The sequence below is a fragment of the Rattus rattus genome, chromosome 14 (genome assembly GCF_011064425.1).
Source record: "Rattus rattus isolate New Zealand chromosome 14, Rrattus_CSIRO_v1, whole genome shotgun sequence".
NCBI lineage: Eukaryota > Metazoa > Chordata > Mammalia > Rodentia > Muridae > Rattus > Rattus rattus.
In genome coordinates this window covers 29,859,516-29,931,604 of record NC_046167.1, presented here as the reverse complement: position 1 = coordinate 29,931,604, position 72,089 = coordinate 29,859,516, and the positions used below count along the sequence as shown (strand labels likewise).

At 43.9% G+C, this 72,089-nt stretch overlaps 1 protein-coding gene and 1 pseudogene across 1 annotated transcript; one reads left to right on the top strand and one right to left on the bottom strand.

The window, feature by feature from the left end:
- Window positions 1-23,972: 23,972 nt before the first annotated feature.
- Cul2 (cullin 2) lies at window positions 23,973-50,149 on the bottom strand. Its single transcript, XM_032884438.1, has 19 exons — window positions 50,016-50,149; window positions 46,307-46,409; window positions 44,824-44,918; window positions 40,714-40,819; window positions 39,309-39,391; window positions 38,274-38,370; window positions 38,072-38,182; window positions 36,002-36,164; window positions 34,183-34,307; window positions 33,169-33,276; window positions 32,131-32,190; window positions 31,238-31,453; window positions 30,787-30,939; window positions 30,455-30,532; window positions 29,145-29,211; window positions 27,642-27,844; window positions 27,162-27,263; window positions 26,203-26,319; window positions 23,973-25,489 (listed from the first exon to the last, which is right to left on the bottom strand). Exons 1-19 carry the CDS (start codon window positions 50,132-50,134, stop codon window positions 25,358-25,360), a joined length of 2,238 nt encoding a protein of 745 aa, XP_032740329.1. The 5' UTR covers window positions 50,135-50,149; the 3' UTR covers window positions 23,973-25,357.
- Window positions 39,705-40,212, top strand: LOC116883359 (annotated as a pseudogene).
- Window positions 50,150-72,089: the final 21,940 nt, after the last annotated feature.

Genomic DNA, 72,089 nt, shown 5'->3' with positions numbered 1-72,089 from the left:
ATGTGTGCACGTGCTCACGAGTCACGGGATCGCTGACAGAGGAGCACGGGAGTAAAGCAATGCAGCTAAAATTGCGCACACAGCTCAGGTGACGCTGAGGTTGGGGTTGGAGTTAAAGTCATTTTTAAGATGCTCTTCTCAAAGCCGGGCACTGTCTGTATTCAGACCGCCCCAGGAGCAGTGAGCTGGGACACTCTAGTGTAAATGGCTCTAGTTATGCATATGGCAAATGGGGCGACAGCAGACAGGACCCCGGGAGTTTTTTAGGAAAGCCCTGTGTGAAGAGGGAAGTGAGCTCGCTTCCTCGGACAATAACGCAGCAAGGCAGATGCCTGGCAAACAGACAGCCAACTGCTTAGAGACAGCCCAGCAGGCTCAGTTGTCTGAGACCCGGAGACAGCACCACCACAGCGTCCTCTGGCTGGTTTTGGACGACTTGAGGCTCTAGCCTCTGGAAAACCCACGTTGCAGGCCTTGGCCCTTGGTGGTGTCTGGAGTCACTGGGTCCATACTGGCCTCCAACACCTCTGGTTACTTTCCCAGGAAGAGACATACCAGACACTAGACCTCCAGGATCAGGCGACACAGACCAGTTAACCGTTCTGAAACCTCAGCTCCCTAAATGTCTCTCTTCTTGTTTGAGAGCGTGACTGTCCAGGAAAATACAGAAGGCAGTGAACCAATCGGCACTGTGTAGCCTGTTTGAACCACCCACACTGATCTCTCCTCAGAGTGAGAGCAAGTCTGAGTCTAAACGGACCCTGGAGGGGCCCTTCACGGGATCACATACCAGTGGGAGCATGGTGGGGAAGCTGATGGACCATCTGGTGCCTTCCCTGCAGGGTGGGGACCCTTCTTTACCCTGCCTTTGTGTGTGCACACCAAACGTTTGCCACCACCAAACAGGCGAAAGCCCACCCCTGAGCTCATCCTGGCTGGTGCTGTGGAGTGCTAAGCTTATGTATTCTCCAAGACTTTTGTGGGGACCCTGTGACATTAGTCCAGCAATACCTCCCCCAGTTCTGAGGAGTGGGCTGTTATGAGCTGAGAGCCATGTGTGTGACTGTCCCCTGTACTATGCTGAAGCTCTCTGTTCTGGACCCCATTGTCTGAGGCCTCAAGCAAAGCAATTCTCCCATTGGTAAAAGATGTTCTGGAATCTGTCTTAAAGAGGATGGGCAAGTAAAGTAGGGAGTGACTTCATGTTACGAGGGGAGGCTAAAGCCTCCGGAATAGGAATATTTGGATACCAAGGGTAGAGGAAGGGTCTCATGCACCTTTTGATTTCTACTAGAGTGCTCAAACCTCAGTCATTGCCTACAAAGGGAAGAGAGTTACAGGGGATGAGGTTTTGGCAAATAAGGAATGGAAGAGGGTATAGAGACAAAGGTCTGGCCACTGTGAGAATCCATCCTCATCCCAGCTCATACCAGGCAGGTTTTTCTGGCTGTCCCCCATCAGAGCCTGGATGTAAGGTATATAGAACCCCCTGATCACTTAGACCTCACACCTCTGCCCACCATGCCCATGTGCCTACCCATCCCATGGCCTGATCATCCTCTACTTGGGAGTCCTCTGTGAGGGCCTAAGGGAGAACTGAGCCAAGAGAGACCAGGCTCTGAGTCTGCTGTTTCTACTGTGCCCCACGCACATCTGCACCTTCCTGGAGACTTAGCTGGACACGTGTCCTGAGGATTTTCACCAGTCCTCTGATCCATTCTGACCCAGCTGATGGTCTACTTGCTTCTGAACACGCCCTGCTCGGATCCTGTGGCAGTCTGTGTCTGCTCCTGACCCGGCTGAAGGGCAAAGAAGCCAGTGATTCAGAGAGCAAGGAAAAGACTCAGGTAGGTGCTTGAGCCCCTCTGTGTTAGGAGAGTTCCTTAGCCAGTGTCCTGGGGAAGCTTGAGAGGCTCCTGGGTTTTGTTTGTTTGTTTGTTTTGTTTTGGGTTTTTTGTTTGTTTGTTTTTGTTTTTGTAGGGCAGAGTCAAGAGTCCCAGCAAACATGTTTTCCTCTGTCTTTGGGAAGGCTGAGAGGAGGTTTCATCCTGGGGATCTTGTCTCTTGCATGCCCACTAACCACCTTCCCTTCTCCACAAGGCTGCATCGTCCGAGTTTCTGTCTGTCTCCTAGATCCGGGGAGCCACACATCTGCAGATTCAGAACTTGAAGTGTGATGACCGGCAGTGAAACCAGCCACTCTGCAGCCAGAACCAGCTTGTGCATCAGAGTCAGAGAATAGAAGAGCCACCAGAATGTTCTGTGGCACCTCTGCTGTCAGGGCCAGATGTGGTATCAGCCGTCCAGCCAGCGTATCTGAGAGCAGCTGTGTAACCGCTGTGTCACCACGCCAGCTGACAGTGCACTCTGTACAGCTCCCACCTTTGGGGCAGTGGGTGTGCTTTCCCAGGAAATGACCCTGCCACTCCCTCCCTCCCTCCCTCCCTCCCTCTCCTCCTCTAAAGGCCCATCTAATAGCACTCTGCAGACAGCTCAAGCTCCTAGGCTTTCACCCATCAGAAGTCACTGTTGGCCTTACTTTCTCCCGAAAAATTCGGTTTTTATCTTTCCTGGTTATTTTTGATATTTGCTTCATTAAGTATTGATTTTAATAAATCACCATTAATTTTATTTTGCATTGAATAAATCCATCATGGAGTCTTCACCAGGCTGTACAGGACCTAGTAGTGCCCTCATGCAGACTAGAGGCCCCAAGCAGAGCACACAAGTCCTGTGAGATTACATACCAGCCATTCCAGGTGGGAAAAGTCCCTGGATTCACAGAGCCCATATGATTGCTGAAGGAGACCCAAGGAATCCACACAATGAAGGCATGCTTCTGTGTGTCCTTAGGCAATGGTCCTGATACTTAGAGATATGGATTTCATAGTAAAGCAGACAGGTTCTCCTGCTCAAGCTCCTTATCTGATAAACTGGGTGGCTGTAACCCCCCCCCCCATTCAGGGTATGAAGAAACGCAGTTGGGTAGACACCCACCATGGCTGGTGTGCCGTGCACAGTTTGAAGACAGGGAGTCTTACGTTCTGAATAGCTTCATTCAGTTAACTGTTTGAACCATGGTCACTTTCCTAAAGGATTGCTCAGCTTTTCCGCAAGGATTAAGGGTTGACTGGGAGTGATGATGTCAAGGTGGAGGGAATTAGGTACTCTTCCTGCAGAAATGGCAGAAGCCGGTCCACTGCAGTCACTGTACACATGCCTTTATATGTTACTTGGCCTTTTCTCCTTACCGCTTTTAATATTCTTTATTCTGTGATTTGGTGTTTTAAAGGTTATTATGTGACAGAAAGATTTTCTTTACTGGTCCAATCTATTTGGAGTTCTGTAGGCTTCTTGTATGTTCATGGACATCTCTCTCTTTAGGTTAGGGAAGTTTTCTTCTATAATTTTGTTGCAGATATTTACTGGTCCTTTAAGTTAGGAATCTTCTCTCTCTTCTCTACCTATCATCCTTAGGTTTGATCTCCTCATCGAGTCCTGGATTTCCTGCATGTTTTAGGGTAGGAGCTTTATTCACTTTGCATTTTCTTTGACTGTCATGTCAAGGTCTTCGAAGGAATCTTCTGCCCCTGAGATTCTCTCTCCTGTCTCTTATACTCTGTTGGCAATGCTTGTATCTATGGCTCCTGATCTCTTTCCTAAGTTTTTCATCACCAGGGTTGTCTCCATTCTTTATTTCTTATTTATTTCTATTTCCATTTTAGGTCTTGGACCACTTTCTTCAATTATTTCACCTGTTTGAGTGTGTTTTCCTATATTTCTTTAAGGGATTTCTTTGTTTCCTCCTTAAGGGCTTCTACCTGTTTGACTGATTTCCTGTTTAAGTGAGTTGTTTATATTCTTCTTAAAAGCCTCTATCATCGTCATGAGATAGGATTTTAGGTCAGAGACTTGCTTTTCAGGTGTGCCAGGGTATCCAGGGTTTGCTGTGGTGGGGAAACTGGGTTCTGATGGTACCAGAGTATATTGGTTTCTGTTACTTATGGTCTTGCACTTGCCATCTGATATCTGGGGTTTATTGGCCTGGGTGTCTCTGACTGGAGGCAGGTAGGGCTCTGTGACCTCAGTTAGAGCAGGCCTTCTGGGAGTCAGAAAGTGCTGTCTCTGGTTAGGAGGGACATCCTGGGTCCCTAGTAAAGCTGGCCTCCTGTGTCCCTGGCTAGTGCAGTCCTCCTGTGTCCCTGGTTATGACAGACCTATTAAGAGACAGGCAGGCTGTGAAATGTGGGAGAGGGACAGGCAAGTCAATCTGCCCCCATGGAGGTGCAGACTGGAAGGAAGATGGGGCTCACACAGAGAGGATAGACCCTGTGTCCACTGGCCTCTGTGAAGGTCTCAGCTAGTGCAGGTATTGGGTGAGGGTCTCACCTGTGTCCCTGGTTACAGCCAACCTCCTGGGAGACAGGCAGGCTGTGAGTTATAGGAGAGGGACAGGGACGCCAATCTGCCCCTGCAGAGGTACAGACCAGAAGCTTAAAAATAATTTTAATTAGAGTGATGCAGGGATTATGTAAGACCCTTTAAGACAATTCCTTTAATGAATTTGGATTTTTAAGACCTAGTTTTTAATGTAGTTAAAGGTTTGCCAAACTGACAAAAAATATTAATTATCTTAAGACATAAAAATCCTTGTGGATTTCTGTTTAATTTTTTTGCAACAGGTCCTCATGTAATTTGGGCTGGCCTGAAACCCTTTCTGTATAACAGCTGCTTTTAGCTTTGAAACTTCTGTTTCTTCCAACTTCACCCATATCACAAGTGCTGGCATGAGAGGTGTAGCCACCAAGCCCAGAATCCTTGTTGCTTGAGGGATTGTTGTTGTTGTTGTGGTGGTGGTGGTGGTGGTGGTGGTGGTGGTGGTGGTGGTGGTGGTGGTGGTTAGAACTGTTAGATAGGCAGTCACTATGTAACCCTAGCTATCCTGGAACTCTTTAAACCAGGCTGACATCAAATTCACAAAGATTTGCCTATCCCTGTTTCCTGAGTATTGGAATTAAAAATTCTTACTTTTTTGACTTAGTTTATTGGTGTTCTTTTTTTGTTTTTGGTTTTAGTTTTGTTTTGTTTTCTTTGTTGCTGTTTTGATGGTCCATTTGCAAATTTTACTAAGAGCAGACTAATACCTAAAGAAATTGTTTAAAATAGAGAACTAAACTCTAGTTGTATATTATATTGAAGTTTTGCATTAAGAACTTTAAAAACTGAACAATGTACAGATATTGAGAGACCTTAGAACACTCAATCCTAAATAGGGTTCCTCATCAAATCCCTCCCCTAACGGGTCAGAGAACTCTGCAGAAAAGGAGGTGAAACGTTTGTAAAAAGTCAGAGGGAGGAGACAACAAGGAAATGAGGCCTTCTAGACATAACAGGACTGACACACTCATGGTTTCCAGATAGCAGGGCCTCCAGCTGAGGCAGGATGACAGCCCCAGCTCAGGATGACAGAGAAAGCTCAGGATGCGGGGGTCACTCAGCAGGCAGTTCTGTCAGCCTCTCTGTCTGTCTGAGACACCTGAAGGGTTGCATCCGGGGGAACATAGGGGCCTACATGGTGCCTGCAAGGAAGGAGAGTGAAGCGGCGTGAACAGCTACATCTGGCTCATGTCAGACTCAGTCACACAGGGCACACACAGGGTAGCATGGAAGAAGGCAACATGGCTAGGGTTTAAGGTGGGCCTGGGTGTGCAGGCTAAGTTTAGGTGTAGGGATAGAGATGCCATTCAAGTGTAAGGACTCAGATTGCAAAGCTGAGGTGTTGTCTGTACCCAGACATCCCTTGGAGCAGTGGAATGGGACACACCTATGTAACTGTGTCTAAGTGTGTACCTACAAAATGGGAAGGGACCTAGAAACATTTAGGGAAAGTCCTGGGTGAAGAGGGGACAGTAAAGGGACCCCCAGGAAATGACCTCACCTCCTTCACTATGACCCAACAATGCAAAATCCTGATGACCAGGCAGCCAACTGCTTACACACAGCCCAGCAGGCTCACTTGTCCAAGAGCTTAGAGAGAGCAGGATGTTCTCTTGTTTTGTTTGGACTACTGAAGGCTCAGGCCTGAAGAAAGATAAAAATGAAGGTCAGGGAGGGACCTTGAAATTCATGATTCTTTCCTGCCTGCAATGTCTCTGGCCATTTGCCCAGAAGGATACAGACTTGACCCAGGACAACCAGGCCCAGGACTACGCAGACGAGGTAACCTCTCTGAACTCTCACAGTTTTTCTAGTTTTGCTCGGGGTGTTATTATTGAAGAAGACTTGTAATGATAATAACCAATGAGAATGTTTCAGAAAGAAATCTGTGCTTGTTTGAAACATCCATCATGATGTCTCCTCAGGGTGAGCATGAGTATGCCCCAAAGGTCGTGACGGAGCCCTGTAGAGAGTCCCCCATCAGTGCAGACATGGTGGAAAACATGGTGAACCAACTGGTACCATCTCTGCAGGGTGGGGACCCCTTGTTTGCCCCTTCCTTCCTGTACGCATACCGACAGTTCACCACCACACAGCATGTGCTGGATCTGCTGTTGAAGCGGTGAGTGCCCACCTCCAAGCCTGGAGGTCTCAGGCCCTCTTGTTTGTTCTGGGAAGCACTCTGTCTACTCCTTGACTAGAGTATTGTCAGGCCACAGCAGCATGAATTCAAAAAATGCTTCTCCCAGGCTTGACCCAAGAGAGTGTGCTAGCCAAGCTGAGACCCTAATGGATGTGGCTGTCCACGCCACCTTGAAGAAGCTCTTTATCTTTGGCCCAAAATTGCTGAGGCCTTGGTGGAAGCCCTCCTCCCATTTGTAAAGAATGTTCCAGAATTCCTTTAGAAATACCCAATACAGATGTGTCCAAAGTCGAGACCTATGGAGGGAAATCTGAGAGACCCGTGACCACTGAGATGTCAGAATAGAGATGTGTTCCCCCACTGCACAAGCATCTTTGAAGCACCTACTGTATGTAGCTGAACTAATAATTCTGAGAGCAGAAAGAACTTCCACGTTCTGAATTTTGATTCTCATCTCGGTAGCCACCTGCCCCTAGATGTCTTTTAGGTGGGGACCTGGGATTTTACAGGTGACATGTGTTCTGGTCTCCTCTAGTTTTGCCTACTTCCGCCTGGATTGTGAAGAGGACGAACAAATAAAGAGGTAAGTGGGCTTTGTAGAAAGAGGAAGGATTTGGGTCTCCAGTGTGGGGCATTTTGGGTTCCTAGGGTAAGAATGGCCAATGTTTTGGTCTGGTTCTTCTCCTGGATTTCTACTACCGTAGTGTAGTCCAGGCAGTGCCTGCAGGATGAGAATTGCATGGGCATGGTTCTTGCAAGTGGTGAGATGGGGAAGCCTGGAGCCTCGAGTGCTGCTGTGAGAGCCTATCCACATACCAGGCCATGCCAGGAGGCTTGCTCAGCTGTTCTCCACTAGAGGCTGACCATGAGATGTGTGAGGCTCCCTGCTCACTACGACCTCACAATCCTGCTCACAGTTCTCCTCTGCATAGGGTTGGATCTCTTCCTTGCAGTCCTTCCTGTAGGCAGACGCCATGGGAGGGTTGAAGAAGGAAAGGCCTGACCATAGCCTGTTGTGCATCCCCTCTCCTCAGCGTTCTCTGTTCTTTCCTGGACTCATGGATAGACATATACCCTGAGGAGTTTTGTCAGACAGGAAACCTGTCCATTCTGAAAAAACTGAAGGCCTACTTGACTGTGAACATGCCCTCCTCCAATCTGAATCTCCGCGTCCATATGCTTCTCGAGGAGTTGCAGGAAGACGCCAGTGAGTCAGAGAGAGATGATGAGGACTCAGGTAAGTGTTTGAGACCCCGTGTGTGTGGTTTAGTACCTGCTGTGCTGGGGAGGCTTGAGAGGCCTCTGCTTGCAGAAGCTGTCACTTGACCTTGGCACAGGACCTTTTGTAGGACATGTCAAGATCCCCAGCAGACATGGTCTCCTCTGTCTTTGGAAAGGCTAAGAGGAGGTCTCATCTTGGGGATCTTATTCCTTCCACCCCCACTGCCACTTCCCCTTCTCCACAAGCCTCATTAACTGCAGATTTCTCTTTATCCTTAGATCTGGGGAGCAACACATCTGGAGACTCAGAGATTGAAGTGTTGTTCCCATCAGTGAAAATGCAGCCAAAACCAACTTGTGCACCAGAGTCTGAGAGCCCAAAACCCAACAGGGAGCTCTGCTCTGGGAACCAGATGTAACATCAGCAGTCCAGCCAGCACAGCCGATAGCAGCTGTGCTCACCGTACCAGCAGATACAGTGGCCTTTCACACATCCCCCGTTCTACCTCCTTAGAGAATGACCCTGTCACCCCCATCACCAATAGGGGCCTATTTAGTCAAAGAGCACCAGTCTTTATCCCAAGAGAATCATTCCCCTATTTCAGTTACTGCAGATCTCCTTCCCCTGTGGTCAGCCCCAACCTTCCCCTTAAAAATAGCCCTTTTACTCCTGTGGTTTTTTTTTTCAATGTTTCATTTTCTTTAAGTATTGGTTTTAATAAATTGTTAGCATTTGTTTATTCCCTAAATTGTGATTATGCTGTTCATTCAGCATGCATGGGGCAGGGCACAGCAGTATGCCCTGGCAGACTACACCGGTCTCGTGAGGGGCTACATGAAGACACATTATCCTGGTGGAAAAGAAGCCAAGCCCCTTGTTTGGCAGAGGCTGAGTGAGTGCCTGGGAGTGGTGCACAAAACGAGAAAGTTGAGCCAACTCATATTTTGCTGGGGTCCTCCAATGGCCAAAGTCCAAGATGTGCTTTGAGGTCCAACTGGCCAGGTGTCCATGACAGGGGTTTCTGGTTTAGTTTCAGGAGGGTGGGCAATGGGGAGAGCGGGAAGGGAGAGAAGGGTGAGGAGGTCCAGGAGGGTGGAGAGGGCAAGGTACACTTAAGCAGTTCACACCCCCCTGAATCAAGAAGCAGATGCAAATCAGGGAGCTTGGCTGACTTTCTCCTGGGCTTCTGTCCAGACCAACGGGATAGTGCTGTGCACACCCAGTGTGGGCATTCCCTCAGCAGGAAATCCTCCTCGGAAACTCCACCACAGGACACACAGTCAGGTGCACCTCACCAAGCTCTGGGTTTTCTGAATGCACTCAGGTCTACAGTTAACATTGATGTGAGTGCAGAGCAATGAGAAGGGTAGAAGAAAGCAAAGGAGGGCAGAGTGTTGGGCGGGCAGAGCAGCTCCAGGCTTTGCAGCTTGATGGAAGTTGGTCTGGAAAGCGTTTGCCTGGGAGGATGTCGGGTAGAATTGTCTCTCAGCCAGCATACACAGACTTCTGTGTTTTAGGGACAAAGTAATTGTACTGGGGTGGAATAGGCTTGGAGCTCATGAGGATTCCAATGTGATCTGTGTCAGTTTCACAGATTTACTCAAGTATCCATATATTGCAAAGGGAATAGCAGTGACCCACTGTAGTGGAATTTGCCCCTAATTAATTGATTGGATAATAAAGATGACAAGAAGCCAATCATTGAGTGAAAAGGAGGAGGCAGGTCTTCTGGGTCTGAGGAAGATGGAAAGGGAGAGGAAGCAAAAAGTAGACCAGGAACTGTTAGACCTGGTGGCAGCTTCTGCCACTGGAAGATTTCCAACATAGACTCTGCGTCCAGCAGTTGTGTCATCTGTTGATTTTAAACTAAGATATCATTCGAGGCGACTGAGGTGGGGCAGAGGAAAAGAACATCGCTGGGGCAGAATCCGGCTAGGCTATGGAACGGGAAGATAGGGCAAGGACCGAGCTCCAGGGGAGAGGTAACCGCAGTGGAGTGCTGGCTGGCCAGAGCGATCTCAGAGCTCTGGAAAGGCAGAGCCAGCATTTGTGGGAGAGGCATTGGCTTTGAAAACACATGGTCTCGGTCTTGGTCTTGATCTCAGGCTATGTACTGGGCTAGGAACATACTGAGATCGCTGATACCGGTGCATAGCCAGTTTAGTGTGGATTTTTTTTAAACTACACGCTACAGCCCAGACTGAAGCGTGGAGAAACTTGGCACACAGTATAGATCAATCAGGTCCAGACTGCCAAGCCTAGAGCAAGGTGTGGAGGTCACATTCTGCAGTGGATTCCAAACAGGGCACAGATGTATCCTGCTACAAGCGGATGGACATGTGCTTCAGAGCTGAAGAGTTTGTTTCTCTCCCATAGAGTTGTCCGAGGGGGAGAGTTCAGGACAGCTGCACAGTCTGACTGTGGCCTCCTACAACTGGCTTCATACTGGCCCATTCAGTCTCGCTGCCTGCTCCTTTCTCCTTGTCACACATTGAACTGAAACGATCTATTTTGCAGATTCTGGGCTGCAGCATCTACTTCTAGACATCAAGGTTCAAACCTGACAAACCCTGAGGCCTGCTCATCCTGGAGCTTACTAAGAAGCCAGGAACCGGTCCTTTCCTGACTGGTGGGTGATCCTCCCAGTGTCTGTCTGACATTCAGAGCGATCGGTGGCCATACCAGGTTGGTCTCCTCTTTCCAAGGCTAGCTCTTTATGGTGCTGTCATTGACCGCTGTGTGGCCTTCTGTAGTTTCTTTTACCAGTCTAGGGCCTGCCAAGCTGCACATGGGTACCTCCTCACTTGGACGCTCAGAGCTGATGCCACAATTGCCACATGGGAGGTAAGTTGTTGGATCTGGCAAGATGTGAAGCCTAGGAGCAGAGTTGGCGTCGTGTCACCCAGAGTGACATCAGAGTAGGATGTAGATGGAGGGGTATTAGAACACGAGTGTCAGGAGCCCAGCTGGACATACTTCATAGAATAACATCTGAGAAAGGAGAAAAGTAGAGTCACATGAAGCGAGGAGGAGGAGCCCTGTCTGGAGCACTCTCGGGCTCCTGTGCTGGCATCAGGTCCCTCAGAGCAGCGTTTTCAAAAGTGAGGACACTGACTTGCCAGGCAAATGCAGGGCTTATGAAATTACCTTCTGCCATGATCCAAACTTAATAGAAGAAAACGAAAGTCAAGAGAACATGACCTTCGGGCTCACAGGAGACTCAGGATCAGGCAGAGCGCTTTTGCCAGTGTCTCCTGAGGCTGAGCTTGGTGTCCCCAAAGCCTACAACACCTCTTGTCACTGCATCTCCAGTCACCAGGCTACCTCCAGCTACTGCACACGTGGAGTGATGGGGCATGAGCTAGAGGAAGCTTAGGGAGTACAGAGAGGTTTTATTGGGAATGCGGTACCCTGGGGTCATACCCAGGTCAAGCTCAATGCTGTTCAAAATCTGCTTTATGCTGGGGTGTGAGTTTACTTTGAACCAAGGACGTGATCCCTATTCACCTGCTGCAGGGATCTGATGCTCTAAGAGCTCCTGAGTGTCCCTGTGAGGTCATGTGACTGTTGGGATGTTGCACGTGCACACCACACACTGTCAGTGATGGTCTTGACCACCTGTGTGATGATGTACCAAACTCTGGGTCTATCAGTGGTCATCAGAGCCAGAACTGGACAGCATACATGCTGGAATTGGTGGTGTGGAGAGACTGTAGCCTGAGTCAAGTAAAATTTTACCTGTAAACCCTTTCACCAAAATATTCTTAGGAAATTGGAATGAAAAGTTAATAGATTAAAAGTGTGTGGATGTGGATGTGTGTGTGTGCATATGACTGTTTTCAAGGTATGTGCATGTACACATGTTCAAATTTGTCTGTGCATGGATGTGTGTGCAAGAGCACACTGTGTGTGTGTGTGTGTGTGTGTGTGTGTGTGTGTGTGTGTGTGTGTGATCATCACAATACTAATGGTCCACAAGACTTCCGTCACCCTCCAAATTTCTATCCTGCTAGGTGGAGGTTGACATAGTGGGAAGTGGTTTTCAAAGGGACTGTACAGTTTTATTTTGAAGTCAGCAATAAACGCAGGTTACTGTTTCTCATTTTTCATGATGCACCAGCTGGTCTGGTTGATGCTGGCTTTGCTTTTAGACAGGTAATGGTGTCTCATTCCACTTGTCAAACTGAGCAAAGTCCTCATCTCAGGCAACCGAAATTACTTTGTATTCCAATCGCATTTGCCAGCGATAGAGACGTAGGGTGTTTCTGGTATCCGTCAGTTGCTCTTAATGCTGGTGTCTTCACACTGCCTTAAAAGTACCTTAGGTGTACTTCAAGCTAGATTTTGCAGGCAGCCGGTCCTCCAGCTGAGGCAGGATCACAGCCCCGGCTCTGAGAAGGAGGCTCAAAGTGCGGATGCACTCAGAGAAGGTAGTTCGGCCAGCCTCCCTGTCCGGGACACCTGAAGGTCTGTGTCCTTAGGAGCATGGGAGCCTGCATGGATGGAGAGTGAAGGAAGGCGTCAGTGAGGCATCCCTGACTTCATGACTCAACTGCAGACTCAGTCACTGGAAAAGATTATTACGGGATGTGCATAGAGTACAGACATCCATTACCCAGTCATTCTGGATTTTTTTTTCAGAACTGGCTCTTATCCTAGTGAAATCTGGATTTCATGTTATTCTTCATAAAATCCTTACACTGCAGTGAAGGTGACTTTTCTAGTATTCTCATCTGCTATGTCCTATTCTTCCACATGGGGGCAGTGATGAGGAGCTTCTGCCAGCTCTGGGCTTCCTCTCCCGTTCTCTTTCCAATGTCTTTCCCTTTCCTGTTTTTCCTGCCGGCAAACTTTCAGGATAAAGGAGGGGACACCAGAGATCTCTGGGTATGTATACCTGGAGGAGTCTGTAGCGGCAGAGGAATGACGACAAAACTGTGGAGGGTGCACATAGATGAAAGACCCGGATTCCTGGCAAGAATGTGGATGCTGTCCTCTGTCCATGGTTCTACAGTACTTGTGCCATCCCAACACATTGGCAGACAATGGTAGCCTGTGAGAACACTGGCTCACTAATCATTGGCCAAGAATGGGCCGTCCAAGGGGTCAATAATGAATGACTTTGCAGCAGGAACCACTGGGAACACAGAGTAAAGACGAAAAGATGGGACTCTGGAAAGGAGATAAGGGATTAGAGAAGAGATGGGGGCATCAAACAATGGAGGATGGTGGCATGACTGTGTGACTAGATGATTTACAGGAAAATCTAGGAAGCTTCCAACATCGAAATGACACTCTTAATTACTGGCATGGGCAGCTCTGTGGCAGACCACCTGCCTAGCATGTGTGGAGTGCTGCAGGGGACCACTCAGAAGCAAAACATCCTTCATAAAAACCTCATGGTTGTAAGGAGACGATGGGCTGGAACGCATTGCATCACATGGCCACTTTAAACACAGGGAACCTCAGGAGCATCCTGTAGATGCTGCTGGCAGGGCTGCCATGGTGTGGTACTTCCCCATGCTGCTAGCACCAGCTTTACCAACCTCATTTCCAACATGTCAACATTTACTTCTGCCTGCTTTTCACCAGCTCGTTTGCCAACGCAGAAGCCAGTGGCATTTTACCCGTACTGGGGGTACTCTAGAGACTGCTCTTACTGGAGTGAGATGCTGAGACCACAGAGGAGTCTCAGTTGTCCTCAGAGCGAGTGAGCCAAACTCCATGAGATCCAGGCTTTACTCCCACAAGTGCTGGGAAAGGTGAGTGCTCATGGTGCCCTATTTTTAAGCAGAGCCAGGCATTAGAGGCTACACACCTTTAATTCCAGCACTCAGGAGGCAAAGAATGGCAGGCTTCTGAATTTGAGAGCAGCCTGGTCTACAAAAGTAGTTTCAGAGTTCCAGAACAGCCAGAGCCACACAGAGAAATCTTGTTTTGTGGGGGAGGGGGGAGGAGGAAGCTGGCAGGGGCTGGAGAGATGGCTCAGCGGTTAAGAGCACTGACTGCTCTTCCAGAGGTCCTGAGTTCAATTCCCAGCAACCACATAGTGGCTCACAACCATCTGTAATGGAATCTGATGCCCTCTTCTGGTGTGTCTGAAGACAGCTACAGTGTACTTACAAATAAATAAATAAATAAATAAATAAATAAATAATAAATTTTGAGAGAGAGAGGAAGGAGGGGGAGGGGGAGAGGGAGAGAGAGAGAGAGGGAGAGAGAGAGAGATGACTGCTCTGCTCTTGTAGAGATCCTGAGTTCATTTCCCAACAACCACATGGTGTTTACAACCATGTATAGTGGGCTCTGACGCCCTCTTCTGGTGTGTGGGCATACATGTTAACAGAGCATCCAGGTACATAAGATGCGTAAACAAATGGCAGAAGCTACATGCTGGACTCTGGCTTAGCCTCTGTGTTGCAGCCCATTTTCTGTCATCAGCTGATCACAGTGGATGTTGAGAGCAGATATGTCAGCACACATTACCGGTCTGCTGGGGCTGGATATCCAAACCAGCAGGCTTCAGTTTGGAAAGCAGGACTATCTAGATGGAAACTGACCCAACTGCTTCCGGTGAGCAGTGCTGGGGGCCGAGGTTCTCAACCTTCCTAATGCTGAGACCCTGTAACACAGTTATTCACACCGTGGTGACCCTCAACCATAAAAGCTTCCACTTGCTAAGCTGATGAGTGGGGTGAGACAGCAACTGCCTTAGTTCAGGTTTTACTGCCGTGAAGAGACACCATGGAGTTTATCATCGTCATGGTGGGAAACATGACAGTGTGCGGGCTGACATGGTCCTAGAGAAGGAGCTCAGAATTCTACATCTCAATTAACAGGAAGGGCTGGTCAAAGCTTGGGTCTCACACACCTGATTTCCACTAGAGTGTTCCAGGTCTGAGGTACTGCCTGCAAGGGGAGAGTTGCAAGAGATGGGGTTCATGCAAGCAGAAAACACAGGGAAATGGGGGGTGGGGTTTAATGGTCAGCTCCTGTGAGACTCTGGACCAGGGTTTCTCAACCTTCCTAATGCCGAGACCCTTTAATACAGTTATTCATATTGTGGTGACCCTCAATCATAAAGTAACTTTTGTTGCTACTTCATAACTGTAATTTTGCTATTCTTCTGAATCATAATATAAATAGCTGTGTTTTCCAATGTGTCTTCCAATGGTGACCCCTGTGAAAGGGGACCACAGGTTGAGAACCACTGCTGTATACTCATGCCAACCCATACCAGGCAGGTTTTTCCAGCTGTCCCCCATCAGAGCCTGGGCATAAGATATATAGAGCCCACTGCTCTCTTGGACCTAACACCTCTGCCCACCATGCCCATGTGCCCACTTATCCCATGGCCTGATCATCCTCTGAGACTTGGGAGTCCTCTGTGAGGGCCTAGGGGAGAGCTGGGCCAAGAGAGACCAGGCTCTGAGTCTGCTGTTTCTACTGTGCCCCACGCACATCTGCACCTTCCTGGAGACATAGCTGGACACGTGTCCTGAGGATTTTCGCCAGTCCTCAGATTGATCCATTCTGACCCAGCTGATGGTCTACTTGCTTCTGAACACGCCCTGCTCCGGTCCTGTGGCAGTCTGTGTCTGCTCCTGACCTGGCTGAAGGGTAAAGACGCCAGTGATTTAGAAAGAGAGAATGAGGAAGCCTGGGGTAGATGAGGAAGGTTAAGGACAGGGTGCTCTGGGGGAAGACTCCATATGATGCTGACAGATCCTGGTGTGAACAGATGTTCTTTTTTTTTTTTTTTTTTTTTTCGGAGCTGGGGACCGAACCAGGGTCTTATGCCTTAGAAAGGGCAAGCACTCTACCACTGAGAGCTAAATCCCCAACCCCACAGATGTTCTTTGTAGGACAGGTCTTGGATTCTCCTGCAGATACAGGTCTTTGCTGTCTGTAGAAAAGGATAGGAGAAGACTCTCTTCTGGGAGTCTTACCTCTTTTGGCAACTTCCCTGTCACTTCTCATCTCAAGCTCCTCCACCCTTAGGTCTGGAGAGCCACACACCAGCAGGTTGCCAGCCCGAGGCGTATTTACCAGGGACAGTGAATCCAGACACTCTGGAGCCAGAAGCCACCTGCGAGCCTGATGCCAGGTGCATCAGCAGCTGAGCCACACACCTATTCTCTGCTGTGAGTGTCCCCGTGCATCAGCCAACACAGCCACCTTTCTCACCTCCTGCCTTTGCTGCCATGGCCTGCCTACTGAGGAAGTGGCCACACCAGAGCCAATCTTCCACCCACTTTGCAGACCAAGCCTGTTCTGTCATCTCTCTTGGACTCAGCTTATGAATTCCTAAAAAAAGTCTCTATACCATAGCCGGTCTTCATCTCTCCTGAAAATACCTTCTGCTTCTTTAAGGTACTTGCCATACTGTTTCTAATGAAATTTCTATGTTTATCCTACACTGCTTGACTCAAGGGCAAATGCACAAAGCACACTGGCATGCTGCAGTTCCTTGCAGTGTCCTTGTGCTACTGGAGTCCCAAGCAGACCATACAGGTCATGTGGGAGACTATATATAGGCCATCTGGAGGGCAGAGGGAGAAAACTCCTGCTTTGACAACTACAGATGAGTGTTCGCAATCCAGACAGGGGAGGTCTCGTGGCATGTACGCAGGCAGTGGCCCTAATGGTTAAAGACGTGGGCACGGTTCTCAGGTGGACCTACTGTCCCAGAGAGAGGTCTCAGCTTTAGTCTCAAGCTCCTTATCTGTGACCCTGGACAGCAGTCCCACCCCAGGAAAGGACTAAGGTAAACTGCGATGATGTGGGGAGCTCTCTGCCACCCTAATTGCAAGGTTGTGCACATGCTCACTTTGTGGCAATGTGCAACACACAGCTCGAAGAGAGAAGTTTGGAGTGTTGGTTCCTGGGGATTTTCATACAGACTTCCTGAGCTTTCTCACAAGCGTTGGTGAAGTTGAATAGAGAAACTGTGTGAAAAGTACCTTGCTTTAGAGAAGAAAAACAATTTGCACGCTAGCCTGAGATTTTAATCTTAGACCCAAAGGTCTATTTTCTCCCACCTTTTCTTCCTTCTGCTTTTTGTTTCCAGCTGGCCCAAGAGTCTCATCGCTGCGCTATGCCCTGATAAAGCTGTGGAGTAGAGACTTCCAAGTTAAGGAGAGATGTTATCAGAAAGGCATTCGGTCTAAAGCTATCGCCCGGCTCTTAGATGTCAGGTGTACAGGTTGGTATCTTATCTCCATTCTGGAAGGTGCACTTTCAGCTCCACTGGCAATGTGAGCACCTGTCCACATCCCTGTAGCATCCCTTCATGCTTTACCTGCCAAGGCCCTCCTCTCATTTAGCTCTGTTTGGTCACAAGGAAGCCCCATTTTTTTTAATTCAATATTTGAGGTTTCTTTCTGGGTATTCTGGTGACGTATTCATGAAAATACCTTTGAAGGCAGGCGTGCCACAGCACACATCTAATTGCAGAACTCAGAGAGCCTGTGCCGGGAAGACCTTTTCCTACTAGAATACATGGTGAAAAGGAGGCCAGGCTGGGCCATATACAAGACCTGGAGAAGAGAGAGGAGAGGGGAGGGAAAGAGAAAGGAAAAAGAAATGGATTCAAGAGCAAATCTTATTGGCCTTGAAATCAGTCCTGTGTCAATCCCCCAGTGCCAGATTCACACATGTACCACCGCACCAGGTAGTATTTTTTTAAATTGTTTTTACTGTTTCCTGTGGCACATGAACCCACCAAAGGCTCATGCTAGGCACAGAGCTAGGAAACTATGTAGCCTCCCCACAGTGTTGTAGCTTCTGTTCACTGAGAAATGTTAAATCATTTTCTTAGGGTCAGCTTTGCCAGGTACTAAGTGGAGATGAATCATTCACACGTTGCATTTATCTCTGCTGTACCGGTGGGCTGGATGCAGAATTCCAGCCCTCTTGAGCAAGCCAGGCTCTGTAGCATCTGCTCTTGCAGGTTGATTTCACACTGGTTACTATGACAACCTGATGAAACACAATCATCCTAGTTCATAGCTCTAGTAAAAAATGACTTGCTTGAGTAGCTGAATTGAGTAGCTCTATTGGCTGCCACAAGAGGGAGACAGATCTCTAGGCTGGCACGTGCTGGCTGAGATGGTGATAGACTTAGGGACTTGGGTAGGAGTAGTTTGCCCTCCAAATCCAGTTGCTCCCTGAGCCTAGCCTTTGCTGACCCTTCTTCTCCTGGGCACTGACAGTCTCCAACAGTCTTCATCAAACTGAGCGTTTCATACACAATTCTAAACTAGCGCTCCAGGCTCAGACCTGATTCAGTGTGGCAGAAACAGAACTTGCCTTGAAAGAGTGGTGGCCTTTCCTACTTAGGAGTGCTTGCAGGAAACGAAAGAGTGGTGGCCTCTCCTACTTAGGAGTGCTTGCAGGAAACCAGTTTCCACAATAACCAAACACTGATGCTCCAAATATAAGGGACACTATTTCTAAATTTTGTGTTTTTACCAGGGGCTGGAAGTCAGACCCTTGCTCTACCACTGATCTATACGCTGAAATGAGTCCTGAAAGAAAACATAAATTTACTTCACTGATTGATATGTATATGTATGTATGTATGTATGTATGTATGCATGTATGCATGTATGTATATACGTACATACATTCATGTTTTGACTACACATATGCCTGTCTGAGGGCATCAGATCTCTTAGAACTGAAATTACAAATAGTTATGAGTGCCATGTGGTGTTGGGAATTGAACCAGGGTCCATTGGTGGAACAGCCAGTGCTCTTAACCGCTGAACCATCTCTTCAGCCTTCAAATGATTATTTTTGGGTTTTTTTTTGTTTGTTTGTTTGTTTTTGGTTGTAAAATTTATGTACTTAAATCAACACTCCACAGAGTAGTTTTATAGTAAAAGCCTTTGATCCAAATGATTATTTTGAAAGATTCTCTCTCCCTCTCCTCTCCCTCTCTCTCTCTCTCGTGTGTGTGTGTGTGTGTGTGTGTGTGTGTGTGTGTATGCAGGTGAGGGTACAGATGCCCTCAGAATCCAGAGAGGGCACTGGATTTCCTGGAGCTGCTACAGGGAGTTATGAGTCCTCCGCAAGAACAATATGCATGTTCTGAGCTATCTCTGCAGCCCCGGCCTCACACTAGCCCACACTAGCCTCAAACTCATGGTAATCAATGTCAGCCTCTCAAGTGTTGGGATTACAGACTAGCCATTATGCCATGCGAAAAGAGAGATTTTAGACACTCGTGTAAAGTTGATAGTTGGGGGTGGAGAGATAGCTCAGCTGTTAAGAGCACTGACTGTGGGGTTGGGGATTTAGCTCAGTGGTAGAACGCAACCCTAGCAAGCGCAAGGCCCTGGGTTCGGTCCCCAGCTCCGGAAAAAAAAAAAAAAAAAAAAAAAAAAAAAAAAAAAAAGAGCACTGTCTGCTCTTCCAGAGGTCCTGAGTTCAATTCCCAGCAACCACATAGTGGCTCACAATCATCTGTAATGGGATCCAATGCTCTCTTCTGGTGTGTCTGAAGACAGCTACAGTGTAGTTATTTATTATTTATATATTTATAATTATTTATATACTTTACATATTTATTTATATATTTATACTTATTTATTTTTTAAAGGTTATAGTTGGAAGGAGTTGGTTCTAGATTTTTCTGACCTTTGGCTTCTGAGACACAGAGGCCTGCATTCTAGAGAATAGGTTTCCAGCTGCCTAGACAATGGGAGCCTAGGATAAAGAAAGTAGATGCCCTCAGTCCTCATCCTTCTAGAAAAAGCAGGGTAGCATCTATGGACTTTTACATATTAAATTCCTCTATGAATTCTAGAAACTTCTTTTAAGTGGACTTAGTGAGAAAAGGCTTATAAGAGAGGCAAAAATGATTTGTGTATTTTAGCTACACATGCTATAACATTCTTTCTCAGGATGATTGAAATATCAATAATTTGATGCTGAAATAGGATGAAAGTCTGAGGCCAGCCTGGGTCACATCCTGACCCAGGAGAGAGGTGGGAGAAAGGGAGGGCATGGGGAAGACGAAGAACTCAGAGTCAAACTTTTCTGGAATCAGAACCAATGCTGTGTCATAAGTCGTAATCTATCAACCATGCTATAGTGGTTAAGAGGTCACTGTCAAAGAGGAACGTAGTCTGCAGAAAGAGGCCTCAAAGAATCACTGTGCAAGCCAGCAGCAACCACGTGTTCTTTGCAGCTCCTTAGCACCAAAGTGACCTAATGGTCCTCCAAAATGAAACACTAGTGGAGCCAGGCAACAAAGAGGTCTGGGGAACATGTGGTCAGGACTGGAATACTACCAGTGTACCTGGAATCTAACTCCAGCAAGGGCTGCAGCCAATTCAGGACCCATGTTAGAGGTCAGAGGAAATCCAGGCCTAGTTAGGAAGTCACTGGACTGGGTGTCTAGCATCAAGGGAGCTCAGAAGCTTTCATAAAAACCAACAACAAAAGCACAGTTGATGGTAATTAAGTGTGGAGAGCAGGTGGCCTGAGAAGGCAGCATGGCCCTGTGTGCTGCCATCCACCTCACAAACTGGGTTGTACACTAGTTTCCATATCTGGGAGGGAGCTGGTATCTTGACAAGAAACTAGGGAGTGGACTAGAGTCAGGCTGGTGCCGTCCCCTCCTCCCCAACCCGACACAGTGGATAGAAGTGAGGAAACACAACAGAGCTCACTTCATGGAGACCCCAGCACATTGACTGTGAAAGAGTGTATGTGGTAGATATGTAGGATAGAAAACAGTGTGCACAACTGTGGTCACTAGAAAGCCAGGAGAGAGGACAAAGTGAGGACTGACTGAGAGGCAACTTAAGCGGGTTGGGGATTTAGCTCAGTGGTAAAGCGCTTGCCTAGCAAGCACAAGGCCCTGGGTTCGGTCCCCAGCTCCGAAAAAAAATAAAATAAAATAAATAAAAAAATAAAAAAGAGAGAGGCAACTTAAGGACACGGTGATTCAAGATTCAGGCCAGTTTTGCAGAGTTCAATGTCTGCTGGCTAGGCTGCTAAGTCTCTTCAGTGTAGGAATGGCTGGCCAAACTTATTGTTAGGAAGTATGGTGTGCACGCAGGTGTGCACATGACTGCAAGTCTATGCATGCACAGCCCAGAGGTCGATGCCAAGTGTCTTCCTTATTTGCTTTCTGTATGTTGTATAGCAAGCTAGCACTCTGACTGAGCTATCTCCCCAGTGTGGAGAGCTTATCTTTAAGATAATTCAGCTCTTTAAGGATCCAAAAGAAAAGAAGATTTAGCAGCCTGGCAACTATATAGGCTAAAGGCCTATGTCCTCCCTGTGTGAATTCATTGGCTTCCCATGAGTGAGGTAGGGCAAATTCTGTGGCAATTCTCAGCCAGCTTCAGCTGCATGTCTCAGGCTTTCACACTGAGACCCTCTGCTGTCTCTGATATGTGGCCCAGCTTAGCCCCCAGGACTAACAAATTCATAAACTTAAAGCAAGAGAAACTGGGACTTGGAGAGTTGGCTCAGTTGTTAAGAGAATTTGTGGTTCTATTCCCAGCACCCTCATGACAGCTCACAACCAAATGAAACTAATCCCAGGAGACCGGACAAGAGTCACGTCTGGCCTTTGTGAGCACTAGGCATGAGGTGGTACACAAACACACATGTGGGCCAAAATATGCATAAAATAATAACTCAGGGAGAGAGGGAGGGAGGGAGGGAGGGAGGGAAGAAAGACAAGTTCCACTCACAGTGTGGTATACACATTAGGCTCAAAACAGAGGCATGAGGTGTTGGATCTGAGTTGCAGATCAGCCTATTCTACACAGTGAGTTCCAAGCCAATCAAGGCTACATAAATTGTCTCACTGTTCTGGAGAGCATGTTCTATGAGGTAGACCATGCAGCTGTTCCAGGCTCCAGAAGACCCTGTGTCACTCCTTTATAGATTCTAGTAGTTGTTGGAACCCCCTGGAATTGGTCCTTGCATTAGGGCCCACTTTAATCTAGCATGATCTCATTTATACAACCTGCATTTCCAAATGACATTAGAGCTGAAGGTTCTGAAGAGACATTAATTTTGGGCTGACCCACTCCAATCTATGAAAGGAACTAAGAACAAATTGTAATCAATGTATATTAAACTTAGGTATAATGGTTATCTTTATATGTCACCTTGAGTGGACCAAGCAATATTAAGCTGCCTGGCCCAGTATTCCTTTTAGAGTCTGAGGGTGCTCTCCATGCATTTAGCATTTTAATCAGCTAGCTGCCCTTCTCCTGGAGCAGTTTCCCCAAAGGAATAATCACCTGAAGGAAAAGGGAGCTGAATGCAGGATGAACTAAGGAGGTGAAACATTTCATCCTATAAAAATTCGTTTTAGATGCAAAATGCACTAAAGCAACAGTTCTCAACACATGGGTCACAACTCCTTTGGGGGCTGCATATCAAATGTTTACACTATGATTCCTAACAGTGGCAACAAAATAACTTTATGAGTGGAGGTTATTACATGAGGAACTGTATTAAAGAGTCAAACCAGTAGAAAGGTTGAGAACCACCTCTCTTAAGGAAGGTAAATTCAAGAAGAAAACATCTCTTTGAAATGTAAATAAATAAAACATCCAATTAAAAAAAAGAAGTGAACAACTCAACAGCTTTAGTTAAGTCCCTGAAACAGACAAGACTCACAGGAAGACTCCCACCTTCCCCCACACAACACCTCAAGGACTATGGAGTATCTATGAATTGAGACAAGCTGGGCCGCTGAGATCACAACCACCTGGAAGATGCAGAGACTAGCAGAGCTGTCTGCAGTGCACTCCATGTCCCCAGCTTACATCCTGGCTATCTGCTTCTGTAACTCCGTAAAACTCACTGGCTCAACAAGGTGTACTTTGGGGTATCTTTCCTTTTGTCTGTTACTAGTTCCCTCTCTGAGCTAAGTAGGCATTTGTTTCATTATCTCCCCCAAAACAGTGTCATATGCCTAGTTCTATCTTTGGACAACCAAAGAGGACAAAAAGAAATTTCTTGGGGCTAGAGGGATGGCTCAGCAGTTAAGAGCACTTGTTCCTCTTACAGAGGACCTAGGCTAGATTCCCAGCACCCACACAGTGGCTCAACTGCCTGTAACTCCAGCTCCAGGGGATCTGATGCTCTCTCTGACCTGTGGTACAAGTACATGTATGGTGCAGACAGAACTCACATAAAACAATTTAAAAAAGCAATTCTTTTTGTTTGGCTGGAGAGTTCAGCAATACACCTGTAGCCCCAATCTTAGGTGCATTCTGACTTGTTTCTCTAGGCACGCAACACAATATACTATTTCATGGGAAAAGTCACCTACTTTGCCCCTCGGGAGATAGCCACTCTCATTACCACTAGTGCCCAGGCCTATTTACTTTCCCAGTACCCATTCACTCTGATGTAGGCAATTCATTGGAATTCCTGGAAGACAGTCAGCCACAGCTTACAGTGAACATTCTGTAAGGACTCAGCTGACCACAACTTCAATGATGGTGGAAACAGATTCTGCGGTCCAGGTCCATGATACCTAGAGCTCTCCATTAGTATCTACTTACATTTAGAGATTTATAACTGCTATCAGACTAACAGCTCCAAAAGAGCAGAAACCAAAACATTAAGAGTCAAAAATAAGGGTGTGTGTGTGACTAAACTGTGATCTTCAGACTTAGCTCCAAGAGTCATTTTATAGTCGGAACTGATTTTTAAAAAAAGTGTTGGGGTTGGGGATTTAGCTCAGTGGTAGAGCGCTTGCCTAGGAAGCGCAAGGCCCTGGGTTCGATCCCCAGCTCCGGAAAAAAAGAACCAAAAAAAAAAAAAAGTGTTTGAGAATTTGCTTAATTTTTTTTTTTCAATAAAGCATAAAAAAGCCCATTCTCTCTCCTCCTACCTTCCTGTAGTTGACCCATTCTGCCCCTAAGCAATGGTGTGGCAATGAGCCTGATAGATGACCTCACTGAGCCAGCAAAGCCAAGCTGGAGCTCTTGTCAGGGGTTCCTCCGGAGGACGTGGCCTGGACAGCTCAATGAATACATTTTTACTATCTCAGTAGGGCCTCGACTTACCTGCACTCCCTTCTTCTTTCTGTTTGTCAGTAAATAAGGAAATGTTAAGAGAGCTTGAATTTGTCACAAACATTTTTTTTCTACTTTTCAATATAACATTTCTTGACAATTGGTATCAGGTTACGACTTAATTTAATATTTATAAATTTGGAAAACTTATCAACAAGTTATCAAAACAAAGGCCTTGTTCTTTGACCACGAATGTACAATAGTATATGCTTTGCCCTTATCCACACGAGGTAGGAAGGCAAAACCATACATAAAGACAGTGGAAGCCATTAGAAGTCCAGGAGATTTTTGAACACTTGAGATACAAAAGATTTGCAATCAAATCAACCAATCATTAAATAAATTTAAATATGAACCACATGAGAATGAAAATGAAGTGCTGTTTATTTGTTCAGAATATTACTGTGGGTTTAAGGCCTTATCTGTTAGATGTAAATACTCTAGCGATGAGTATCTAGAGATGGTGGAGAATACGGTACCCAGAGTATTTGAATGCCCCTGTTGTCTCCAAGAAACAAACTCATGAAATCTCATGTCCATATACAGTGCCTGGTGGAATGGCCTAGTGTTATGGGGCACTGTTATCAACTTGTGATGGAGGAGTCATCTGTACTGGGGAAGGGTGCCAGCGATGGGCAGGGAGAGCTAGAAGGAACTCATTGTAATCAGCCTCCTAAACTCTGGGAAACGAGCCACGGCCATTATGTTAGTATCCACACATCATGAATAGGTCAAGAGTGAGCAGATCTTTTCTGCTGGTCCACAAGTCCCTGCACAGTAGCTACTACTCATTTCTGTGGTAACCACACCACCACCAGACACATCCTCCTCAAAATACGAAACCTGCTTACTACACCATTAGCTCAAATTCACAATCTTATGTATTTAAAAAGAGAACCCTGGCAGTTTTAGTTGAAGAATAGATGGGGGCCCAAGTGAATTCATCACCAAGATGAATGAAGGAATGCTGTTTGCTGCTTGGGTGACTCGTGGGCATTTACAACTGTCTTATTTTCTGTCCAACCTGATATTCCATCAACATAGAAAAAAGGCGTTATGTTTATTTTTTTTTTTATTTGACAAGCAGCAACATCATGTTTGTCATTTTAATGTAGATACAATTATTAGGTTATCTGTCATATTACAATATTTAAGTTTTTATTTTATGTCCTTTAAGATACATTTAAAAAAAAAAACACATCAACTGCAAACGTGAAGGGGAGAAAGCATGGTACCCAGCCGAATTCCACATCTCAGCAATACTTCACTCATTCTTTTAATAAAGTTTTAAGAAACGTCATAATGACATGAGCTTGAAATATCTCTAGGCATTTTCTCTGACGCTCATGACGTGGCACTGGTGATGTTGTAAACAGCAGAAAAACAGGGGCTGCCAGACGACCAAAGTATGGAGGCACAGGCCTGCTTTCTCCCACAGGAGCTCACCAAATGGGGATGGCAATGACCTCACACCCGCACCAGGAGAAGGTGTCACGCAACGTAACTGTATTCATCTGCAGATGCTTGGCTGCGCTCGATGTACTGCTTGTCTATCAGAACTTCTATGCACTTCTTAATCATGCTGATACTGGGATTGAACCTGGCTCTTGACTGGCTGATTACCTGTGAGACAGACGGGGAGTCAAACTATTCAAGTTAATCAGCAAAAGCATCCATTTCCAATTAGTTGTAAGGAGCCTCACATTTCGGTTTCAATAGACCTATCTAAAGGAAAAGGGTATATGAATGGTGAACAGGGTTCAGTAATAGACAAACCCCGTGGAGCAGGTAACACATCACCATGTGACACCTATCAGTCCCTCCATGACAGCAGTGAAGTTTGTGTCACAGTAAAAAACAAAAAACAAAACAAAACAAAAACACCTACTGCTTGCATTGGAGAGGAAATAAAGTGCGGATTAAGATATGGCAGAACAGTAAAAAAGCTTACACATAGGAAATTACCAACAATGCCATCTACCCACACAGTGACACGCTCCTCGTCTACTTAGCGCGAACACTGCTTTGATTCCAATTCTTAATTCCACGAACCTTTTTCTCAGTGCACATTGAGCTCTGCACTGCTGAGCAACCCTAGGATGTCCGTCCCACACGAGTGCTTGTGCATAAACGGCACGAAGGAGCACTCACTGAAGGGCTCCTGCTCCACATCGAGAGGCTGTTCAACACCTTGGGAGTCTAGGATCTCTAGCTCAAACATAGCAAAGCTGGCTCTAAACTAAAATCCTGAACATTTCTTCATGCAATTTGGCCAACATTAGTCCTGCCTTACATTAACAAGGTCCAGCCCCAAAGCCCAGAGTCTTCCCTTTTACCTCCTGAATGAGGGCGTTGTGCCGAAGCACTTTGCGTGCTTTCATGATGCGGACAATAGCAGCTTGAAGATACATTTTCCGGTCCTCATCTACAGCACTTCTAGTCTGTTCCAGTTCCTGTTTTTATGAAAACAGGGGTGGGGGGTCCCCCACAAACAGGACACTGTCATTGACGGTTCAACAGCCGAGAGCGCCTGCCGCTTTCACAGAAGACCAGGCTTGGTCTCCAGCCTTCCACTGTGGACAAGCCCCCCTTCCCCTCTGGACTCCTGCCTCAGGTATGAGTAATGTGCACATACCAACTTGCAGGCAACGAAAAACAAAAGAAGTCTTAAAAACAACTTACATACTTGGGGCTAGGGAGTTAGTCTAGCTGGTGAAGTGCTTTCTGTGCTAAATAAGCATGGCAGACCTGTGGGAAACGGCCAGGCACGCTGTCATGTGTGCTAGTGCAGGTCACTCAGCATAGACTACTCTGCCTATTGTAAGCCAATGACAAAAAAATGCTACCTCAAAATAAAAAGGGAGGGAAGGGGGAGGAGTAGAGGGAGAGTAGCTTCAAGAAACCATACCCAAAATTGACCTTTGACTATCAAACATATACACTGCTCGGCACAAAGAAAAAGCAGCAACAATAAAACATGTATTGTATTAGGGCTGTGCCAATACCACAACCATCCTCTAACACCTCCAGTGGTTATAGATTTGTGAGGACAACGATCGGCCACGCTGGAGTTTATACTAAGCTATAATGCAATACAGCTAAGCAGTAAAAAGGACTTAAGTTGCACAGGACAGTATTTTAAGAGTGAGCCTCTGGGCCAAGATGCTTTCAGATGGAGCTGTAGCAAGGTGCAGTGGTTAGCACTCAGTGCACGACATCTTGGTATAAAGTAGACTCACTCAATGCACTGCGCCTAGATATTTCTAGGAGAGAGGACATTCAAGCCAGTACTTACTTGTGGTGTGTCCTTCTGCATTGATGTAGTAATCTTAAATTTTGTTCTCTTACTGCTGAAGCTCATATTTAGTGAAAATGAAGATTCTGCATCGATATCTTCCTATATTTAAAACAAAAATTTTTTTCTGATTTCACATTTACCATAATGTTACTCAGTTTCTATGTAGGAAGTGGCTATTTTAAGGCCCAGACATTATACACATTATCTTCTGCCTGACACTGCTGCAGTAACCACAATACTAACTACAACTTCCAGAGTTGACTCTGGAAGAAATAACTGTTGCTTCCAAGGCTCTGATGGATACAGTTAACCCCCAATAGCATTTTGTTTATTGTTGGAAAAGTCAAGGCCTTTTCTCCTAGGAAAGTCGCTAAGCTAACTCACAGAATCATCTGAATATCATACAACCTTAAAGCTGCCAATATCCCACACAAGATCCTCTATCTGCTAAGGGCTGAGGTCCTTTGGGAAGGTTACCTTTTCCGAATCATGGTTAATCATTTTCACATCAAGTAATGATTTGATTGTTTTAGTTAGCTCCTTTTCATTCATCTGGGTGCTGTCTTGAAGCTCTTTGTAGCTGACAGTTTCACTGTTGTTAAAGGCAAGAAGAACTGCCATTTGGTAGGTTGTAACCATAGCTACATATGGTTTCCCCAAATAGTTCATTTTAACTTCACCTACAATTAAAACAAAAATTGACAGTACAGTGATCATCCATTTGACATTCTGATTGTTTTCCTTAAAAAAAGAAAAAACAAAAACAAAAACAAAAAAAGAAAAAGCAGGCATCTGAAGGTTAATGCAAAGGAAATGCAAAGCGCTGGACTAGAGAGCGGCGGGCTGTCAGTGCTGAAGTCGTGAGTGTGTAGCATAGCAACAGCTGGCCTACTGCAGTGACTTTAGGTGACTGCCAACAGGAAAACGGAAGCAGAACTGGTTGGAAGGAGAGGCAGCAGAAACAGAACTGAGTGGAAGAAACAAAGGACAGAAGAGGCAGCTGGGAACTACCTCTCTAACTTTGTGTCTTATAAGATGGTTTAAGTTCAACCCTGGTAACCACATTGTGGAAGAAGAGAACCAAGTCCTAGTTTTCATGCCAGAAACACCACACACACACACACACACACACACACACACACACACACACACACACACACACACACTCGCGCACACACTTGAAATTAAAGATGAAAACAGAAAGATCAAACATATTTCACATTAGGAAGAAAATCAGAAGACTCAATTTATTCAATAAACTTGCACATCAATACAGTACTGCTAATAAGCCATAGTCTAAGATGCAAGCTAGTAATACAAAAGCAAATGGCACTGGTTCTGAGATCAACCTTTTAAAGGCAAAAGCAGGGCTCCTAATAAAGGTCATAGAACCAGGACAGACTTCCTTACACCATTTCTTTTTTGTTTATAATTTTATGCGTGGGGGTGTTTTGCTTGCTTATATATCTGCAGGACAAGGGTGCCTGGTTCCTGTGGCGGCCTGAAGGGTTTCAGATCCCGTGGAAGTGGAGTTACAGCTGGCTGTGAGCTGGCCCATGGGTGCTGATCCACAGCCCTTCCTGAAGCCTAAGAAGAATATGCCCTTTGCTTTGGCTGACCATCTCCAGGGAACCGAGAAGAAAGACATTCTTAGAGTATTTGAAATAGAAGTCGGTGACAGGGCTAAGGAAACTCTGGAGAACAGATACTCAAAAATATCTTACCCATCAGTCTGCTTTTCTAGACAAACGCTCTACTATCTATAAAATGACTGGCTGCAAAAATGTACTGTCATTATAAAACTCAAAGAATGTCTTACAATGAACATCAGCAGCATTAGATAGTTCCTTAATGATACCAGAGAAGGAGGCAGAGGAAAGCAGATTAAAAACTAGAATTAGAACACAGGAATTAACACTCTAAAGGAACAGAATCACATAAATAAAGATCATTAAATGAGTAGTAAGTAATTGTTTTTACCTGTACAGAGATAATGTAACCATGTCAGTTTCCTTCCACTGAAATGCTGGCTATAAAACAATTCAAACTGTTGAGAGAGAGAGATGTCAAGCTAGATGTCAAGTCAAGGCCCTGGAACTTCTTTATCATGATACTATAAAGGTAAAGGCATCGTAACCCACCCAATGATAAACCTTGTCCAGAACGCCCGCTGCAGACCGTGACTAGCCCATGGCTATGTGGGTATGCTGCCATCACTGTGGTGCCTCTGCTGAGTCTGCAGCAACTTACTGCACTGGTTCTTGCACAGAGTGCGCTACCCAAGCGTTGTGGTGTGCACCCAGTCCCAGAGACGTGCAAAGCTGACACAAGCTCACTTAACCCGGGAGTCTGAGGCCATGCTGAGAAACAGCACTAAAAGGGGCAGGCAGAGTAACTCAGGCAACCGAATATTCAGGAAACTGAAATATTACCAGGACTAAATGAAGCCTAAACATGGCCTCAAAGGAAAAAAGGAAAATGATTTTGAAGCTTTCTCTTTTTTCTATTTATTTACTTGTGTAGGTATGTATTTGGAATGGTGGTGTGTTGTTCATGCTAGGGCCACATGTGAGTATGAGAGGACAACTCGTGGTTTTCTCCATCAACCACATAGGCTGTGAAGAGTGACTCCAGCCTGTCAGGCTTCACCAAGCAAGTGCCGTCACCCACTGAGCCATCCACCTTGTTATCCCCAAGCTCTCCTAAAATGCCAGACCTTATACAGGACAGGTGCTTAGTAAGAGCTTGTAGGGTTACTATGTATCACAGATAGACCCCAAACTGAAATACACACCTCCCACACACAGACATACACACACCACCCACACACAGACATACACACACCTCCCACACACAGACATACACACACCACCCACACACATACACACACACACACCACACACACACAGACATACACACACCACCCACACACACACATACACACACACACACACACACACACACACACACACACACACACACACACAGACACACACACAGACACACACACAGACACACACACACACACACACACACACACACACACAGACACACACACACACACACACACAGACACACACACACACACACAGACACACACACAGACATACACACACCACCCACCCACACACAGACATACACACATCACCCACACACAGACATGCACACACCACCCACACACAGACATACACACACCACCCACACACACACAGACATACACACACCACACACACACAGACAAGGAGTCACTGCCAGGCCTTTGTTTACCGTCCTCTTCCCTGCACACTTACCATCTGTACACTTTTCTCTAACTCTTGGGGGATCGCAAATGTGGACGACGGAGCCTGGGTGAGAGGCCACGCACCAGCCTAGAAAGAAACAGTGAGATAAAAATGGTCAACAGACGTCTACCTCGCAAGCTACGTCAGCTGCTGGGACACCCGTTCTTCCTTGGAATTCTACAGTGCTATGGCTCTCACTAGCAGGACCCATTTTATTCCAAGTCTGTATGGTGTGGTCCTCAATTCAACAGCTGACCAAACATGAGCAAGCATCAGTTGCTAACCTTTTATATCACATTATTAAAATGGTTCATAAATCGAAAAAGAAAGTACTGTCATACCTGAAGGACATATATTTGGAAACTAATCCCCAAATCGATCACAGTGTCTTGGTTTCTGATGAAATTGTTGAACTTGTTGTTGAGGTCAGCGCTGACACTCATGTCTGTGTACATCCGATGCAGCTTGCTGGTAAACTCATACCCACAGGCTTGCTGGAAAACAAGATGCAAGAGCGTATAACGTAAACTGAAAACGGTCAGCCAGGGGTGAACTGTTTGGGGTTTTTTTGTTAATTATTATTATTAATACAGAACTTTGAGATCATCCTAAATCATTGTAAGTCTCATACTAACACTGCACACAGTACACAAATGCTCATGTCTGACGACGTATGCAGCCTGCTCTATGTATACAGTGACCGCACTACTGTGAAGTATGCAGCCATTCCATATAATGAGCACATTTGGCTGTCGGTACAATGATTTCTATGACACTAAAGATTTATGTTACCTTTAATTTATTGATCATGGCTTCTTCAGAATCCATAGACATAGACAGCCCGTGAATTAGACGTTTTGCTAGCATTCTTGCATAGAACTTCTGAAAGACGTCCTTGTCATCGATGTACTTGAAAACTGTGATGAAGCTGGTAAGCTTGTCCTCTACTTCATTCTCCGTCATCCCCTTTGCTGACTTCTTTAGCAAGTTGTCACAGTACTTAGCAAGCTCAAAGAGAGAGTGGTAATAAAATTAGAAAGGACCCTTCGGACAGACACTTCAAAGGCAGCAACACAAAGCACCCTAAGTATGTCACTTAGAACAGATGTAAGGGCATAAACATGAAAACAAGCCAGGGATGTCATCAGCAACAGGACAAAAGCACGGCAAAAGTGTGACAGTTGCTGTAAGCTGTCACACCCTAAAGTTACACTCGAAAACTATGAATATAAAACATGCATGATCAACTAAGTTTTAAAAACACAAAACACTTTTTCTTAGTTCTAAGAAAAAAAAGCCTAATCAGCAGTTAGTGGCTATAATGAATAGTACACATGCCTTTTTAACAAGATCATCATCTTTATGAAATATTTTCTCCTTTGGCTAAAAAAGGGCACATGGTCTAATGCATTCTGAACATAAATTTGGAGATACATACATACATACATACATACATACATACATACACACACACACACACACACACACACACACACATATATACATACATACGTGCGTGCGTGCATGCGTGTGTGTGTGTGTGTGTGTGTGTGTGTGTGTGTGTGCAGACAAATTTCATATTCTGAAAAGAATACACAAAGCAAATTAATTTGGCATTCTAGTAACTTCCCTTTACTGACTTCGCATGCGCATGAAGTCAGTTACCTTTAAGCAACTCCACTTACCAGTTCAGGTGCTTTGCAAACAGACTTGGGTTCTCTGTAATTTACAACAGACGTAAGGGCCTAAACAAGAGAAGAGCCCAGGGTTAGTTACCAGAAGCAGGCAAAGCACACAGGTGGCTGAGGATTGGCCATCGGATCTAAGTCTCTAACACCACAGTTTAGCTATTTCTCTTCCTCTGTCCAGTATGTAATGTGTAAGTGTCCACATAAAGGAGTATACACACTTGTGTACAAATGAAGGCCAGGTCTACCTTAGCTACTGTTCAAGAGCTTCAGAGTCTGTTGTGGGACCTAGGGTGTACGCTAGCTGGACAGCCAGCCCCATGACCCTGTCCCTTTCCAGCACGATGTCACACCTTCGTTTGTGCACGGGTGCTGCAGGTTGAGCTATGCCCAGCAACTCTGAAGGCTGCATGAAAAGGGAAAGTGGTGCCCTGGGAGGGCTTCCTTTCCTTCTTTCTGTGCTTTTGTTGGTCACCATTAGGTGAACATCTTCATGTACTATGAGAAGCCCAAAGCAACCCAAACAATTTAGGCAGAAACTTGTGAAACCCTGAGTTTAAAAAAAAATTCCTTCTGCTTAGCTAAGTGCTCTGTCACACTGGCAGAAAGTTGACTACAAAAGTGAATCCTCCTATGTCAAATATCAACTCAAATTCCTGGTGTCTTCCAAATAAAGAATGAATACAGCCTAAATGTGGTATAGATTATAAGAAAATACAGTCTAAATGTGGTGTAGGTTATAGGGAAATACAATCCCCACTGCCGGGGCTCTAACAAAGGAACGGTACTAAGAACATTAGGATTATGCACACCAGGTACTAATAACTCAGTAATACTCACATAAAACACTCTATGGGTTCATTGTTACCACTTTAAAAACTTAGATTCTCAAATTTAAACTGGCTATTTAATGTACATTTTGGTGTCTCAAGGATCGCAGACTTGAATGTGTAACAAAGATGTCCAACTGAGAACTACATCACAGGCTAAAGAAAAGCACATGTACAGGTCACATGCACGGAGTGTTTAAGTTACCTTATCTAAAGCACTCATAAAATGCTGATCACCATTCAAAACAGTGTTGATAAGTTGAACGAATTTACCGTGCACTTCCAAAACTGATTCCACAAATAGTGTTGGCATCTAAAAACATAAAATACAGAGTATAAACCCACATTTAGATTTTCAAGAACAAAAGTTGGGTAAAGAGTAAATGCTTACACGCTCAAATTATACTCCTCTGTGCCCACAACTTGACATCTCTGGTACATTGGTCTTAAAAATCTAAGATTTCCTTTAATTCAACATCAGGCCGAACAGGTCCTCTGCCACATAAACGCACACATGGACCAGCATGCCTTAAGGGTCACAGGGGAATCCCTAAATCCCAGAATGAATTCTGAAAAGAGGACTAGAAAGCATATGCCTGAGAATGAGACCCTGGAGTTAACTGGGCAGAAATAACCGTAAGAGTGCACATCTTAGAGGGAAGCAATACTTAGTCTGAGATTCTCTCTGAAAGAAAATGAGTGAATTTGAGGGGTTCTGCAAATGTCTATTTTCACATCCCCACCTTGAAATAAGGCTCAGTGTTTGTTCAATATCACTGAATACTTGGAATCTGCAAACCTAGCAATAAACTATGAACATGCCAGCATCAACAGCAACAATACACGGTCGCTGGGGAGCAAAGGAGCTTCACATAAATGAAGGTTAGTCAGGGTGAGGGTATGTGACCATGGTATTTTGAATAGCAAGCATAGAGGCAGGGGAGGTTTTAAGTCTGCCATATACAAAGCGACACAGAAACTGTAAACAGTTTCCTGTCAGAAGGTTAACAAAGGCTACCAGTCAGTCAGTATTGTGAGGAAGGAGCTGATCAATGGTTTTAGTCCCAGGAAGAGCTCAGTAAATTCAAGATTTCAAATATTAGATGTCTTCGTTTTTCACGACAAAATGCTTTTATAGCCCATCAAGGTTAAAAACACACAAACTCTCTATCCATCCATCCTGCTAAAAGGAAGCCTTCTAACTCCCCTGGGCACTCACATGTTCCTGAGTAAGGTTACTGGTCGCTCGAAGGCCCTCATCGTGGATGTGTCTCTGCAGCTCCTCAATCATATGAGGTAAACCACTGGACACAGCACGGAGTAAGACGTACATATTTGCCATGTCTAAGAGGAAAAAGAGTTTATTAACTTCCCAAACAACCTTACTGTGTAATACATGCTTTAAAATTTGCAACTCATAAGGAATATGTGGATAAAAGCCATCTGCCACTTGAACCCAAACACACAAACTCACTTCCCAGCTGCTGTACCGTCTTCCCCAAAAGAAGGCATATGTTGTTGCTGCTTACTATGTAATGGTGATGGGGAACGCAAGAAATACTCACATGCTTCCCACTCAAGTGCTGTTGTCCATGTGTGTGCTCCTGGAAACTACAGAGTACCTTAACGTCCAAGTGTTTTATACTGGTACAAAGCAATTCCACATACTTCACAACTTTATTAGTTACTTAAAAATTAATGGGAAATTATATTGTAATTAGTAGTATGGGCAAGAATAGCTGTAGTACAACTATTAAAGATTGTGTCAATCTTGTGGGCATATCCTTCTAAGCAGAGAACCTAGCACAAGGTGGGAAGAGACGGCTCAGCGGTGAGGAGCACTGGCTCCCGGTTCGATTCCCAGCACCTGAATGGTGACTCGCACCTCCACACAGACACACATACACACATGCAGCCAAATCACCAAAGCAAATAAAATTAAAAATACATAAATAAATCTTTTTTTTAAAAAAGGAGCTCCCATGCCCCTGAACTGTGTACTGTGTATATCTCACCCGTGCCCCTGAACTGTGTATTGTGTGTACCTCAAAGATCTCACTGAGGTGTAATACACATGCAGACAACTGGACACAGCTTACACACGGCTCGGTGAATTACTACAGATGAACACAAACACCCCATATGCACACCCAGACTTAAAATAGCAGACATTACCTATACTTAGAAATGCCTTTCATCCATCTCCCAATACTACTGCTCCTCTGTAAGGTAAAGCAGCCACAGGCTGAACTCCTCTGGCTTGAACTATGAACACAATTACACAACTCTCTCCCTTGGCTCAGTTTTTTTTTTTTTTTTTTTTTTTTTGTGGAACATAAGGCTCGTCTCTGCTATATTTAGCTTTCATGTACTCACGCCTATTCCTCTGTAATAATTCCTAGTATAAGCACTACTGGACATTTAACTGTTTCTAGTCATTAAAGGAACATTGCTATGAAGACTGCTATACATTTTTGTATATGGATGCATAGGGGAAGGAGTCCCATATCTGGGAGACTTGCTGGGCCATGAAATATACATTGCTCAGTACTCAGTGTTAGCTTTGCAAAATGGCTTCATCAATTTATCCTGTCATCCCAGGGTACAGGATCCTGGTATCCTACATACTTCCTGATGTGTCTTATATTCTTTCTGACTACACAGCAAGTCACACACAAACACCAAATGGCATCAATGAAGCACCAATGTTTCCACCATTTATTGCTGGTGTCTCAGTGCACTCTTGCTTTAAAATGAGTTAGGCTGGTTTATTCTTCCCAATTTGATTTTCTACTATATATAAGGAAAGTAGCCCTCGTGATATATAAAAGCATAAACACATTTCCTAACTCATCATTTTATACTTTAGAAAAGCATTTAAGGTACAGTTTAAACAATTAATCAATTGTCCTAATGGAATATGTAAGATACTAGAGGCTATTAAAGTGTGCTTTAAAAATTTAAATCTAAGGTAAGGAAGAAACAGCAGAAAAGCCAGATTGCCATGTGATTTGTACTCAGTCCCCGGGCATGCTTACCATTCTTTCTCTCGTGCCGAATAATGCTGTGGCACTCTGAGTGTAGGAACTGCAAGTGGTCTGCCACCATCCGCTGCTGACACTCGTGAATCACTTTCGTATATGAACTTGGATGCAAATATTTTCGACATCTAATTTCTTCATCTTTTAATCTACCTAGAACCTACAGAAATACATCCTTACATCAGAACTATGATGTAATGTTTAACATCAGCCAACTCTTAATGCTTCTAGTGGAATGCAGGTAAGGTTATGGAAAAGCTTTACACAACCAATATCTACTCAAAATATATTAGTAATTTCAGATCCAAGTAAGCTACTGTCACCTAAATGCCCCGACTGCATTCTGACAACAACCTTCACTCATCAGCCCAAATCACCTGCAGTGTTGGGAACCCAACACAAAACAGGAGTACAGAGTGAAAGTCATGACATGAAATGGGAACACATTACATGAACAATCCTTAACTGTCACATTAATGACTTTTATACTGACCCAAATATGTCAACCAAGACCTGCATGAAAAGGAACCAAATCTGAATAAAATACAGGTCAATAAAAAGTTAGTGAAGATGGGAAGCAAATAATCTGACAAATTTTTTAACACAACAAAATTACAGAATTGTAGCCTTGAAAGACTATGCTAGCAAGACATACATAAGCACAATTGTGTGGACTAGGAAACCACTCTGATATGAAGCACAGAAGTTATGTGTGACAAGATTGCTGGTTGGTCAGTCTGCAAATAAGAAGGGAAATCATTGGTGAATATCTCATTACAACAGGCAATGAGGCTCAAGAATAGAGGAACTACCCATACCTCTATTCTATTGAAATCCAAAAGTTATGGGTAGTTAGAAAAAGATAAAGGTCTCTAGATTTTCACAGAGAGGTGCCTGCCTTGGCTCCCAAACGCTGGGATTAAATACATGTATCACCACTACCCAGCCAGGAAGATAAAGGTCTCTAGATTTTAAAAGGTGCTCGTTGTGTTGTTTTGCCGGTCCTCTTAGAATATTCTATCTTCTCAGTTAAAACAACAAACAGAAATCATCTAATAACAAAATGTTTGAACCTTAACCCTGCAAATCTAAACTGGTTAAGTCAGACACAGTGTCTTTGTAATCTCAGGCCTCAGAGGTGAAAGCCATAGAACTGCAGTGACTCAGGGGCCAGTCTAAGCTATAAAGCAAGACTCAATTTCAAAACATCAAGAAATGAAAACTTACAACATCTAGTAACATTTCTCATGTTTCCTTATAATGGCTCTTTATCACTCTTGAGAACATTAATTAATAAGGTTTACAATTCCATCTGGTGGTCTGACACAACGTTTTAACACTCAGCAGACTAAGAGTTGACCATGACTCAGATTCATTCATTTGTCCTTCACTTTTTCTTTCCCCTTTGTTATTTTTATTTTATTTAATTATATTAGAAACAGGGTGGTATGTATCCATGGCTCACCTGAATTTCCTTAAATAGCTGAGGACTTCACCCTACCTCTGTGAACTGGGATTATAGGCATTCACCGTCATGCAGGCTTATGCAGGGCGGGGGATTGAACCCATGCTTCATAACTGAGTCAAGTCAAGGCATTTATAGACAAGCCTAGGACCTGAGTTTAATTCTCAGAACTCCTATGATGGAAAGATTGAATCCAACCCACAGGTTGTTTTCTGATCATCACACCTGAACAGCAGTACAATAGTCATTTTATATTAACTATATAAAGACTATTTTTTTAAAGGTGTATGTATGTATTTATGTGTGGGTATGTGTATAAGAGTACAGATGCCCATAGAGTCCAGAGAAGAGTATCAGGTCCTCTGGACCTCCCAATAAAAGTAGTTGTACTGGGAACTAAACTCAGGTCCTCTACAAGAGGTGTGGGTGCTCTTAGTCACAGAGCCATCTACCTGTCCTATATTATATTAATTTTAAAAATCTAACTAAAATAGCATTTTCCTAGAAGAAACAACATAACGAACTTTGACACTAAAACAATATTAAATATGGACACTTATAAATAAAATACTGTAAAATGTAACGGGTAAAGGTGTTTTTACCTTTTCCATATACTGTGAACAATTTGATTCTTGTAATAAATTTGAAGCTTCTTGCTTGTAATATTCTCCCGTTTCGGTCAGAAAGGGAGACACAAATATTCCCTGATAAAACTGAAAATCAATTAAAACTGTATTAGTAAAAATTGGAACAATTTCAGAAAGTACAGGTCTCATCATGCTTTGTGAGGCACATGCTTTTTACCTTTAAGGGGAATTTTTTCTTATACTGTTCAACATGAACAAAGGAGTTAATAACCCCATGGATTACTTTCTGGTTTGGGTCTTCTCCACCACGATCACTGAAACAAAGTACAACACAAAATATGTTTGAACATTCAGACTCAAGTCCGCCATTACTAACCACTGCTAACTAATCTAACTAGAAGTACAAGGTGGTCAAACATGCAAGCATGAACCAGGTATGATGACACATGCCTTTAGTCCCAGCAATTGGGAGGCAGAGGCAGAGGGATCTCTGTGAGTTCAAGGCTAGCCTGGTCTACAGAGCTAGTTCCAGGACAGCCAGGGCTATACAGAGAAACCCTGTCCTGAACACCTCCCCACCAAAAAGAGTGGACGATGAAGCAGTCTCTCATTAGCATCGCTATGAGAGCTGACGCACATTAGAAATCATCTCAGCAAGCGCAGGCGGAAGGGAATGAAGTGCTGTGACCACCACTGAGGTGGCTCTTCAGCTCTAAACACCATGCACGTGAGCATGGCCACATCACACTGTACTCAAAGGGAAGAGAGCAGCCTTCTCTCTAAGGTAAGGAACAAATGAGGATGCAGATTTTCTTTTCCTTAACACAGCTTAACATAACTTTTAAGTTCCAGCTTCAGCAATCATACAGGAGAAAGAAATAGTATTTGAATTGGAAAAAAAAAGTATTATTTATAGTAGCCTTGGGGGTAGAACTATATCCCAAATTTTCCACCACCACCACCACTACCGACAACAATAACAGCAAAAACCCAAAAACCACTATTACAGTGAATGAATTCTTCTGAAGAATACGGACTTCACATACAGGGATCAGTAGTGCTGCTGTATGCCAACAGCGAACTACCTAACTGGAAAGCAAGAAGGCAATCCCATTTTTGAATTTGCTGTAAGAAATAACCAGAAAAGCCTTAAGTGAAAACCTGATCCGACAAAGTCAGGTGGATGCACACGTGATCGGAACTGACACCACACACACCAGTGGTACTCACTGAGACATAAAACCAAACTCACTTTTTAATTTCTCGAAGCAGCATCCGGATGAGGATGTTCTGAAGGGGTTCAACCATTAACTTCCTCCACATATCCAATGCTAGCTGCCAGGAAAAACGGAAGTCATCCAGCGTCAATTAGGTAGTTTTTCCCTTAACAACCATTCAAGGACATTTTTTAATAGAAATACCCATCAACAGGAATACTATTGATCTTTTAAAATATCAGCAAAAACTGAAGGAAATTCATACTCTAGGAGTCCTAGTTATGAACCTGGTGGCATCTATGGTCCTGGCCAGTATTTACTAAAATTTGTTTCAAATTTAGCTCAAAAACAAAACCAACAAAACAGAAGGAAAAAATAACTTTTCCTCTTCCCGTCCCAGGCATTGTGAGAGCCACAGTTACAATGCAGACATGGCCAAGTCCAAGAACCACACCACACACAGCCAGTCCTGCAAATGGCACAGAAATGGCATCAAGAAACTCCAGTCACGAAGATTCGAATCTCTTAAGGGGGTTGACCCCAAGTTCCTGAGGAACATGCGCTTTGCCAAGAAGCACAACAAGAAAGGCCTGAAGAAGATGCAGGCCAACAATGCCAAGGCAGTGGGTGCAGGGAGGCCATCAGGGCCCTTGTGAAGCTTCAGGCCATCAAGCCCAAGATGCAAGGGCCCCAGCCGCAAAATCTGGTTTTCATGGCTCACCCCGAGCTTGGGAAGAGGATTCAAAGCTACATGGCCAAGGGTCGTAGGCTCTGCCAATCAAAGCCCAAGGTTCAAACCAAGGCAGAGGCCAAAGCTCCAGCTAAGGCCCAGGCTTCAGCTCCAGCCCAGGCTCCCAAGGGTGCCCAGGCCCCTGTGAAGGCCCCATAGAAAAGGCTCCTGCCAGTGTGAAGACAGACGGACGGCTGGGACACACCCACCTACACTCTATGCTGTTTTTACAAATAAACTTGAGACAAGAAAAAAACAAAACAAAAAAACCCTTTTCATTTAAAGTAGCAGTCATCACATCAGAATTATAATATTAAAAACATCATCATCATTATTATTGTTATTATTATTATTATTATTATTATTGTTATTATATAGTTTATATATTATTGTTATTATCATTATTAGTATGTTTGTGTTCTGGAGTTGATTCTCTCCTTCCATCATGAGGTGTGTACCAGAGATCGAGCCCAGCTTGTCAGCCTTACACAGTCAGGAGGCAAGTACTTTACCCAGAGCCATCTCCCCTGCACCCATGCTATAAAAATCACTGAAAATTAAGTTTTATAAAATCCTTACTGGCTATCAATATTTAAATAGTAGATAGAGATGGGCCAACCCCTGCAACTCCGACAGGTGGAAGGGGAGACTGAAGTCACACCAAGGGGTAGATACAATCTGTGTGTGCAGTCACTTAAAGAAGTTCTTACCTCTCCTATTTCCATAAGTGGTTCATTCATATCTACTCCACCATAGCCATACTGTAAATCAGCTTCCGTCAATTTATTCTTTTTAATATACTGGGTATTGAGATACCTGAAAGTAAAACCATAGATGTAAAGTCAAAAAAGCCAGTCAGGAAAGCAGAACAGTAAGTGTTGGAGTCTTACATTCACAAACTGATTCAAGGATAACACCAAACGCAAACATACAAGTTAGAAATAAGTGAGAACGGTAAATTATTAGCCCTGACTCTCTGCAAAGCTTGCTACACCAATAGCTTTTCAGACAGCAAGAATAGAACGACCCCCAGCACAGGAAAAGAGGAAGGCCAGCTTGCCCTTGATTCTCACGGCAATGCTCCTGGCTTCAAGAAGCATTTCTCACAATGGCTTTCAGCTAAGGAAGGACTAAGACAGGAATACAGGCCAGCATGAGCTTGAGCTCCAGCCTACAATGCCCTAGAGTTGGGATTACAGTATTTGGCCACTCTCATTCAGATATTGTACCTTTTGGGCCTGCCTTGATCTCTTTCTAAACTCTACCTTCCCGTGAGGAACAAAATACTTTACCAAGTACACAGCACTTGCTGCCACATGCACAGTCCTTTTCTTTCATTGTTAATAAATCTTTTTATATTCTGGGCTCCTCTCTGGAATATAAGGTGGTGAAGGACCTCTTGTAGCACCAATCAAAAGAGCATCAGACAAACATCAAGTTCTAAAAGGAAATTCCTATTTGATAAATTACTGAATTGTGAAAGAATAATAACCTCTACAAATAGCAGGGTCTTGGATGAGCAGCCTGAGCCAGACTGTAAAAGCCATGAATGTCACAGATAAGCAAGCAAATGCTCAGCCACACACACACATGCACACACGCACGCACGCACACACACACACACAGGCTGAGGAAGGGGGATTGCAAGTTTAAGAACAGGCTAAGCTAGCAAGATTCTGTCTCAAAACAAACAATAATTCTAAAATCAATTAAGTAACTTTATATGTAAAGTATATGCTAAAAAATAATTATGCACCTGATAAAGCTAAACAATAAATAGGGGAGCTTGTGCCAAAGAGTTCCAGACCAGCTCGGAGAGCGCATTTAGAGAATTTCCCATCTTAAAACAAACAAAAGGGGGCTGGAGAGATGGCTCAGCGGTTAAGAGCACTGACTGCTCTTCCAGAGGTCCTGAGTTCAATTCCCAGCAACCACATGGTGGCTCACAACCATCTGTGATGAGATCTGATGCCCTCTCCTGGTGTGTCTGAAGACAGCTACAGTGTACTTATATACATTAAGTAAATAAATAAATCTTTTCTCTGAGCTGGGGACCGAACCCAGGGCCTTGCGCTTGCTAGGCAAGCGCTCTACCACTGAGCTAAATCCCCAACAATAAATAAATCTTTTAAAAAAAAGATAGATTTAGAAAAAAAAGATAGATTTAGAAAACACACAAACAAACAAAAATTACCTAAAGAGACTGGTACATCTCCCTGTCCATTCATTTTGTTGCATATTTTCTTACAGAGTGTGACTACAAACAGGGAAAGGCACCAAGCAATGCTGGCACACACCTTTAATCCCAGCAGCCAACAGAGCTAGTTCCAGGACAGTCAAAGCTACACAGAGAAACCCTGTCTCAAAAAAACAAAAACAAAAACAAGCAAACAGACAAAAAATAAAAAAATAAACAAAAACAAAAAAAAGAGACAAAAACAAAACCAAGGAAAGGCCTAAAAGACAGGCTCAGTCTACCACCAAGAAAAACACTATAGAGGTATTTTCTTCTAACCTTGTCAACACTGCCCTCTGTGAAAGGATCTCATTACCACTCCCTACCAATACAATTAAACAAACTGACTCCCAGAGCATCAGCTCAATGATTGTGCTATAGACAGGGGAAAGCTAGTGATTTTAGACAGTAATCAAGTACCCTAATAAGAGAACATTAACTAGGCATGGTTGCATATAGCTATAACCCTAGCTAAAGCTTGAGAAATAATCAATTACAGACTGAGTTCAAGGTCAGCCTGGCTCATGAGACCTTATCTCAGGAAAAAAAAATGCATGTTAGAAAGGCTCTGATATAAGAAAATGAATGAGCCCTGAGCCTAACTGATTAAGTGCACATGCACCCAGTCTTCAAATACCTGTCCACAATACCTAAAATCTAGCTAGGGGTTACCTTAATAAAATCTCACAATGTTGAAATACTATTTCATAAAAGTTAAAGCCACAATAAACCTGTACTTCATAGTAAGCTGTTTTTAAATTGTGTTTTGCTCTTATAAAGGCCACTGTGCCATTGTGAAAGTCCATTCTCTGCAAAGGCAACTTAGAATAAGTAACCTATAATTCTGTTGGCCAGCAAGGCAAAGGAGTAGCAACATGCAAGAACTGAGAGCTGCTGTGGTACTATGGTGGGTAACGCCACAGAGCAGTGTGGAACAGCAGACTGTGCTGGAGAGCTACAAAGTCATCAACTTCTCCACAGTGAGAAATTGAAACCCAGGCCCATTTATGGGACAAGGTACAAAACATATGGCAAAATTACCACTGCATCCATCTCAAGCCATAAATATACAAGAGTGGACTTTCTAGGCCCTAGAATAAGAGAAAAGCATTTGGTGTGTATTTACTCTGTCAATAAATGTCCACTTTGCTCAGCAATAGTCATGGACAGGTATTTTAAATGATGAACTACTTACATAGGGATTCCGAAGACTTAAGAATGATATACCCGAAGGGGAAGCCCTGGGTCCTGCTAAGACTGAACCCCCAGTGAACTAGACTGTTGGGGAGAGGGAAGCAAGGGGGAGGGTTGGGAGGGGGAACACCCATAAGGAAGGGAGGGGAGGGGATGTTTGCCGGAAACCGGAAAGGAATAACACTCAAATGTATATAAGAAATACTCAAGTTAATAATAATAATAAAAAAAAAAAAAAAAAAAAAGAATGATATACCCGGGTTGGGGATTTAGCTCAGTGGTAGAGCACTTGCCTAGGAAGCGCAAGGCCCTGGGTTCGGTCCCCAGCTCCAAAAAAAGAGCCAAAAATTGGCTTATGTACGTAGAAGCTTTGCTGTTGGAACAATCAGTGATATTTCCTAAAATGTAAGTTCTATCATTATGCAACAACCAACTGCTCTTCCACAAGACTGAATCAAATAGGATCAGCTCAGAGAACCACAGAAGTACAGTAAGCTGGAGACATGTAGGAAAGAAGAAAATTTAGGAAGGGAAGTAAGAACCTGTCAGAATTAGTTGTCCAGAGAAGGATGTATGGATAAGAAAAGGAAGAAAGGGGAGAGCAGGGCACATGGCTGTGGCTGAATCAGTATGTGCAGGGCGCCTGAGAGAAAACTACCAGGTGCTCTAAGAGGGCTCACAGAGCCTGAGATGCTCGTTTATATTCTAGAAATGTGGCTTAGATTTACCCCAATAAGCGTTATCCAACCTGAGTTCTTACGCTCATCTGTTGGGGTTTAATGTGTTGTAGACAATTTGAAGAAGTCAAAACATTTACTTTTTTGTTCTTTTCAAGGGTAACTGTCTACACCCCTGCCTGTCTCACAGATATACACCTCGCTCTGATGTGGACTTGTCTATCAAAGTCCCTATTAGTAATCCATATTCCAATGGGAAATAATATAAATCACTCCTTCATAATTAAACTCATTAGAACAATATACATTAATTAAAAACGAATCACTGGGGGTAGAAAGAAGGCCCTGTGCTCTTCTAGGATCATGTGTGAATTCCTAACATCCACAACCATCTATAACTAGTCTAAAGAGATCTGATGCCATCTTCTGGTTCTGGCCTGAGGACGCCAGGCACAAGGGTACGGGACACACATTCAGGGAAGACACTCACATACATACAAGGAAATCTTGTTTGTTTGGGTTTGTGTTTTTGAGGCTGCACTGAAATTCATTCTGTAGACCAGGCTGGCCTCAAACTTGTTGAGATCTGCCTGCCTCTGCCTCCTGAGAGCTGGGATTGAAGACATAGGCCACGGCCGTCCACCCGTGAAAGCAAATCTCACAATGAGCTGTGCATGCACACAGTGTACGTGGTGGGGATTCGAAGCACTTACCTATATAAGCAGTCCATATAGTCAGCACCCTTGCTGTATTCTTCCCAGTACCTATGATACATAACAAGCACTTGTTCTTCAGACTCCAGAACTCTCTAAACAGAAAAGACATGTTTGCTTTGAAAGTACTAATCATTTCCATTACAATGAAATTATAAAACATGGAATCAAACTCCTAAAAATAGTACAAATCAAGCATTATCACCCTGCTGGGGCCTGCTGGGGGTCATCCTGGTGCCCTCGTTCCGTAAGCGGGCCAGCAGCTTGTTTAAGATAAGATGACCGTGTAGGCAACACTGAACACCTAGATCACCCCGCACTCAGCAATCTTCCTACCTCAGTCTCCCCATATGGGCTTCTAGGCTTGAGCCATAAGCAACTTCAATTCTATTTCTCTAAGAATTCATGCTGGGCATGGTGGCAGGCCCGCATACTCGTTTAATCCACATCTGTGATTTCTAGGCCATCCAGGGCTACAAAGTGAGGCTCTGTCTCTCAAAATAAACAAAACAAACAAAAACCCTACAAAGCCTTGACAGTGCCCTCTTGCCCCCTCAGTGCGGGGGAGGTAGGGCTAACTGGGAACTCAAGGCCAGCCAGTTAGGATACTTAGCAGTCTGATCCATTTTGTTTAACATAATCTTCTATCTCAAAAAAACAAAAACAACCACAGCCTAACTTAGTAAATGGCAACATGTCATATGGTTATTAATACGTAAAGCAAAGTTCAATAGCTTATAATAGTCAAACTTTACCCGAAATAATATATTAAAAACACTGAAATAATTTTAAAGTACTTGCTATCAAAACCACTGCGACGAGTTGAAACATGCACATACTCAAACACTAAAGAATGTATGCAACAGACAATAAACATGCACTAAGAGCAGTATATTCCTCCTCCACATTGTTCAGCCTTCTGGGTCAATAGGGTACCTCTTCCTAGTTAAGGCAGAGGCTGTATTGTCTGACCATTGTGATGGTGCCACTAACACCAAGGTAGAGTGCAAGATTCCTCCTGGTCCAATGATCTTTAAAGGACGTAGGGGGGGTTGGGATTTAGCTCAGTGGTAGGCGCTTGCCTAGGAAGCAAGGCCCTGGTTCAGTCCCCAGCTCCGAAAAAAAAAAAAAAAAAAAAAGGATCGTACAGGGGACACAGCAGCTCATTTGAATGAGTGAGCTCTATGGTGATGGCTCCATCATACAGCAGGTATAAACCCTAAAGAACCAAACTAATGCCCTGTGAACCAAATAATGATGCGTAATTCACATGTCTTAAATATGACTAGCAATACATTGTTTAGAAATTTAGGTCTGGCTAATTCCATGTGTATTTTTAAAATAAGTATTTTGTTTAATAAAATTTAAAATTAAAGAACAACACCCCCCCCCCCCGCTTGATGGCTGTTTTCCACTGTAAATCAGTGAGCTGGGCAAATAGCTGCAGCTGCAAGCCTAAGTGTGTCGCAATATTATCCCTTACCTTATATAAATGCCGAACGTGATTTTCCAAAAAAATCTTTGTTTCCGCATAAAGTCTTTCTCCAAGTGGTTCAGGATAGGCCACACATAAAGCATAGATGTCTCTAGATAGATTATTAAGGTTCTCATAGTCAAAACATGATATTTATACTTGGCATTAGAAAAAGAAAACATCAAGCTGGGTGTTGTGGTTCCCTAGAATACTGGAACTTCTGCCTCTACCTCCCTAGGGCACCATCAAGACCACAGATGCAAAAACAAACTGGAAATATAGGGCTATTCAGGACGGAGCCATGCATTTATTCTTTAAGTAACTAAAAAGAACAGGGCTGCAGAGACATTTGCTTCTGAAAGGTCTTGAGTTTGGTTCCTAGCACCCACATGATGGCTCGGGCCATCTCTAACTCTAGCTCAGACACCCTTTTCTGGTCACTATGGGCAAACATCTCTGTGTGCCACAAAGATCTCTGTGTAAATCACCTATACACTATTCCTACACTATTTAGGAAACTACATTATCTACCTAAAAGAATACAGTATGGGGTACAGGAGAGGGCGCAGCTGCTAACACAGTGCACTGCTCTTGCTGAGAAAGTGCAAATCACTTTGGGCAGTTCCTAACTGGTTTAAACTTCAGCGATCCAATGTTTCCGCCTAAACACTGTACTAAACACTGTGTGTGTCTGTGTGTGTCTGTGTGTGTGTGTGTGTGTGTGTGTGTGTGTGTGTGTAATCTTAAAGAACACAGAATATTGGAGCTCCTTACTATCAACAACTTCAAACTATATATTAACCAATATTTTATAAAGCAGAAATATAAACACCCATCAGTTAAGAATTTAAACTTCCAGTACAAAAACACTGAACAATAGTTTGATAATGCTGTAGACAGGTGCTTCAAAATATGTTCAGCCTCTGAATATAGCTTGTGATTTAACTATATTTTATGAAATCAGAGTTTATTTTTATTCAGGTCCTGGCTAGTCTAGAACTTGATCTGCCACGCGACAGGCCAGGAGCTCAGAGACCCACCGCACAATAGCTCCTTAAGAGTATGAGGACTATTTAAAGGTGTGAACCATAATGCCCAGACACCCCCAAAACATTCAAATCAAGGTAGACAACTTGAAGAATGAAAACTGAGAATTAATTGAGCCCTGGTCTCCACAGGATGCACACACCTGTACATACACATGTATATATACATACATAAGAACACATGAATGTATGATCAAATGAAGTAATAGTTACTTAAGGAGGAGTGATTTTCCAGGTAAGCCGTCTACTTCCAAGTGACTTATAAGCCACTTACAAGCCACTCAGCTATTCCATAAAATACAGAACAAAATCTCAAAATCTATTTTCTTTTTTAGATTCCTGTTCCCAAACAAATCAAATTGCTTCCAGAAAACTATCTAAGACATGATTTCAGCAGAATCTGTATCATACTCTAGATATACTGAGCTGCAAAAAAAAAAAAAAAAAAAAAAAGTTGGATATTAAAATTTTTGTGCTCAAGTCTGTGCCCTAATTATCACCACAACCCTGGCAAGTTCATACAGACAGCAATTAGGATTAGAGAGAGCTCCAAAGGTAAGAGTGCCGAATGCTCTCCCAGAGGACCTGAATTCCATCCCCAGAACCCACTGGTAGCTCGCACCTTTTCCAGGTGACGATGCTCTCTTCTGGCTCCCACCAAAACCACACAGCAGATACACAGACTACATGCATGCCGATCACCACAGCAACGACACTCTGCTGATGTGATACTGTAAAAGCCTCTTAGAAACAGCATCACCTTATGATCAGTGTCTAGGACACAGGACACCAAACAAATGATTCTCACTATCAGCTACAGGTATAATGAATTAAGTGATGTCCTGTTAGTCTGAAGGCATTCCTCTATTGTAATGATATTCAGCTTAGCAATAACAGTTCTGTCTTTGAAGTCAGAGTCTCTGAAGGACAGAAGTCCCACAGACCAAGTGCAGGAAGACTCTGGGCAGATCTAGTGCAGTTCTGCAAATGCCTAGAACACAGGCCAGAGCTACATTCATATGTAAAACCCACAATTTTAATTAGCAAATTAATTAGCAAACAACCTAATTAGCAAATGTTTGCTATTTACCCTCTACATACAACACCAGCATCTAAACGCATACTTTCTACAGTCTTGGCCGCCAAGATGTTCAGTGAGGAAGTGTTGAAGCCGTAGGTGGGCTCTGATAGAAGAACTCAGGTGCTAGCTGTTCCCTGGGGACACTGGAACACTAATGCCTTCCTCTTTGCTTCCTGGCCACCATGAGATGAACAGATTCTGTCACAAGCCTGTGAGCACCTTACCACCAGCCAAGGTAATGGGGACAAGTGACTGTAGTTTAGACGCCCTAGATTCAGTCTCATGAACTTTGTCAGAGTAACCAAAAGACTAACCCAGAGAAGTTTCACTCCCTTGCAGGCTTTTCTTGACTCATATACCCAGGGCCACATGATACCTCTTCTCCACTCCATCTTTCTCCACAATATCTACTAAATCTTACTAGAAACACTGGCACTCGATTGTTGATAAAGCCTCCCTGTGAGTTTGAAAACTGCAAAGGCCAGACTGCCTTGATGATACTGGATTGAACCTCTAAACCTGTAATTCAGCCCCAATTAAATGTTGTCCTAATGAGAGTTGCCTTGGTCATGGTGTCTGTTCACATCAGTAAAACCCTAAGACAAAAATTGGTACTGGGAGTGGGGTATTGCTGAGATAGGCCTGACCCTGCTTTTGTTGGGAAGAATGTGGATTTGAGGACTTTGGATTTAGAAAGCAGAGGAATGCTTTAAGTGGGGCTTAATGGGATATCCTCGTAGAAACTTTGTTACTGAGAGTGATTTGAATTGTGCAGACCTGGCCCAAGATATTTCAGACACAGAAACGCAGAGTTTGGAGAATACACAGCTGGTTTCCCCTTTTGTTTTGGGAATTACAGTTAAGTTATTGGATGAATTTCAGAAAAGACTTTGAACTTCAGACTTTTAACATTGTGGAGACCGCTATAGACTATGGGGACTTTTGAAGTGGCACAAAATGTATTTTGCATTATGCTATGTTTAGGTATGGCCCTCATAGACTCATGCTTGAACAAGCCTATGGGGAACCAGGGAATGGAATGTGATGGTTTGTATAAGCTCAGCCCAGGGAGTGGCACTATTAGGTGTGGCCCTGTTAAAGTAGATATAGCCTTGTTAGAATAGGTGTGTCACTGTGAATGTGGGTTTAATACCCTAATCCTATCTGCCTGTAAGCCAGTGTGTATTATTCGAGCGCCTTCAGATGAAGATGTAGAACTCACAGCTCCTCCTGCACCATGCTTGCCTGGGTGCTACCATGTTCCCGCCTTGATGATATTGGGACTGAACTACTGAACCTATGAGCCGGCATCAGTTAAATATCTTCCTTCTAAGAGTTGCCTTGGTCATGGTGTCTGTCCATAGCAGTAAAATCCTAACTAAGACACTATGTTACTAGACTTCTTATGACCACAGTAGGGCCAGAAACACACTCAGCCCTGGGGACTTGTTGAATGGATGGTTGTGAAAAACTGATCGCTACAAAATTGACAGAAATATACCCTAAGACAGCTATACCAAAGGTTCTAATCTTGTTTTCTTTCTTTAACAAGCTTTGATCTAGTGTTTCTATGGCTTCCACCAAAGGATACGAGAAGCGGTCGTTCCATGTTGCTCTCTCTACATATTCCAACATAACGACAGCCTTGATTGTAGTTAGCAGCTTGTTCCACGTCTCATCAAAATCCACTACTCTTGGTTTTAAAGACATTGTGCAAGTTTAGTGTTGAAACCTGTTAATTAAAGATAACAAGGTTAGCATGAGTCTCACAGGGATAGTTAGGCTTTTAAAATACCACTTTATTGGGACTGGGGAGGTGGATCTGAGGTTAAGGGTATGTACTACTCTTCCAGAAGACCAGAGTTGGATTCTCAGCACCCACATCAGGTGGTTTACACGGCCTGCAACTCCAGTTCCAAGGGGATCCCCATGCCTCTGGCCTCCATGGGCCATGGGCCTACCCATGTGCACATACTCAAACAAATACACACAAATAATAAAAATAAAGCACTACATAACCTGATACAAAAAAGGAGTAGAAGCACAAATGAGCATAGGAACATGTTAAATTTTAGCTATCACCCTTTTATAGTCATTCAAGCACATTGTTGATGAACAGTATATGGTTTGAAAGATTGGTAAGCTTCATTAAATATGTTGCAGAAAAATTAGGTAAACAACTCTCATCATAAAAAGTATGCAAAGACATTGAACAAAAAGATTTTGATCATGAATTCTTTATTTGTATTTTTCATCTGAGGAATGATTAATATACAGTATTAGAAAGTAAAATACTCCTAGAATAAATGTTTTAGAAAAAGATTTATGGGCTGGAGAGATGGCTCAGCAGTTAAGAGCACTGACTGCTCTTCCAGAGGTCCTGAGTTCAAATCCCAGCAACCACATGGTGGCTCACAACCATCTGTAATGAGATCTGATGCCCTATTCTGGTGTGTCTAAGACAGCTATAGTGTACTTATATATAATAAATAACTCTTTAAAAAAAAAAAGGAAAAGATTTACATAAACAAGCAGGAGAGGTTAGAGATGGCTCACCAGTTAAGAGCGCTGGCTTGTCTTGCAGAGGACTCTGGGGTATAGTCCCCACACGACTGCCTACTAACACATGTAACTCATTTCAAGAGGTTGTAATACCCACTTCTGGTATCCACGGACAGCTGGCACTCTAGTGGTGTGCACATATATATCCAGGCACACACATAATAAAAATTTAATGGATAAAAAAATATGCAAGGAAGAGTTTTTGGAGTAGAATAAAAAGTTCACATGAACTTAAAATATTAGGAATATTAGGTTTGCTCAACAGAAAGCTTGAACCACCCCAGCCTCTCAGGTTGTATGAGTAATATTAGAATAAATGTGGCTTCAGTATATTGAATCATGTAGGGCTAGAAGATGCTCTAGGACTGGCAAATAGGCTGCATTTATGAGTTATTTGCTTTCTAGAGCAAAAAGACTACCAATGTTGTAGAAAATTGGCACAAGCTAAATATTTAAAAAACAAAACAAACAAACAAACAAACAAACAAAACCCTACCAATAAACCAAGAAGGTCCTATTGTTCTTGCCAGTTCTGAGTAAGAAAGAGTTACAGGATGATGGAGAAACATCAGTTGGCGTCAGGAGTCAAATACTTCCTCCTTCCCAATCTAGGCTGTGAGAATGTATTTGGCCTACCATGATTAATGGATCAAAATGAAGACTGTGATAGTTTGTTTATGCTTGGCCCAGGGAGTGGCACTATTAGGAGGTATGGCCTTGTTGGAGGTGTGTCACTATGGGCGTGAGCTTAGGACCCTCATCCTAGCTGCCTGGAAGTCAGTCTTCTAGCAGCTTTCAGATGAAGAACTCTCAGCTCCACCTGCACCATGCCTGCCTGGTCGGTGCCTTGATAATGAACTGAACCTCTCAACCAGTAAGCCAGCCCCAACTAAATGTTGTTCTTCTAAAGTTGCTTTGCTTATGGTGTCTGTTCACAGTAGTAAAACCCTAAGTCGACAACAATGACGATGATGATGATGGCGGCGACGGTGGCAAAACAGATGAGTACAAAATTCTTAACCATAGAATTTCAGACCTTGGATAATAAAGAGTCTCAGGGGTACTGGTACTGCTTGTATTCAAATGCGAAATTCTGTGCCCCAAGATCTGGCTGCTTGAAGACAAAAATGTATCCTCGTGTATTCCAGCTTTTGCCGTGTGAGCCTTGCTCCCCAAGTTAACTAGTCAATAAAAGGCTAAAGCCTGTGGCTGGACAATAGAGGAGGTTTACAGTTACCTGGCTGGGAGTCGCAGGTAAAAAGAGGAAGGGAAGAAAGAAGACAGTAGAAGAAGCCACCATGAGAGATGGACCGTGAGCATGTGGCCAGGAGAACAGTTAGTAAGAGACATCTGGCACGGCTGTCTTAGAATAGCTCCAAACCTGCCCAACACAGGCTTACAGCCTGTGAATACAACATTTGGACCGCAGGTCTTTATATGGGGCTTTATATGGAGCTGGAATTTTTAGTTCATGTTACTACAGAAGAGTTCAGTAGTTTAGAATGGATACTGTTCTTGAAAGGACTTCCATGTTCAGCTCCCCTAAGCTTTATTATGTGCAGTTTACAACAACTCCTAACTCTAGTCCTGGGGGCTTCAGTGCACTTTTCCAAACTGTAAGTGGCAGCACTTATATGCATACTACTGCACACATGTACACGTGTACACATAAGTTGTTCTTGAAAGAATCTCAGAGGCTAATCAAAGGTAGGACAACCTAAGCAAGAAGTTAACCATGCCACTCTGGTCCTTGTGAGCCATCTGGTGTGTCCCACTCCAGGCAGCAGCTCACACTCACTCACAACCTAAGCCCAGCTTCCAGGAAGAGGCCTTAGCCAGCTTCACAGCTTCCTCTGATGAAGCTCTCTCCTGGCACAGAGGTCACTTGACTGAGTCACAAGTTCTGCCTTCATCCTTCTTGCTTCTCTACCTATCATCCCACCTCACTACTCCTCCTCTACAGTGCCCAGCTCCTGTGAGACACAGCCTGCATCCACATCCACCTGCCGACGATACTTTCTGGGGTAACTCCATTGAGTAAACTCTCACGTGGAGTGCTACATTCTTCTTACCATCATCTTTCTTTTAATCTTCCTGCTTAAGCTTATATGAAAATGCTTAACAACTCTGCTTCTTAAAAAGCTTTCTTGGTAAGGATGTACACCATGCAGATAAACTGTTAGTGTGTGATGTTAATGGCTGCAGTCCGTCTTCGTCTGTACAGAATCAGACTGACACTTCCCTGCTGACACTAGTGATGAGAACAGGTATGAGTGTGAGATGGTGATAATCCATGCTCAAGGGGATAACAACTGTGGAAGCTGTTGTAAAAATTCAAAAGGAACATTTTTTCAGTTCCCAGGAGCCAGATCCACTCACTCCAGCAGCTACTCTGCGACAGGGTCCGCCCACTCCCAGCTGCCTCCCGCTTAGCCGCCCTCTCTTCGAGGTCCCCTAGGCGGTAGTTACCACGCCTGACACACATATCTCGTTCTGCAGGCCCTGAGCGTTCTCACTCCGCACAGGCCTCACAGGCCGCACAGGCACAGAACCAGATCCGCATGCTCCAGATGCCTCTCAGCCCGGTAAAATCAAAGTTCTGGAAACTTGTAATTTAGCAATTAGATTTAGATGTTAAATTCTTAATCCACAATTTATCCAGACAATATTGATAAAGATATAAACTACTCACCTAGACAAGATAAACTCCATCTAGTTCACCTAAATCTGAACCACCCTCCATAGACTCCATCTTGATTACTCTTCTTCCTCCTCAGAGAACATGGCGGCGGATGTTAAGATTCCTCTCTGCACACTTACGGGTTGTTACGACTATTCTTATGTACAGGATTTTGTGTGGTCTAGATGGGCAAATTATATCTTATGAATTGGATCAGAGGATATTGTGTGATGTGTTCTTTCATGTGGCGACTTAATTGCGTTCAAGAGAGTGTATGGTGGCCCGCCATGGATTTGGGACTTGGTGGAAACACAGCCAAGCTGTGAGTGAGGGTGGGGCAGCCTGACAGGATGCAGTGTTGGAATGGCTCGAGGACAACAAGTCAGAAAGTAGTGAGGGCAGCGTGGAGCTACTGAGATAAATTAGTGCTAGCCCCAATGGCCCGCTGGAGCCAGAACTAGTAAGAGCGCACTTGCCAGGGGACACATGGGAACCGTTCTGCCTTTTTTTATTTTCTACTGCAACAAGAAGCAAAGGCAAGAAGAGAACCTCCATGTTTTCACCAACCTAGTGAAACACCAAACACTAAACCAATAGAGAATATACAAAATTATCTGTTAGACTATCTGTTCGCCCTATGAAAACCTCAAAGAACACCTTTTTAAGTTGCTTCATTTTCTCCAAATCATTGAAATACTTATTCATGTAAAAGCCACACAAGGATAAAAAGACAGGACAAAGGCACAATGCATAAACACCACCACAGTACCATTTCCCACCTCAGAAGCTACTGAACAGCTCTCAAATATATGGGCTTTGCACTTGCCTTGCACATGAAAGACCCTGGGTCACTCTCCAAAGATGATATACCACCATGCATCGCTTAACAGGGATAGACTTCCAAGTACTTATTAGACTGTTCCATAGAGTGGACGGACATCACAGTGTATACTCACACAAACTAAGAGGGCGATGATGTCACAGGGCAATATAATCTCCAAGGGCCCACCATGGCATATCAATCTATCACTGGCTGAAACATAGTTTAAGTACATTTCTGTACGAATTCTCCATCCTTGTTCTTTTATAGAGACAACAATTCATTTCCCATTTTCAATCTGATTGTGTCCCATTGAATGCCTGCAAAATTCAATTTTTTTAGCTTTCTTCTGAGTTTCATTCTCAATTTGGTGAGTTTTTTTTTTTTTTAACACAAATAACCTAGACCCTGTGAACACCATAGGCCCTAAAACAATCCCTAGAGCCAGATGTGGTGGCACTGCCCGTCTGCAATCCCAGCACCTGAGAGGGTGAACTGTGACAGAGATCTAGACTACATGATGAGTTTCAAGCCAGTGTCTTCATTACGGTGTGAGACCCACCCTTTTAAAATGTTCATTGATGTTCTGCCTGCATGAATGTCTGTGTGAGGGTCAGAAGCCCTGGAGCTGGAGTTACAGACAGGCGTGAGCTGCCATGTGGGTGCTGGGATTGAACCATGGTCCTCTGGAAGAGCAGCCGATGGCCTTAACCTGAGCCACCTCTCCAGCCTCCTTGAGACCTATCTTAAAAAATAAAATCATGGGCCCCAAATATGTACAAATTATTAAGTCAGGTGTGATAGTCTTATGTCTGGGGTTCATCCATAACCACAGAAAGTAAAAGGGGGCATTGTGAGCTCTAAGCCAGCCTTGGCCACATAACACACCTCAGAAAAAGAAAAAAAAATGTTACAAAATAAAGTTAAAAAAGCTAATCCTAAATATGAAATTTTTATTTTACATTTGAAAATACTTCTAGACCAAATTTCCATTTGTAGCACTATTTAAAATTATAATATACAAAAGTAGATCACATAAACATGGTTATCACTTGACCTGTCTAATCCTTTGTACATAGTCAAAAAATATAAAAACATGTCTATAAAATAAGGGCACAAAATTCTTAGCCAAGAAAACCATTCGCTGGAGAGCAGGTAGATGCTGTCCACACTTCCATACACCACACCAAGCAAAGAGAATAAAGAACTGATGCTCACGACAGTGTGGGTGAATCCCAGCACCGTTCTGGCTGAGGGGAGCCCCAGATACCAGCTAAAATCACAGTACGTGATGACTGTGTTGTTGTCAAGGGGTCTCATTTCTATGGAATAAAGCAATTAGATCCACAGACACACACCACACAGATATCAGAAGTCACAATTTGAGCATTACTACAGCTATTGGGTGGAGAAAGAGTTATATTAGCACATCGTATAACACATAATTCTGAAATCCACCTCCTTTGTCTTTCCACGCTCCAGTCAGGTAATCCACCACCCTCTCTGGCCTCTGTAGACACAAGGAATACACACAGTACACATACATACTCATACACAGAACATAAATAAATCTCAAAACACAAAACTTTCCATTAGAGCTCCCAGAATGCCTGAAATCACAGCAACAGAGGCTAACAGAGGAGGATGCTTGACTCTAACGTAGGCTACAAAATGAGTTTCTCTCTCACACACAAAAACCAGGGGAAGGTACTAGAGAAACATTTCACCATTATCTGTTCTTCCCGGGCTGCAGTTCAGTCCCCACTGCCCAGGTCAGGCAACTCACAACCACCTATAATTACAGATCCAGGGGATTGGATGCCTCCACAGCACCTACACTCACACACATAGTCCCAACACACATCTACACACATTATAAACAATAAACACACAGGCTGGAGAGAAAGACCAGCTCAGCAGTTACTGGCTGTTCTTTAGGGGGTATGAGTTCAATTCCCAGAACCCACTTGTGGCTGACCAAAAACCTGTAAATTCAGTTTAAGGGGCTCCAACACCTTCTGGCCTCCATGGGCACCACATGCACATGGTGCAGACATACCTGGAGGCAAAACACCCACACACATTGTACTGACTGGTTTTGTGTGTCAACTTGATACAAGCTGGAGTTATCACAAAGGAGCCTCCCTTGAGGAAATGCCTCCATGAGACCCAGCTGTAAGACGCTTTCTCGATTAGTGATCAATGGTAGGATGGCCATTGTGGGTGATGCCATCCCTGAACTGGTAGTCCTGGGTTCTACAAGAAAGCAAGCTGAGCAAGTCAGGGGAAGCAAACCAGTAAGCAGCATCCCTCCATGGCCTCTGCATTAGCTCCTGCTTCCTGACCTGCTTGAGTTCCAGTCCTGACTTCCTTTGGTGATGAACAGCAATATGGAAGTGTAAGCTGAAGAAATCCTTTCCTCCCCAACTTCATGATGTTTTGTGTAGGAATAGAAACCTTGACTAAGACACACATTATCTTTTTTAAAAATTAAAACCAACCGAGCATAGTGCCTTTAAGCCCAGGCCATGAGAGATAGAGGGAGGTGATCTGTGAGTTGAAGGTCAGCCTGGTCTACATAGAGAGTTCCAGGAGAGTCAGGGCTATACAGTGAGACACTGTCTTGATAAACAAAAAAAACAAAACAACAACAACAACAAACCAGAAAATAATAAATGACTCTTAAAATTTTCCAGTAGAAATAATAAAAGCAACCTAACATACCAAGCTATAAAAAGAAATTTGACTAAGGATTTAACTCTATGGTAGAATACTTCCCTCCCAAATCCAAGGTCCTTTGTGCCATCCTCAGTAACAGATACAGAGATACTGATTTTCATCCAGAGGGACACTCAGCAGCTTAACAGCTTCCATTATAGAACCATTCATTGTGATAGTAACAAACTCATCGACCACATCTAGTTCAAAAATTGTTACTATATGCATACATGTGTATTCATGTGTGTACATTTACACACACATACATATGTGTATATATATATACATAAATATAATAGCTCTTAGTATATATCATCTCTTAATTCTTCATATAAGATACCATTATACTCTCCATTTTAAAGAATAAAATTCTGGCTTGGTCAGTCAGCCTGCAATCTTGGCACTTGGAAGGTGGACGCAGAAGTTTTAGGAATTCACCACCATCCTTAGCTACAGTGTGACTTTGCAAAGCCTAGCCTCTGTGAGTCAATGTCTTCAAATACTAGAAATAATTCCTCTGAGCCCGATACTATCCACACTAGGGAATTCTTTCTCACTTCTTTAAAAAGTTTACATGTGCTATGCTAAAGAACCAATAAATACTAATAAATAAAAATAAACAAATAGACTTGGCTGGGCATGTAATTCTGTTAGCAGTAGCACATTTGTCTGGCATAGGCGGCCCTGCTGAATTCAAGACTGTCTACAAAAAAGAAGATAAAGAACCTACCATTTACACATATTAGCAAACAAAATTTGAATCTACAGGTATCTGGCTTCCACTGGGGTCTTATGCTTTCACAGCCTTCTCCATTTGCCACTTACAGAACTGGAAACAGTGGTACAGCATGCCTGAGATCTTCCGTAAGTTGAGAGGCAGAGGGAGGCGGCCTGCCAAGAGTTCGAGGCCAGTCTCTGCTCTACATAGTGAATCCCAGACAGGCTAGAGTAAAACGCCATCTTGAGAGAAAGAGATAAAGGATCTCTCTCTCTCTCTCTCTCTCTCTCTCTCTCTCTCTCTCTCTCTCTCTCTCTCTCCCCCTCCCTCCCTCCCTCCTCCCTCCCTCCCTCCCTCCCAGACAATAGAGAGAATCTTAGCCTGGCCAGGAAAGGGTCAATTAGACATGAGAGACATGAGATATAAGAAAAGCAGGTTTTGAACTGGTGAGTTGGGTCAGGGGGCAAAGAGACTTGTCTCCAAGCCTAACAGTGTGAGTTCACTCCCTGGATTGCCATACCACATGCTGGAAAGAATTGACTCAAGGTGTCCTCTTACTGCCTCCACAAAGGCAGTCCGACACGTACACACAGATGAATACACATAAGCAAATGTAGTTGCTAAAAAAAGAAAAGCATTGGTGTCAGAAATGAACTAAGTGGTGACTTATAAGCAATACTCAGGAGGCTGCTGGGCCCACTGTAACCTCCAGTGCAGCCCCCACATAGCTGATCTGCATTCTCTCCATCTAAAAGCATAAAATACAAAAGGCAGTGTTTAGAAGTCCATATCAAATGGACTAGACAGAGCTAGAGTGGTCTCTGGTCTTCTCTGAAATCTTATTTCCCCATCCTTGCATTCATCTTTTAAAAAGACAAAACCATACTACTGCTGAAATCATTATGCCTTCTAACCACTTCTTACTTTACGCCCATATTTACTACTTAAATTTTACTGGGTCTGGAAATATGCTTCAGCAATTGAGGACACATGTTGCTCTCGTAAAGGGCATGAGTTCAATTCCCAGCATCCACAGGGTTGGCTCACGGCCGTCTGTAAACCTAGTTCCAGGGGCTCCAACAGGCATGCAGGTGGCACACATACATGCATACAGGTAAACCATTCATATACATAAAGCACTAACAAGTAAATCAAAGGAAAAGGAGCAGGGCTTCAGACCAGTTCCCAGCCCCCCAGATTGTATGGCTGACACTGCCTGAGACTACCTAGCTCAGCAGACACACTGAGAATAAGACTCTTTTCCTCTATGGAAATAGAAAACGCTCAAACTCAAACTGGAAGAGTGAAATAACTGACTGCATTTATCACACACGAGCTTGAAGGTTAAAAAAGAAAAACTCTCACTGAGAAGACTCAACCAAACATAATGCTTGATTTGGATAGAATCTTGAAATAAGAGTAAGGGTATAAGTGGAAAGCTGAAAATTCAAAATGTGTGTGTATTTACTAGTATTGCACCAATGTATCTCCTAGTCTTGACCATGCTGGGAAATCTAATCCAGAAATTAACACAGGTAGAAAATAGTGTACCACTGGGTAATATTCCCAGTCCTGACTTCCTCTGTGTGTGAGTGTCTAGCTATGTGGCCTGGGAACAGTCATTTGAACTTGAGATGATTCTCCAGTCTTAACTCCCTAGTGTAGAACATCACACCAATTGTTGGACCTGGGTCAGGTAAGTTGTTGAGTAATAGAAAATGCCACTTGATGACAATACTTGAGCCTCTTATTTTCCAAGTGTTCTGTGTATCTAAAATTGTTCTAAAATTTCTAAAAATGTTAAGTAGCCTATAATACTTTCTAACAAAATTTATAAATATAAATTGAGCATTCCTTCCTTGAAATGCAACATATATTAAATTAATAAATGCAAAAATAATAGGGTATTAAGCTGCTGGTCCATTCAGAGAGTCAGGTCTTATCAAGCACTCCCCAATACCACACACCCAGATTCTTTAAAAAAGCTTACATTAGAACAAAGACTTCACTGAGTTAATAGATACTTATTAATCATTTAGTATATTCTAGAGTGCCAAAGGATGCTGGAGATGTAACTAAGCTTAAGCTTATAGCAGATTACAGAAATAAAACAATAATAAGCTGTAAATCTGTTTTTATGAAAAATTCTAACTTTTTTCTTTTAAAGATTATATATAAGTACACTGTTGCTGTCTTCAGACACACCAGAAGAGGGCATCAGATCCCATTACAGATGGTTGTGAGCCACCATGTGGTTGCTGGGATCTGAACTCAGGACCTCTGGAAGTGCACTTAGTGCTCTTAACCACTGAGCCATCTCTCCAGCCCAAATTCTGACAAGTTAATGAGGCTATAATTTAATGACTAACGATGGTTAACACTAAATGTTTAAGTCTATAAAAGAAAAGACTTTGATTAATTGAAACCTTCAAACTGAACATTAACATCTACACATTTTACAATTTTAAACAAAAAGAGACAAAGATAATAGCAGTAACAACAAGAAGTCCACGTGCACTAGTTTTTAGTCAAGAACCATCTTGTGGGATGAAGCTTAGTTGGTAAGACTGCCTGCCTAGCCACTCATCCTAAAACCATGTGTGGTGGCACTTAGGATGCTGAGTTTTCAAAGAACATGCATCTGAGCCCACAACGCATGCGTACCAATAATGCCAGTACTTTCAGGATGGGGGGTAAGAGAAAAGGCTAGCCTGAGCTACACAGCACATGTGACAGGCCTGGGTTAACTAAGCACACAGTCGAAGAGGGCAAAGATCAGATCAGAAGCTTTGCTGTTCCCTGTAGGCTTCTCCCTGTTTTTCTTTAGGTGTCCTTATCCCTGTTTGTAACATTTGCTATACTATCAGAGTGTCCACGCGTAAGGTGTGCTACCGTTTTTCAGGCCCAGTTGAAGGCACAAAAACAAACCTTTGGAAATGGTCCACCAGTTAGCAAGACTGACTGGTAAGACTCCCTCGATCCACGTTTCTCTCCCCATGTTTCATGAAGACATAGATTTGTCTAACTTTTCACTATTCCAGTTGTTGGGACCAGAGCTGCTGCTGCTCTGCTGTGTGAAACCCACTTCAAATTAAGGAGCAAACCGAATGACTCCTCCACCTTGGTACTAAATGTTGCGCTTGGACTGAATCAACTCAAGACACCTAGTCCAACTCTATCCTCAACCCTGTATGTACTGTCACCCTCCCGTTGAACCCCATAACCCAAGAGATGCCCACCTCCAACAACGTCACTATTCCACTTTATCATGTTCAACAAGTACCTTCAACACATCTGGAAACCTTGCTACTTGTCCTTTAAGGTTCCAAGGCGGTGACCCCAGGGGTGGTGTCTTCTGACGTCAACAGAATGTACACCAGACTGTTACTATCTACTTTCAAGATCTAAAACTTGAAATGTTTCTAAGAAACTAAATTCTGGCCCAACTGAGCCAGAGTTTTAAACCTAAGCCTCAGCCTCCCTCACAGGGCTTTCCCTTGCTGAGCTGCTCCTGATGAGCTGGACTCTCTCTCTCCCTGGAGCTTTTTGTTTGCATTTCCTCCAGAGTTTCTTCAGAACTTCCACAGACCTGTGCTTTCTGGCCTTTTCAAATATGTCAAAGGTCACCTCAGCGAAGCCTTTGTAAACCACAGTATCCGAAACGATTTTTTTTTTTTTTTACCAATCATTAGAATTCCTTATTTCCTTCAGAGTGTTTCTAATCTATGTCTCTCCATCTCAGCCAGAAGGAAGCTTTAAGAAAGCAGACATTTAGACAGACAGTGCTGGCCGCTGATCTATCTCTTGAATTCCAGGATAGTCTAGTCTACAGAGTGAGTTCCAGGACAGCCAGGGTTGTTATACAGAGAAGCCCCGTCTTGAAAACCAAAACCAAAAAAAGGAAAGAAGTTAGGAAGGAAAAGAAAAGAAAGCAGAGATTTCACATTCGGTGCTCAATTATATATGATGAAAAGCTAAAAGACACTAACAAACAATATATTGATTAAATACAGAAAATTAACGAAAGCGGGGCCTGGTGGCCCCCACTTGTAACCCCAGCACCTACTGAGGTGGGACTCCCAAGAATGTGAGGTTAGGGGGCTACACAGTGAGTACTACACCAACTAAGGCTATACAGCACAACAAGAGAGTTGGGAGTGATGCCACATGCTTTTAATCCCAGCACTAGGGAGGCAGAGGCAGATGGAGCTCTTGGAGTTTGAGGCCACCCTGGTGTACAAGGTGAATCCCATACAGCCAGGGCTACATAATAAAGACCCTGTCTGAAGAAAAATCACCCCTCCCAAAAATTACCACACCTTCCCACAAGTCACAAATAGCAAGAGAGGGATAATAACTCTAAAAACTGTATCCCACTGTTAATTCATTTGCAACTCTCTGGAAAGGTACTTCCAAATACTGTATATGGGCAAAAGAAGTCAAAGTTAAGCTAGTTAGATCACTTTTGTGTCTTGGAATGACACATGGGATAAGAGAAATAAAGTGATCTCCCATATTGTGTTATAAATATGGGTTTGGGGTAAGTTCTAGGGCAAGAATATTTTCTATTGAAAACTCAATAAGCAACACACACACACACTTTTTTTTTTTTTTTTTTGGGGTTGAACCCAGGGCTCCTTGCATGCTAGTCTAAGTGTTGTAGCACTGAGCTACATCTGCAACTCAGTAGTTTGTGTCTTATCTGCAAATTGAAACTTAGAGGCTACTGCCATCTGCCAATAATAGTAACCAAGGAGGACGGGAATAACTTATAATAACAATGCAAATTCAAAAGATGTTCTACATGCACTCACGGTAATGGTAAGGAAGGGTTTAGAGTCTAGTATGTAAACAAGTGCTGGAGAGAATCTAAGGCTCTTATTTCACCAGCCCATAAGTGTTGAGGCAAGAGGTGTAGCATGCACGTAGAATACTCCTCCCCAAAGCTATCAATCTTCACTGTCTGCGGAAACAAAAGTGAAAATACTCGTGGCTGGGATGTATGAGATTGATGCTACCCCCTTCTACAGAGACTTTGGTCTCCGTGTGAGCATGTAAATGTAATCAGGAAAGCACACTCTCACCTTCCCTCCTTAGGAGGAAAATGAGGCCGAGGGAGGGGCGGCCGGCAATGGGTCGGGGAGGCCCGGGATCTGGTCCAGGGTCAGCTTGGCTTAAGGGTCAGCAGTCTGGGGAGCCGAGGTCACTCACAGGACACCATCTTGCCGGGCCTCCGGCTCTCAGCCCGCTCCCCTCCGCCAGGTCGCCCCATCCCCGCCACCCATTCGCCGGGAAGGGAAGTTTCCCTGCATCCGCAGCCCAGCTCCCAGCTTTCAACCGGTTTACCTTCTGCAAAAGCAGGGCGAGGGCAGGAGCCCGGGGAGGGAGGCAACCCGCAGGCGTGAAGGACGAAGCCCCCGGCTCCGAGGGTGGGCGGCGGCGGCTGTCAGCTCGCGTTCCCCGGCTCACAGCGCTGCCATTACTGTGCGCCGAGGCCGCCTCCCCGGCCGGCCACCGCCACCGCCCCAGGGCCACGGGGGTGCCCCGAGCAAGGCGCCGCCACTCACCTGCTCCCGAGGGAGCCTTGCAGACAAGGCCGCTGCGGCGAGGCGCGAGGAGGTCAAGGGAGGAGGGCGGGCTGGTGGCGGGCTCCGGGAGGCAGTCGTCCTCCGGGGCTCCGGGCTTTGCCCGACACACGCCCTCCGCTCCGCTCTTTCAGCCTCTTGCACTCACACACCCGCAGGATGCAATGGTCCAGTCCAGGTTACGGCAAGCGCAGGGAGCCAGCCTTCCAGAATCGCGAAGCTCTTGCAATCAATTGACAAAGTATTTCATCTTCCAGCATACTTGTCAATGAGGCAATCGCAGTTCCCTGAGCTCAAAGAGGTGCAGTACCCAAATTTGGAAGCTATTTCTATCGAAATCACACTGGAGGGTGGAGTCTCTGCTTTATTTGTATGTGATTTTGTGATTTGTAATTTTGAGACAGTGTGTCTAGCTTAGGCGACTCTTGAAGGCCTGACTTTTTACAGCCCGGGCTGGCACTGAACTAGCAATCCTCCTGCCTCAGCCTACTCAGTAAGCCACCAAGCCTGCCTCCTATTTTTGCATTCAGTCAAATTCAAAGACCTAAACATCTCTTGACTACAATAATAGGTAGGCCCTCCCCACCCCCAAGGACAGTGTTGACAAAAGCAGGTGGCAGTTACATATCACTGCTACATGCAGAAACACAAGAGAAAGGCAAGCAAGCAAACAAACACACGCCTTTGTTATTTAATTACTTTTCCAATAGAGAAGACAACAGTTTTACCTCTTAGGCTTCGTCCAATTGGTGCCAATCATTTAAAGTCCACTTAAAACCCTATCTTCTTGCCCAGTATGTGGCTTTAACCTTGTAATCCCAATATTTACAAGGTCAAGACCTTAGTATAGAAGTCCAGCCCCTTCTCCTCTATGGTGATTCCCAGTCTCAAAATAAAATCCTATTTCCAGAGGTGATGAAATCTACCAAATTTTCTGGGAAAATTTGGCAGATCTGGTGGCATATAGCTATTTTCCAAATACTTGGAAATGGTCAGCAGCAGCATGATCAGTGAGTTCAGTGGGTTCCAAGCTAGACAGAGCTTTACAAAACATGTCAAAAAGTAAGATCCTGGTGGCGACAGTGGTACATGCCTTTAATCCCAGCACTTTGGAGACAGAGGCATGTGAATCTGTCTCAAAAATCCAAAAGAAAAAAGAAAACAAAAGAAAAGAGAAATAAACAAACTAATGCTACTATAATTTTGGAATTTACAAATATTTTCTCCAAAATAAGTTACATAAAGGCTTAGCATGTGCGAGGTTCTTGTCTGACCCTCAGCACTGCAGTAAACAATATAATATAATGGACCATTACTTAACAAATGACCAACCTCATAAAGGATTCCAGTGGGGCCTAGGACATGTTTCAGTTGGTAAAGGCAACTGCTCTAAGCCCTGTGACTTGCAATTGATCACCTGACCCCACATGCCAGTAAAGAATGGATTCCCAAAGTTGTTCTCTGACCTCCATACACATGTTGTCGTAGATCATCACCACCACCACCACCACCACCCTTGCCACCATTCTAAAAACTAATTTTAAACGAAAAAAATCATTTTTGTTTTTTAAGACAGGGTTTCTCTGTGTATGTAGACCAGGCTGGCCTTAGAACTCAGAGATCTTCCTCCCTCTCCCTCCAGAGTGCTGGGATTAAAAGTACACACTGCCACCACCACCCAACAAAATGTAAAATTGAGAGGGATTTAATTACCATACCAGTTCCAAAATCAAGGAGCCGGCAGGAGGAGCTGAGGGCATGGGGGCTGGAAGGGTGCAGGGTCTCCTTCCCTCTCCTTATAAAGCTACAAGAATGCAACACTAAAGCTGTTGTTATCCAATCATAACATCTTTAAAGGCCCTCATCTAGAAGCAAAGTCCATAATCAGATTAAATTACCCAGGCTGGAGAGGTGGCTCCGTGTTAAATGTGTTTGCTATTCTTGCAGAGGGGCACGGATTAGTTCCCAGCACCCACAAGGCATCTGACAACTCCAGTCCCTAGGGATGTACTGTCTTCGTCTGACCTCCACAGGTACCAGGCATGCAGGTGGCACACAGATAAACAATAATACAACATAAAAAAATCCAAACAATTTCTACCTTTTCATTCATTTGTATGACTTCGATTTTACCTACTAAACTCCTTGAGCGGAGGGTACAAGGCAAATAATTAAAATTCCAGGGTATGAGGGCAAGCCCAAAACAAACAAAAGCAGGCATGATGGAACAGGCCTTTAATCCCTGCACTAGGGAAACTGAGGCAGATGCAGTCCCAGACCAGCCAAGGCTGCAGAGTGAGGCAGGAAAAATCAGGCATTCGAGGTTCATCCTTAGCTATATGATGAGTTCTGAGTTAGTCTTGAGATATTAGGAGAGAGAGGAATAGAGAGAGAGAGATCCAAAAAGCAAAGGCAGACAGATTTTCATGAGTATAAATCTAACCAGAGCTAAACAATGATTTGTAAAACAAACAAAAAACTGAGAGTCCACAGAATTAACAGGCATAAGTTCCAAACAAGTCAGCATTTAGAGTTTATGACTATTACCCCAGCATTTGGAGGGTGCTGATAGGAAGAGAGGAACTTCCTGGGATTCAAGAATTACATCACCATATCCTTTCTCAGTTTTTAAGATTTTCTTTTATCTGTTTTGTATCCTTTTGGGAGATGAGGGTGGAGTTTTTTTTATAACGGCCCTAGCTGTCCTGGAACCCACTTTAGTAGACCGACTGGTCTTTAATTCACAGGGATCTACCTCAGTCAGCTGTACAGCCCCCTACTCTACTCCTCTGTCCTTCAGTGTTTCCTTTCTTCCATTATCTCTGTGTGACTGAGAGATCCAGCCAGCGTAGGTCTAGTTCTAAGAGTAAGGTTTGAACTACACTCTACCTCCTTTTACTGGAGATGGAACCTAGGGTCTTTCTCATGCTAGGTGTTGGAAAAGAATATTTTTGCTTTTGTACAAAGAAACGTCCAAACATGATGAAACCCTGGCAAGGGTATTTCTCTTTGTGAAAAGGGTTTGATGCAGCCAAAATCAACCGGCAAGTACACGAGGTACTTATTCTGACATGGGTGGTAGCTGTGTGCATCCCATTAATGGAAGCATTATCTTGTAATATAATGTAATTGGCTCATTTATAATTGGAGAACAGGAAATGAAGGAAAAGGGTAAGAGGTCAACTGCTCAGGGCCTAGTTCTGGAACTGTATGTAAAGTTCTGGCCTTGATGTAAACACAAATTTTCCTAAATGGGGTTCTGCATGGTTGGGGAGATATATGGATTACTGGCCCTTGGTAGGCTAGCCATCTTTGATAGGAAAAAAACTTTTGCAAAAAAGGTAAGGGCTCTGCCACTGAGCTATAACCAAGATTTTTTTTTCTTGATTTTATTTTGTTGTTTTAAATAAAGACAACAAATTAAAATAAGATATATCTTAATAGTTCGGGAGGTGTATATCTGAGTCAGTCTTTCTAGAAGGGCAGGGGAACTCTGCCTGTAATAACTCTGAAGACTGCTCACTTTGTATGCACAAAGCCCCAAGTTCAGTCCTCCAAACGTGTGTGATGGCACCAATCTGCAACGATAGCACACGGGAGGAGTTGGCAGGAACGTTAGAAGCTCAAGGTCATGACCAGCTGTTGAGGGAGTTGGAGACTAGCCTGGCTGGCCTCCAGGAGACCCTGTCTCGAAACAGACAAATAGGAACTTTTAAAATGTATCGGTCAAAATTTCATGTTTAAAGTTTACTTACTGCATTAGAGCAGGATGTAAAACGACACAAACATTCTCTCCTAATCATACTACGGAGCCACAGAGGAGGCCATGCAGGGAAGCATGTTTGTTCTATAAAAAAAAAAAAAAAAAAAAGACTTTAAAAAAAGGAACAACAAAATCCACGCACAACACTTTCAAGGATATGTACCTTCCAAAACCCGCCAGGTGGCTTTTGTTGCGTAAATAAAATAGACGAATAGGGCTGAAGACCCAAATCAACAATCCAAAAAAACCACTTCTCCAAGCCTTCCATTTTCTTTTTTCTTTTTTTTTTTTTTTTTTTTTTTTGGGGGCCTGGGACCGAACCCAGGGCCTTTTGTTTGCTAGGCAAGCGCCCCCCCACTGAGCTAAATCCCCAATCCCAGCCTTCCATTTTCTAGAACATTCACGCACCCTGTGGTGTGCCAAAACTTTTCCGGGGAAGACACAATACAAATGTCTACTAAACTCTGATAGAGAACTCCCAACAGACCGAAGTAAGGATACCGCCAAAGTCCAACTTGGTGAACCACTGAGTACTTTTGGAGGAGGGGTTACTTACAGGAGCCAAAACGACTCAGACACAGGCATAGCACGAAAGTCCACCCTGGAATGGGGATGGTTCACAAAAGCTGGGAACCTGGGGCACACTGCACAGCCTGCGGGCAGGTCAACAGGTACCCTTTCTAAGTGACTCTGTCTAAATCTCTTTCAGGCATCTCTGGTTTCTGCTTCTCCCAGGAAGCTGGCCTAGTCTCAGTCTTTGCTGCTTATCTCCTCTGGGAATCTTCTTTATAGCTCAGCCTCCTTTGTCTGAGGGGACCTCTCACAGTTGCCTGTATCTTCGGCTTCAGGAGATCAACACCCTTTGGCCCCTGAGGGTACACATACACACAGAGAAAAACAGGTGAGGCCAGTTCAGGCACCGAGGCAGACAGCTTTACTTTAATCCCAGCACCCAGGAAGCAGAAAGAGGAGTATCTCTGAGAATTCCAGGCTAGCCTAATTGACAGAGTTATTTTCTGGCTTGGCAGGGTAGTAGGAAGACCCTGTCTCCAAAAAAAGCTGTCATGGTGGTTCATACCTATAATTCCAGCATTCAGAAGACTGCGACAGAAAGATTACATGGGTTGAGTCTAGCCTGGGCTACCGAGTGAGATCCTGTTTCAAAACAAACCAAACTAGAGGGCTTTGTTTCTTGTTTTATACTTTTACTATTACTAAAACTAAAGTCATTGCTTCTTTAATTTTTAAATTATTGTTATTATCATGTGTGTGTGTGTGTGTGTGTGTGTGTGTGTGTGTGTGTGTGTGTGTGTGTGTATAGTAGTAGTGAGGGTAACTTGGTACAATTGGTTCTCTCCTTCCATCTTGTGTGGACATTTCCTCCAAGACAAAGCTTGAGGGAAGCTACCTTTTTACCCCTTACATTATAAGAGACCTGGACTTTTGCTGGACCTTACAGCGATAAAGTTAATAATATATGGTGAGGCCACTTAAGACAAGACTGCTGCTATCCTACTGTGTACTCAGCCTGTTTGTTTAACCTGCTTTTAAGGGAACAATGAAAAACCTATTTTATTTACCTTGGGTTTCCCATGTAATTAAGTTTTACAACCTAAAGTAATGCATAGCTGCAATCTTTTTTTAAAAGATTTATTTATATATTATATAAGTACACTGTGGCTGTCTTCTAACACACCAGAAGAGGGCATCAGATCTCATTACCGATGGTTGTAAACCACCATGTGGTTGCTGGGATTTGAACTCAGGACTGCTGGGAAAGCAGTCAGTGCTCTTAACCACTGAGCCATTCCTCCAGCCCAGCTGCAATCTTATATTATTTACTTTTTCATGCTCTGGACCCAGAGTAAAATATGTGTATATGTATGTTATGACAATAGGTGCTGGAAACAGAAAATATAGGTTGAAAGAAACCACACAAAATGGGACATCTGCCTTAAATATTGGAGATGACATACAGCTATTGTTTCACAGTATTTGTCTGTTGTCTGGGTCAGCTGGTGTCATTGGAACCAGTGACTTAATCCCTTGTGAACTCTTTTAAAGATTTCTGTAAAACCGCCAGTGCTGACACAAGGACAGATTCACAAGACAGTCTTCAGCCAGACACAGATTCAGACTCATACAACAGACAAGGAACATCAGGGAGATAGAAGAGACTTCAAATCTAGGCTAGCTCTTGGTTAAATTACACCAAGGGTAAATGCTTCTTGACTCACCTTTCTTAGTGGGATGCCAATACATCATCGAGGACTGAGTTTCTCACTAATTTGTTCATAGTGATACACTCCCTAGAGGAACTCTTACTAGTGCCACTTTACCAAACATGTATACTGGGGACCGAACCCAGGGCCTTGCACTTGCTAGGCAAGCGCTCTACCACTGAGCTAAATCCCCAACCCCACACGTATACTTTCTAACTGCATACTTATCCCTGCACCCACAGATACGTCTACTTCTTGACCCTTACCAAAAAAAAAAAAAAAGCTTCTTTTACAGCAGATGGAGATCATTACAGAGATCTACAACTGATCAAAACACAGAGAACAGCAGCTGGTGGCGTGTCCCACCCTACCTCATACATCTGCAATGAAATTCATGCAGCTAAGGCTCAAGAAACATCGCGTGAGCTTGACGACCGGGACATCTGCTGGGGCCTGGTGTCTTCTATGCATGACAGAGACGCACCCATGAAATCTCAACAATATGGTTCCTAAACAAGACCTGCACAGTGATGCAACAGGTTGACACGTCACTGTAGACAGAGGAAATCTCACAAAGTAGCCCCTCCAGATAAAGAGCTACAGGCATTCAATAGCTTCAAAGGTAAGGAGAATCAGTTTTCTGATCTTAGGTATTCAGCCCTAAATAAATATCCATGCTAGCAACACTAAATGGACCAAGAAGGTTGTGAGATATATATATCAGGGTTCTCTAGAGTCACAGAACATATGGATGTCTTTCTATAATGAGGGAATGTATTGATGACTTACAGTTTGTAGTTCAACTCCCCAAAAATGGTCAGCTGTAAATCGAAAGTCCAAGAATCCAGTAGTTGCTCAGTCCCACAAGGCTAGTTGTTTGAGCTTCTGTAGAAGTAGATTCCGACAGAGGTGCCAGCAGGTGAACACAAGTGGTGACAAAGAGCCAATCTTCCTTCTTCCAAGGTCCTTATGTAGGTCTCCAGCAGAAGGTGTGGCCCAGAATAAAGGTGTGTACCACCATGCTTGGATCTGGGACTAGTTTTGCCCCAGGCTGACCTTGAACTCAGAGATTTCCTTGCCTTAGTCTCCTGAGATTAAAGGTGTATACTACCCTTCAATGGGCCTAAGCTTTTCATAGCCACTGTGCCTCAAGATCTTGCCAAGATCCAGGTCAGAAACTTGTATCTCCCAGCCTCAAGATCTGGATCATAGGTGAGCCCTCCAATTCTGGATTATAGTTCATTTCAGACATAGTCAAGTTGACAACCAGGAATAGCCATTACAATATGAATACATTGTGTGTATATGTGCTTATGTAACAATTATAATTAAAGAAGAGTAAGTCAATAATAGAGAAGGGCAAAGAAGATTCAAGGAAGAGTTGGAAAGTGTAGAAGAGAGTGTGCCAATGATATAAATACCTGTATATGAAATTCTTAAAATTTTTAAATTTAAATAAAAAATGGCACAGGATATTCTAAAGAGAGGTGAAACATTCCATCTTGCTGGGAAGTGAGTTAATCTCAAGAAGTAAACAACTGAAAGGTTTCAGAAAGTCCCTGGAACTGACCAGATCCATTAGACCCCTCCCTCCCTGTATTAGCCAGGTTCCCCTAAAGGGCCAGAATAGAATGTCTCTATGTGTGAGAGAAATATAATATGTAGCTATAAATCTTGTTAGATTGGTTTACAGGATGTGATCTAGGTAGTTCAATAATTACTTTCTCACACTAGAGAGGCTGGGAATACAATAGTTGTTTAGTCCAAAGGCTGGATGTCATAGCAATCCCAGTGTGGCTCTGAAGGCCTGGAGAATTCCTGTAGAGCTGCTGGTCTTCGGTCTGTATTGGAACTGCTAAGAAGTTGGCTCTAATAACAATTAAGGATGCCACAACGACAGGAGAGATGGGCCTGCTGGTGAGAGTGAGTGCAAGCAGACACAAGCAAAGTTTCTTCCTCCCATCTCCAACGTCCTTTAATCTGAGCTATCAGAAGGTGCCACCCAGACTTAGGGTGGCTCTTCTGTTGAAAATAAGAAAAGTCTTCATAAACAAGGTGGTGGTGGCATAAGCCTTGAATCTCAGCACTCCGGGAGGCAGAGGCGGGCAGATTTCTATGAGTTCAAGACTAGTCTGGTCTACAGAGGGAATTCCAAGACTTCCAGGGCTACTCAAAGAAACTCTATCTTAGAAAAACGAGAGAGAGAGAGAGAGAGAGAGAGAGAGAGAGAGAGAGAGAGAGAGGAGAGAGGAGGAGAGGAGGAGAGGAGGGAGAGGAGGAGAGGAGGAGGAGAGGAGAAGAGAAGAGAGAAGAGCCCTCATAGGAATGCACAGCAACTTGTGTTTTAGTCTCAATGAAGTTGAAGTTGTCAGTGAAGATTAGCTATCATACACAATCACATCTCCTTATGTTTTGCTTTGTTTTCAAATGAAAACAGTATATACATAAGCAGGAGGGCTCTGGAAGGACTCTCGGACAGCCAAGATGCCCGGAAGAGGTAGAGAACAGCTGTTCTCTAGAAGATTCAGACACTTCAAGTTGCTTAGAAGAGGCTCAGTTCAGCCTTTGCCTAGAGGAGAATCAGACCGCCTGATACT

Coding starts and splice junctions, on each gene's coding strand:
- Cul2 (XM_032884438.1), bottom strand. CDS start 50,134: ATGTCTTTAAAACCAAGAGTAGTGGATTTTGATGAGACGTGGAACAAG. Junction 38,371..39,308: donor CTGCTTCGAGAAATTAAAAA/GTGAGTTTGGTT, acceptor ACTTTGTTTCAG/TGATCGTGGTGGAGAAGACC. Junction 30,533..30,786: donor TCCAAATATATGTCCTTCAG/GTATGACAGTAC, acceptor GTTTCTTTCTAG/GCTGGTGCGTGGCCTCTCAC.